Source organism: Somniosus microcephalus, chromosome 13 (assembly GCF_052327205.1).
Source record: "Somniosus microcephalus isolate GS21.2 chromosome 13, FLI_Smic_1.0, whole genome shotgun sequence".
Taxonomy (NCBI): domain Eukaryota; kingdom Metazoa; phylum Chordata; class Chondrichthyes; order Squaliformes; family Somniosidae; genus Somniosus; species Somniosus microcephalus.
Genome location: NC_140999.1, coordinates 182,322,986 through 182,390,630, shown reverse-complemented (window position 1 = coordinate 182,390,630; position 67,645 = coordinate 182,322,986). Strand labels below are relative to the sequence as shown.

The following is a 67,645-nucleotide window of genomic DNA, read 5'->3' as shown; positions in this document are numbered from 1 at the left end:
ATGGCTTGTCCAACCCAGTCTTGGATAAGCTGCAATTTCCTGCAGGCAAACATAAAGAGCGAAGCCGGTTTTCCGCCCCCTGCCACAAACTCCATGCCTTTCCCCTCCACTTCAGTGTCAAGACTGTTTAAATCCTCCTGCATCCTATTCGATCCTGAGCTTGGCTTCCCACCCTGTATCTTCATCACAAAGACTGCCGACTTGTGTCTCTTTCTCTCTCTCTCTCCCTTCCCCCCCCCCCCCTCCCCCCCACATACAAATCACACCACATCTGAGGCTGAAAACCTCATCCATACTTTATCACCTCCAGATTCAACTGTTCTAAAGCTCATCTGGCCAATCTCCCTTTCTCTACCCTTTGTTAACTTCAGCTCCTCTAGAGTTCTACTGCATGTATCTTCTCCTGCATCAAGTCCTGCTCATGTATGAGTGCTGACCTGCATTAGCTCCTGGTCCTTGCAACATCTCAAATTTAAAATTCTCATCCCTGTCTTAAATCTCTTCATGGCCTCACCTATCACCACCTCTGTAACCTCCTCGAGCCCAACAACCACCACTGAACTCTCCATGCCTCTGGCCTTTTGTATAGCCCTTGTTCAAAAAAATATATACTTTGGGGTAAAGTTGACTGATATGGAAGAGCAGAGGGATTTGGGAGTTGTAAGTTCACAGGACATAAAAAATCAGCACCTCAAGTGGATAAGGCCATTTTTTTTTTTAATTGACAATACTGGGTTTTATGGCAAGAGGTACAGAATATAAAAGTAGAGGTATAATGGTGAATCTGCATAAAACCTTAAGACCACAGTCAAAGTACTTTGCGTTCCACACTATAGAAAGGATGTTGAGCCAATAGAAAAGGGGTATAGTACAGATTCATAAATAGGTGCGATATAAATGCAAGTTCTTTCTTCCTTTATTCCTGTCTAGAACTGCTTTCAATAGTATGTCTGGAAACAAGGGTTTTAAATTTTAATTTGCTTGGGACAATACTGCAACCAAATGATGGCCATTCCCTTTCACAAATCCATTGCATTGCACCTCAAAGGAGGAAGAGTAACCATTAAGAACCCACACACTCCTTGTGTTGATTACAGTCTGGACTTGACATTACAGAAATTTATTTGCCACATTGTGCTGAAGGAGAAAATTAATTTGCAAGAATGAAATGAAAGATGACATACCATTTTCTAATCACATTTCCCCCTCCCCTACCCCCCCCCTTTCCGTTAATCCCCTCCCGCTTTAAACAGCAAGTTTCTAAAAATTAAAGTTAATTAAACGAACAGCAACCCAAGCCTCATCATGTTCAGTCACTACAAACAAGGCCAGGGGTGAGTTAAACCAGACGAACGGTGCAAGACAGACTCATTTTGCGAGCAGGACCTCGGGCACCTGCTGGCTGAGGGAGGAGCAGCATAAGTGAACGTAGGGGTAAAGCTGCATCGGAGAATCCTCAGCCTACATACCAGCTCTCCCGCCTGAAGGAGAATTCTACAGGTGTCATTGGATGAAGGATATAAATTCACCAGTTGGAAGATTACAAGTAAGAAATTGCATTCTAATGTGCTCAATATTCACGAGGTCAAATAGAAGCAGGTTGCCAAAAACTGTACAATAAACAGCTATCACCAGAGGTGTGAATTCTTTATCATTTGTATTTCTACATTGAATTTATTCTGATACACAAGTGGGTTAAACTGTACACAGCTGACAAAACCTTTATGTAGTGTGATTGGGTGGAAGTATTGTCCTATAGGTTGGGTTGAGGGCAGTCTGAATTATATTACTTGAATTAGCTAACAACCATTCGACAATCGCCATCTAAATTAATAGACGTGTCTATTTCCAACACCAAAGTTCTGATTGGTCCCTTTGGATGACAAGACCTGATTGCTGATTGGTCCTCTTGGCGGACAACACACCCGGCAGCTTCTCTGGAATGTGTAATTGGACCCTCCCAGCCTACGTAATCAATTACTTGGCAAAGTGTAATTCGAGCCATTCTGACTGCCTACTCCAGACAGAGCAGAGCTCACTTGGAACAGACAGGGCTCACCCTCACGGGTTAAGACCTTCTCCCACCCCCACCCCCCCCCCCCAACAAGTTCCTGACCTCCTCCCCCCGCCCCATTTCCTGACCTCCTCCCCCTGCAGCCCCCCCACCCCACCCAACTTCCTTACCTCCTCTTCCTTCCCCCCACCCCACCCATAGATCGGGCATTGTGTGTAGGTCACGGATTGTTTACAGGTTTATTGGGTATGAAGTGAATAGTGACAGTGTCATGACTTCCGGATTTTGTCCAGTCCAATGATATCACTTGCCATACACACTGAGCTTTCTGAGAAATCAACCAGGTCTAAGGGGGGGAGAGGGAGCCAGATAGAGGGAGAGATGCACAGGGCATACGCAATACCTCAGACAGAGACAATCCATTAAGAGACAATAAGTAGACGTGCAGCAGCATCTACTTCCGCCTTATGGATCAGAAAAGAAAAAAATCAAGGACTAATTAATAGAAAGAATTGTAACCAAGTAGTATTAGCATTTATAGACAACTGAGATGATCTTTTTTTCCCACATTTAGACACGACAAACACATATCATTCTTTAACATATCATAGTAAAAGATCAAACTTAACATGAAATCCTTATATATTTCGACCTGGAATATCCAAGGTCTACGCTCTTCGGTGCTCGACGTGAAGAGTAGGACCCCAGAGTTCATAGATGAAACTAAAGATCTAGATATTATCATTTTACAGGAAACTTGGTATAAAGGAAAAGGACACACTGGCCATCCCCAAGGGTACACAGAGCTGGTGGTCCCCTCCAATAAATTACCAGGAGTAACCCAAGGCAGAGACTCCGGAGGCATACTGATTTGGTTTAAAACAGAGCTTAAGAATTGCATCAAATTTATAAAAAAGGGCAAAAACCACACGTGGCTCAAAATTGAGAGGGGGATTATCTCTAACACCCAAGATGTTTTCATTTGCGCACTCTATATCCCCCCAATGGAATCCCCGTACTTTAAAGAGGACACCTTCTCCAACATTGAGGGGGAAATTACCCAATTCCAGGCCCAAGGGAACGTGTTGATCTGTGGTGACCTCAATTCAAGAACTGGCGAGGAACCAGACTTCACCAATAATCAGGGAAACAATTACATATTCGGGAATAACCACTTCGATATCCCTTCCCTCCCATACAGGCATAACTGCGACAAGCAGACAAATACCAACGGAAAACAGCTCCTGCAGCTCTGTCGAAGCATGGGTCTGTACATTGTCAATGGTAGGTTCATAGGAGGCCTCCTAGGAAGATCGACCTATTGCTCACCTCTTGGCTGCAGCACCGTAGACTATATGATTATGGATTTGGACCCATCCTCTTTCAGAGCATTCACAGTCAAACCACAAACAACACTGTCAGATCACAGTCAAATTACTATGTATCTTAAAAAGACAGAAACAAACAACACAGAAACACAACCTAGTAAACTGTACACCAAAAAATCGTACAGATGGGCCAAAAACGACACGGAAAAATACCAGAAAGCAATTAGCAATGAATCAACTCAAGCTCTCTTGGACACCTTTCTGGATAACATATACACTCACAATAAAGAAGGCGTAAACCGGGCAGTGAATAACCTAAACAATATTTTTGATAATTTGGCAACAAGGTCAAACTTGAAAGCTCGCAAGAACAAACCCAAAACAAAAAACTATGAAAAATGGTTTGACCCAGATTGCCATAACATGAGGAAAAAACTTAGAAAAATATCAAACCAAAAACACAGACATCCAGAAAACGAGGAATTACGCCTTACTTATTGTCAGACACTAACACAATATAGAAACACACTCAGAACCAAAAAAGAGCAATATATTAAGAATACACTCAGCTCCATTGAGGAATCCATTGATTCCAATTGTTTCTGGGACAACTGGAATACATTACACAAAAAACAACACGACGAATTGGCCATTCAAAATGGAGACACATGGGAAAACCACTTTGAAAAATTATACCAGAAAAACACACTAAGGCCAGAGCAACACCAAATATGTAAAAAACTGGAAAAGCTCGAAATGGCCATAAAAGATAACCAAAACCCGTTAGATTCCATAATAACAGAAAAATAACTTTTTGAAAAACTCAAGGACCTGCGACCAGGAAAAGCTTGCGGGGCAGACGGCATACTAAGTGAGATGATTAAACACACAGACGATAAAATGAAACTGGCTATCCTAAAACTCTTCAACTTGGTTCTGAGTGTCGGTTACTTCCCTGATATCTGGAACAAAGGACTCATAACGCCCATATACAAAAGTGGGGACAAAGTCGACCCAAATAACTATCGAGGCATCTGTGTAAACAGTAACCTGGGGAAGGTATTCTGTAGTATCATAAACAAAAGACTTATAAACTTCCTTGAGGAGCACAATGTCTTGAGTAAAAGCCAAATTGGATTCCTGCCAAACTATAGAACATCAGATCATATCTTCACCCTACAGACCCTAATTGACAAACACGTTCATCAAAACAAAAGCAAAATCTACGCATGCTTTATAGATTTCCAGAAGGCTTTCGATTCCATCTGGCACGACGGTTTATTCCTGAAACTTATCGAAAGCGGGGTAGGGGGAAAAACATATGATGTAATTAAATCAATGTATACAAACAACAAATGTACAGTTAAAATTGGAGACAAACAAACAAAATACTTCCCACAGGGGCGAGGGGTGACGCAGGGCTCGCCAATCTCACCGACACTCTTTAATATTTACATAAATGAATTGGCAAAACTACTTGAACAATCTACAGCACCCGGCCTCACCCTATATGAATCCAAGGTTAAATTCCTCCTCTATGCAGATGACCTGGTTCTGCTGTCACCAACTAAGGAGGGTCTACAGCAGAACCTGGATCTGCTGGAGTCGTACTGCCAGACTTGGGCCCTGACAATAAATCCCCAAAAAACCAAAGTCCTTGTGTTCCAGCAAAGATCCAGACATCAGGGACCCAAAATAAATTTCACACTAGGAACAACCAAAATTGAACAAACCACTAACTACACATACTTGGGCTTAAAAATCAGTTCTACGGGAAATTTCAAACTGGCTGTGAATGAACTGAAAGAGAAAGCAAGAAGGGCTTTCTATGCCATTAAAAAATCAATCCAAATAGAAATCCCAATTAGCATTTGGCTCAAAATTTTCAAATCAGTAATTGAACCAATTGCACTCTATGGCAGTGAGGTGTGGGGACCGCTAAAACAACAAGAATTTGCAAAATGGGACAAACACCCAATTGAGATCCTACATGCAGAATTCTGTAGAAGTATCCTCCGGACTCAAAGGAAAACCGTAAACAATGCATGCAGGGCAGAACTAGGCCAATATCCATTAATAATCACTATCCAAAAAAGAGCCACCAAATTTTGGAAACACCTAGAAATGAGCAACCCCCAATGCTATCATTACGAAGCCCTGAAATGCCAAGAGAGGACCATAAAGAAGAATACCCTCAGTCAACTAGTCCTGGGACTCAGTGAAGTAACTACTAACACTACTAACAATAACCAGCCCCAGGACAGTGACAGCGTAACACAAAGAATTCGACCCAACACAATCGTCGCTAAGCAAAAGGAAAAATATCTGTCATATTGGGCAGAAACAACAAAAACCCAAAGCAAACTCAATTGCTACTTGGCCCTAAACAGACAATACAACATGGCTGATTACCTGACCATGGTAAAGGATAGCAAACTGAGAAAAACCTTGACAATGTACAGACTTAGTGAACATAGCCTGGCGATCGAAAAAGGTAGACACGGGCAGACCCAGCTACCAAGAGAGGACAGGATATGCTCTCACTGCAGTCAGGGAGTGGTGGAGACAGAGATGCACTTCCTCACAGCTTGTAGAAAATATCAGGGCATAAGGGAGAATTTCTACCCAAAATTCACAAAAATATGCCCGGAATTCAGAAATTTGAATGACGACCAAAAACTCCCATACCTACTAGGGGAAGAGAGAAATTGTGTAACACTAGCGGCACACTATGTTACAGCTTGCCATAAACAGAGGGACAACCACTAAATATAAGAAAAGAGTATATATAAATTGTATGAAAGTATATTTATACACTCAGGGATATATCTGTTTATACACTGTATGGATAGATCTGTATTTTTGTGAACAAACATGAATGTTTTTCAATGCTTTGGCAACATAAGCTGTAACTTGTCATGCCAATAAAGCGATTTGAATTGAATTGAATTGAATTGAATAAAGGGGGTGGGGTTTGAAGAACATGATCCGTCTTACCATCTCGACCACGTTCTCGATCGCATCCCCCCCCCCCCGCCTTTAGGCCTGGATCACATTCTTCCCCCATCCCCACTGTGCTCTCCGTGCTCTTTACCCCCACCCCCTGAGTTTCTGACCTCCTCTCCCCTCCGATCCTCTCTCTGCCCTCCTTTCTCTCTCCCCCCTCCGGTTACCCTCTCTCGCCTCCCTCTCTCCCCTCCGATTCCCTCCCTCGAATTCCCTCTCTCCCCCTCAGATTCACTCTCTCTCCCCTCTCTCTCTCCCCTCCGATTCCCTCTCACTCTCCCCTGATTCCCTCTCCTCCTCCCATTCCCTCTCTCCCCCTCCCATTCTCTCTCTTCCCCCCTCCTATTCTCTCTCTTCCCCCCTCCCATTCCCTCTCCCCCTCCCATTCCCTCTCTTCCCCCCTCCCATTCCCTCTCTCTCCCCCTCCCATTCCCTCTCGCTCCCCCTCCCCTTCCCTCTCTCTCTCCCCTCTCCCCCTCCCATTCCCTCTCTCTCTCTCTCCCCCTCCCATTCCCTCGCCCCCTCGCCCCCTCCCCTTTTCCTCTCCCCCTCCCTCTCCCCTCTCCTATTCCCTCCCTCTCCCCCCCTTCCCTCTCTCTCCCCTCTCCCCTCCCATTCCCTCCCTATCCCCCTCCCATTCCCTCTCTCTTGACTCCCATTCCCTCCCTCTCCCCTCTCCTATTACCTCCCCTCCCCCCTTCCCTCTCCCCTTCCCTCTCCCCTTCCCTCTCTCCCATTCCCTCTCTCTCTCCCCCTCCCATTCCCTCTCATTCTCCCCCTCCCATTCCCTCTCTCCCCATCCCATTCCCTCTCTCCCCCTCCCATTCCCTCTCCCCCATTCCCTCTCTCTCTCCCCCTCCCCTTCCCTCTCTCTCCCCCCTCCCCTTCCCTCTCTCTCCCCCCTCCCCTTCCCTCTCTCTCCCCCTCCCATTCCCTCTCTCTCCCCCTCCCATTCCCTCTCTCTCCCCCTCCCATTCCCTCTCTCCCCCTCCCATTCCCTCTCTCTCCCCCTCCCCTTCCCTCTCTCTCCCCCTCCCCTTCCCTCTCTCTCTCCCCTCCCATTCCCTCTCTCTCTCTCTCCCCCTCCCATTCCCTCGCCCCCTCGCCCCCTCCCCTTTTCCTCTCCCCCTCCCTCTCCCCTCTCCTATTCCCTCCCTCTCCCCTCTCTCTCTCCCCCTCTTCCCTCTCTCTCCCCTCTCCCCTCCCTATCCCCCTCCCATTCCCTCTCTCTTGCCTCCCATTCCCTCCCTCCTCTCCTATTACCTCCCCTCCCCCTTCCCTCCCCCTTCCCTCTCCCCTTCCCTCGCTCTCCCCTCTCCCATTCCCTCTCTCTCTCCCCCTCCCATTCCCTCTCTTTCTCCCCCTCCCATTCCCTCTCTCCCCCTCCCATTCCCTCTCCCTCCATTCCCTCTCCCCATTCCCTCTCTCTCTCCCTCCCATTCCCTCTCTCTCTCCCCCTCCCATTCCCTCTCTCCCCCTCCCATTCCCTCTCCCCATTCCCTCTCTCTCTCCCCCCTCCCCTTCCCTCTCTCTCCCCCCTCCCCTTCCCTCTCTCTCCCCTCTCCCATTCCCTCTCTCTCCCCTTTCCCATTCCCTCTCTCTCCCCTCTCCCATTCCCTCTCTCTCCCCTCTCCTATTCCCTCCCTCCTATTACCTCCCTCTCTCCCCTTTTCCTCTCCCCTTTTCGTCTCCCCTTTTCCTCTCCCCTTTTCCTATTTCCTCTCCCATTCCCTCTCTCTCCCCTCTCCCATTCCCTCCCTCTTCCCCTCCCAGAGAGAGAGAGAGACCCTGGCGGAGGGAGAGAGCCCGTTGATGGCCAACAGTACCGTCAATGACAGCCTTTAATGCCACCGCCAACTTAGTGGCGACCCCCCGAAGGGACGGCCATGGCCTACGGGAGCCTGGTGCTGATGGCCCTGCTGCCCATCTTCTTCGGGGCCCTGCGCTCTGTCAACCGTGCCAAGTCTAAGGTAACTGGACCACCAGCAGCGGGCTAGATGGGTGAAGAAAGCAAAGACTCGCCTTTATACCCGCGCCTTTGTAGATTTCAAAAGAACCCTGTCAAAATGCTGAAAGCCTGTTTGGCCCAGTGGTAAGGGCATGAAATGGTTAAACTTTGAGGCACAGAAAAGGTGCCAGTCATCAAAGTCTGCAGTTCTTGGAGAACACATTGATACTGGACAATGAAAGCTTTGACTCATGATTAACTCTGAAAAGGACATTGATATTGAACTGTGAGGCCTTGAATCATGATTGGTTTCGATGGGAAAAATTAACATCTGGACAATGCTCTGAGTTTAACTGAAACAATGGGGGTCACGATCAAATTCCTGACATGAATGGAAGATACACAAGTCAATCAGCCAACCGCCCATCAACAGTAATAGAAATCACATTGAATATGCATTACAGAAAGCGGGAGAGGAGATAAGGAGTTATCTTTGATCTCACAACTCTTTACACCTCCAGTGATTGAATTACAGGTTGACGAGGTGTGAATGGCGGACAGTTCAGCAAATCGACAACCGAAACTGGTTGGGGGAGGCCCAGCATGGGGCCAGGTGACTAAAAGAACTATAAGAAGGAACCACACCCACAGCTCTCTCTCTCTCTCTCTCTCTTGCTCGGAAGCTCTCTCTGGGAAGCTCTCTCTCTCTCTCGGAAGCTAGCTCTGACTACAGCGACTGCCAGGTGTAAGAAGGAAGGGAAGACGGTCATCTCCAGCTCCCAGCCTGCAATCGACGTCGGCCATGACCAGCCGGACAGGTGATTGTAAGTATCAGTTGACTCTACAAGGGGTTTGTGCTGTGTAGGCAGCTGCAGTCAGATAAAGGAGGACGGGGACAGGTCATCTCTGATCCAGGCCTCCAATCCACAACGGTAACGACCGGCCGTTTGGGTGATTTTAAGTTTCAGCCAAATCTCAACAGGTTTTTGTCTGTGTTTTGTTGGTTTTAATAAACTAACAGTTTTGGGTTGAACCTAAACCTTTGTGTCATCTACCATTTTGTTCCTGTAAAACCCAGAGTCAAAGAATCCTTGTAAGGACGAGGAAACCAAACACCTTACACCTTTCACCACCTCAGGACGTCCCAAAGCGCTTTACAGCCAATGAGGTACTTTTTGAAGTGCAGTCAACGTAGGAAATGCGGCGGCCAGTTTGTGCACAGCAAGCTCCCATGATGTGATAATGACCAGATAATGTTTTTTTTTTGTGATCTTGATGGGGATAAACATTGGCCCAGGACACCGGGGATAACTCCCCTGTTCTTCTTCAAAATAGTGCCGTGGGCTCTTTTACGTCCACCTGAGGGAGCAGACGGGGCCGCGGTTTAACGTCTCATCTGAAAGACAGCACCTCCGACAGCGCAGCACTTCCCTCAGTACTGCACTGGGAGTGTCAGCCTAGATTTTTGTGATGGTGTGGAGATGCCGGTGTTGGACTGGGGTGGGCAAATGTAAGAAGTCACACAACACCAGGTTATAGTCCAACAGTTTTATTTGAAATCACAAGCTTTCGGAGCGCTGCTCCTTCGTCAGGTGAAGTGGAGAGATGCATAAAGACACAGCTTATATAGTCAGAAAATAATGCCAGATGATTACAGGTAATCTTTCTAACTGCCATTTATCACACCTCGGCAGAGAGATAATCGCAGCAATCAAAGGTGTGAATGGTGTCCTAACAGGTTAGTCAGGAAAACATTACATCAAAGAACAATGAGGTGGGGTCACAAGGGGTAAAATGTTGCAGATGCTGGGGTCTGTATGGAAAACAAAAAACAGACAAGAAAACATTTTTTTGCTGGAAATCACAGCAGGTCTCTGGAGTGGGACTTGAACACACAACCTAACCTGAACATCTATTATGTACTCAGGCTGACTGTAGAGCAGTGGTGCAATATACTTTGATTCTTAACTGCTTTTTGTTTAGCACTGCAGAATTCCTCCGATATGCCAGCAGAGCCTGATCTTGTCCTTGCCCGAGATCCATACACATGCACCTTCCAGCAGGAGGCACTGGATAGCGAGCAGAATGGCTGCCCTTTCTTTCCCAAAACCCAGACCGTTAAGCCAGTTGGCAGCGCCTGTACCACCGTGCCAGTCCCAATCGGCTAACTCCGCACAGACCAGAGAACCTGAAATATTCCTAGTATTTATGCTTCACTACCACATTAACCTACATATAATTAGAAATCTGGGAAATCTGACTGCATGTGATGTGTAACCTTAAAACAAAATCTTAAATTTGGGAGATATGTTTCATTGTTCATAGAGATTAAACTAGTGCTTGAATATATAAAATACATTTTTAGCGTTAGTATGCTATACCAGATATATAATTTCCTTGTAATCAAAGGCAGATTATTTCTAGATAAAGCTGCAATAGTGTTTGCACAAGTGAATTGATGAATGGAATGCCACCACTGATGGTGTGACGCACACTGCTGACTATAAATGGTAAAAGAATGGACGTCTTAAATAAAGTAATGGAGTGGTCTGTTTTTTCAGGTCCAAAAGACACTTGCATACTAATCGAGGTTTTTCTTGGCAGCATGGCAATCTCAATCCCTCAGTGGGTTACTGCCTGATTAAGCACTTCCAAGGACTCTACTATTCTGCAACAATATTTCATTATATTACATTTATACCTTTCCACCATCTACAAGGCACAAGTCAGGAGTGTGATGGAATACTCTCCACTTGCCTGGATGAGTGCAGCTCCAACAACATTCAAGAAGCTCGACACTATCCAGGACAAAGCAGCCCGCTTGATTGGCACCCCATCCACCACCTTAAACATTCACTCCCTCCACCACCGGCGTACCGTGGCTGCAGTGTGTACCATCTACAAGATGCACTGCAGCAACTTGCCTAGGCTTCTTCGGCAGCACCTCCCAAACCCGCGACCTCTTCCACCTAGAAGGACAAGGGCAGCAGACGCATGGGAACACCACCACCTCCAAGTTCCCCTCCAAGTCACACACCGTCCTGAATTAGAAGTATATCGCCGATCCTTCATCGTCGCTGGGTCAAAATCCTGGAACTTCCTACCTAACAGCACTGTGGGAGTACCTTCACCACACGGACAGCAGCGGTTCAAGAAGGCGGCTCACCACCACCTTCTCAAGGGCAACGAGGGATGGGCAATAAATGCTGGCCTTGCCAGCGACGCCCACATCCCATAAGTGAATTTTATTTAAAATTATATTTTCCATACTTTTATAGTCACACCAATTTATTTGCTAGCATTACTGCATGGAGGAAAATGTACCCCATTGCATATTTTTAAATGTAATTTATGGCCTCTTCCCTCTACTTGCACGATTAGTAAGGGAAGTGATTTGTTGTAGCAGGTAATTTGTCACTGTTCAGATCTGTTCAGAAACCAGCCCTTTTTATGAAAAATTGCCATATTGGGGCAGCAAATAGAACTACATGCAATAAGTACAGAATTTGCTGTGCAATATTGCACTGTGACAAATCACTTGCAATGTTCCCTCTAATTTTTTTTTCTGTGCGCGGTCCCTTTAGATTTGCTGCAAGGCCGCGCATGCACGGTATCTTCCCCCGGCAGCAGCTTGTGAGCGGCCTGCGCGGGACCTCCCGATACGGAGGAACATTTATCACTTGTCCTATTAGACAGCTGAATACGTTGCCACGGGCTTGACCTTTGGAACAGGCGGGTAGACAGAGTTCGGATGCGGATCAGCTACGATCTGACTGAATGGAGGAACAGGCTCGAGGGGCTGAATGGCCTTGCTCCTGTTCCTATGTTCTAACTCTCACTTAAACCACTTAGCCTTGCTGAATCTTTCTTTTCCTTCAACATCCTCTACCTGTATCAGGGGAAGGAAGACATGAGAGGCTTCCCACGGCATTGTGAATTAAAACCCCCTCATTTTTGGGTTCCCTGCATTTCTTGGCTGAGTGTGAGGAGGCTGCCTGCTCCTCGGCTTCAGCATTAGCCGCGTCCGAGTCCTTTTAGTACCTTTACTCGTACTTCAGTACTTTTAGGCGCACGAGAACAGCTGAGGTGATTTTCCTTTTAGAATTTTAAACAATTTGGCGGAGAGGGCGAAAATAAGAAATGCTTGATTACAGGAAAAACTAGTCTGGAAGAAAGTACTTAAAATGTTCAGCTCCCGACTGTTTTTGCATTAACAGTAGATTGCTACTAATGAGCTGCAATTTTCCTGACAACCACGCACTATTTGCAGAGCATAATTATTGCATCTCTAGGGAGGAAAGAAACAAAGCAGGAGAGATGTGAAAAATGGTCCGAGTTGATCCTGTGCGCTGCCCCTTCTAAAATGTCCTGTTTGGCTTTCTCTTGTACCTGCTGTCGGTCTGGCTTGGTTCATAGCATTTTTGCCTCAGGATCATAGTGATAGCAGAGTTTCTCCTGGAGCCGCTGTATTCCTTGTGATAATGGTACTTCCATAATGGTGCTAGGGAGGGGATTCCAGGTTATTGACTCAGTGACGATGAAGGAATATGTCCAAGTCAGGCTGGTGTGTGACTCGGAGGGGGTGGTGTTTCTACAACATTGCTACTCTTTGTCTTTCTCCGGTAGAGGCACTGCCAAAGTGAGTTGCTGCAGTACATCCTATAAATATTGTACATATTGCAGCAATAGTGTGGTGATGGTGGAGGGGGTGGCGATTGAATCAAGCTGCAGAAGCAGCTATCAAGTAAACTGCTCTGTTCTGGATGGTGAGGCTCTTGAATGCTGTAGCTGCACCCATTCAAACAAGTAGTGAGTATTCCATCACACTCCTGGCTTGTCTTGTAGATCTTGAGCCTTTGATGGGGTCAGGAGGTGAGCCACTTACCACAGAATATCCAGTCTCTGCACTGATCTTGTAGCCATGATGTGAAAAATGTTTTTTTTTTTTTAAATTGAATTCATTTTTATGGGACGTGGGCGTCGCTGGCAAGGCCAGCATTTATTGCCCATCCCTAGTTGCCCTCGAGAAGGTGGTGGTGAGCCACCTTCTTGAACCGCTGCAGTCCGTGTGGTGCAGGTACTCCCACAGTGCTGTTAGGGAGCGAGTTCCAGGATTTTGACCCAGCGACGATGACACATAGAAACATAGAAGATAGGAGCAGGAGTAGGCCATTCTTTCTTTGTTTTTAAAAAATAATAGTTTTGAAGGACAAGACATGAGTTGCACTTGAACAATTATTTGAAAGTTGTGGAGATTGAGTAAGTCAGAATAAGTCTTAAGAATTAAAGGACTGATATCCTTTGCTGAAGATGATGCATTGGACGTTAGAACTCTTGGACTGATGTACTAGTGGAATTGGCTGTTTAAAGGTGGCAAAAACCATTCAATAATTGGTTAGAGGATGGACTTAGAGGCTTTCTGACCTTTTGCTGCAATATTATATCTTTAGTGTGTTGTCTGTAGACTTGGACCTCTTCCTGAACAGCACTTCAAGAAAATGTGAATTTTTTTTCTTAAACCAGGATGTATTTTTTATTTTCCTAGAAATCGTCAATTATGAGTTTGACACAAAAGATCTTGTGTGCCTGGTTTTTAGCAGTGTGGTTGGAGTCTGGCATTTGCTGAAAAAGGTAAGAACAAGGTGGGTGCACATAACCAGGTGTTGTCTCATTGAATTTTCTAGTTGACCCTCATCCACGGCACTGTCCTGATGGTTCAGTGGGTGCATGCACTGTTTGTTTGGTGTGATACAGAGCAGGAGATTGCCAGATCAATCACTGTTCTGTGCTGATTATCCTGATCTCAATGAGGGTGGTGTTTGGGGCATAATTGGTCTCTGCATCCCTGGGTCAGGGGTGAGGGATAATATCAGTCAGGGTATGTGCTTATGTTTCTGATCGCTATCAGTCACTGAATAGCCCATCTTAGTTAATCTACCCAGAACGATCTTAAGAGTTTATCCTCTCCCCCCCCCCCCCCCCCCCCCACCTCAATTGCAGCATCCAATTGTTTCTTAAAATATTCCAGGCTTCCTAGAAGTCTCTTCCGTACATTTTGATCAACAGTGTGGAGGTGAAAACCATAGAATCTTGTAAGAAACAATGTGATGCATGCTGAAATGGGGTGGGAACTTGAGGATCTTTCTAAGTCTTTCTGAAAATTGGCTGAATGGCCTTAATCACCTATAACTATCATGATCACTATTCAGTGACCCCCTGGGCAGTGCATTTTCTCTTCCTCTTGTCTCCCCATCCCTCTCCCAGTCAAATAGACTGCAGACACTCAGGGCTGGATTTTACCCTGCAGGCTTGCCGGCCAATTAGGAGAAAGCCGGTGTCAGAAGACGTCAGTTGATGACGTGTCATCTGCCGGTTTTCTTAAAGGGGCCACGCTCAATTTTTTTTGACCGGTGATTTTTCAGTGTTTGACAGCATTGAAGTGCTGCAAACACTGACAATCACTGTAAAAGGTGAGCCCTTGCACCCAGGCTCTCCAGTGACTCCCTCCTTAGGCTAGAACAGATGGCAGCTGCAGGTGAGGTTACAGAAGCGATCTGTCGCTGGTGAGAGAGGTTCTCTCAATGAAGTGGGACTACACAAACACTTCAAAACTTGTTACCTACAGAAAAGTCTAAATACATTAAAAATGATTTTCCCAACATTTTCTTACCTCTGAAACTCACCAGTGTACCATTGGATCCTTCACACCACTTCTGCAGCTGTCATCAATGAAGAAACATTACAGTAGACCCACAGCACGCCACACTTACCCTGGCGTGGTGTCCGGACGTCGGGAAGCCCATAGTAGACCTGTCAAAATTGGAAAAAGCCTCTTAACTGCCTGTTAACTACCTGTTAACAAGTGCCTTTAATCCTCTTCCCGCCTTTACGTGTCGGGTCCATGCGCAAATCGGGGACCTGACACCCGGGAAGATTGTTTGGAGGCGGTTTGACAGCGGGTTCGGAACGCGCTGTCAATCTTTGCAATTTTAACGGATGTCCCGCCTCCAAACCCGCCCCCTGAGTGCCGGCAAAATTACCCCCTCAGTGTCAGGACTGCAGCTTGAAAAATTGGTTGCTTGGAACATAGGAACAGGAGGAGGCCATTTAGCCCCTTGAGTCTGTTCTGCCATTCAATGAAATCATGGCTGATCTGTGACCTAACTCCATATACCCGCCCTTGGCCCATATCCCTTAATACCATTGTAATACAAAAATCTATCAATCTCAGATTTAAAATTAACAATTGACATCTCATCAATTGCCGTTTGTGGAAGAGGGTTCCAAACTTCTACCACCCTTTGAGTGTAGAAGTGTTTCCTAATTTCACTCCTGAAAGGCCCGCCTCTAACTTTTCAGCTATGTCCCCTGGTCCTAGACTCCCCGACCAGCAGAAGTAGTTTCTCTCTCTCTACCCTATCTGTTCCTCTTAATATCTTGGAAACTTTGATCAGATCACCCCTTAACTACCAAAATTCCAGGGAATACAACCTTAATTTGTGTAATCTCTCCTCATAATTTAACCCTTGGAGTCCGGGTATCATTCTAGTAAACCTACGCTGCACTCCCTCCAAGACCAATATATCCTTCCTCGGCAAGGTATTAGAGGTCTGCCCGTGGAACTGTATCACTATACGAGTCTGCACCTTCTCGAAAGGAAGAGCGGCGATGGGAGAAGTTGATTCTATAGGCCCTATGTGGTGGGGGTGGGAGTGGAGTGCTGGCATGTTACCACTTTAAAAGTAGGCTGTTAACATGTGTCAATTTGAATTTTTGTGTCATTTGGCAATATCTAATGCCAGTCTCCAAGCCATTATTGCTAATTGCTGCTTTTATTACTGGAACTGCCTGTGGGAATAACATGTATGCAGAAAATTGGTATTGTGCCAAATCAGATAAAAGCATTGTAACCAGGATGTGAACATTTTAAAGGTGCATTATTGCTTAACTATAGGTCCTTAATTTTCCAGCCTTTACATGTATGTATTAGAAATTGGATTCTGTGTACTTTAAGGTTGTAATTGAACTTAAGCACGTAACAAAAAATCATTGGCAGACCTCCATAAATGAGCAGCCCGTTTTGAATTGCTCTGTAGTAGGTGATTACTTACAATGTGAATTTAATATTGGTTTTCAGTATTTTTGTTAAATTGAACTGATCAGAAAATACAACATTGAATACCCAACCACTGTTTGAATACAAGGTTTTAACTGACATCCACAGAAGGGGAAGTGAAGTTTCGCTGGTACGTTTTGGGATGTGGGGGAGGGAGATGGTAACTTCACGATTCATGCAAGAATGGACAGTTGGGTAACATGCCTGAAGGTAACAGCCCTGGAGTTAACACCTTTAGGAAAGAAGGGTGGGTTTAAAAAAAGTGCAAAAAAAAAAGTAATTAATTGCTAAATGAGAACTCCAGTTGTACAGTTGGTTTTGTGCTAAATTTGCTTGGCAGCATAATTTTGGCTTGAAAACGATAGTGTGGAGCTGAAGCTCATTCTGCTGTAGTTGCACAGCCTCCACTGATGGCGGTAATGTATTGGCTGCTGTCTAACATCTTGAGCCAAAACACTGCCCAGAACTCAGTGGACAAGACATCACAGCATAGTGATTGACTTGGAACTTGTACCTAATTTGTACTGGCCCCCTTAGGCTAGTAGATGTGCTGTTGGATAATGTCACGGCTAACTTGAACTTGCCAGAAGTACTGGGCTTTCCAGCTTCCTCCAAAACTGACATTTGATGTGTTCGGGCAAATGTACAGCGCATTTATGCCACAAGTTGCAGCAAATCTGCTGCTGTAATTGTTCAAGTTTCATCTGTAGTTGAGGCATCTGAATGTGCTCATCGAGTATAACCGGACTGGTTACTTAATTCTCCTGACTGGCAGTGTCCAGGTTAATACGATGGGGCGTTAATGGTGCATAACTCTTACCTCAATACTCCAGTTAGAGGAGGGTTTGAATAAATCGCAGTAATGGAGAAACCGATGATTAGTGCATGTTCTGGGCTGTGATGACTTGTCTTTTTTGTAATACTGCATTCCCGTTCTGTTGCAGCATTGGATTGCTAACAATCTGTTTGGATTAGCATTTGCTCTCAATGGTGTTGAGCTCCTGCACCTCAACAATGTCAGTACAGGCTGCATTCTCCTCAGTGGGCTTTTTGTCTACGATGTATTAGAGTCATAGAGTCATAGAGTAATACAGCACGGATAGAGGCCCTTCGGCCCATCGTGTCCGCGCCGGCCATCAAGCCCTGTCTAATCTAATCCCATATTCCAGCATTTGGCCCGTAGCCTTGTATGCTGTGGCATTTCAAGTGCACATCCAAATGCTTCTTAAATGTTGTGAGGGTTTCTGCCTCCACAACCCTTTCAGGCAGTGAGTTCCAGACTCCAACCACCCTCTGGGTGAAAAAGTTCTTTCTCAAATCCCCTCTAAACCTCCCGCCCTTTACCTTGAATCTATGCCCCCTAGTTATTGACCCCTCTACTAAGGGAAAAAACTCCTCAGCATCCATCCTATCTATGCCCCTCATAATTTTGTACACCTCAATCATGTCCCCCCTCAGCCTCCTCAGCTCCAAGGAAAACAAACCCAACCTGCCCAGTCTCTCTTCATAGCTGAAGCGCTCCAGCCCTGGTAACATCCTGGTGAACCTCCTCTGCACCCTCTCTAACGCGATCACATCCTTCCTGTAGTGTGGCGACCAGAACTGCACACAATATTCCAGCTGTGGCCTAACCAGTGTTTTATACAGCTCCATCATACCCTCCTTGCTCTTATATTCAATGCCTCGGCTAATGAAGGCAAGTATCCCATATGCCTTTTTTACCACCTTATCCACCTGTTCCGCCGCCTTCAGGGATCTGTGTACTTGCACACCCAGATCCCTCTGACCCTCCGTCTTGCCTAGGGTCTTTCCATTCATTGTGTATTCCTTTGCCTTGTTAGTCCCCCCAAAGTGCATCACCTCGCACTTTTCCGGGTTAAATTCCATTTGCCACTGTTCCGCCCATCTGACCAACCCATCTATATCGTCCTGCAGACTGAGGCTACCCTCCTCGCTATTTACCACCCTACCAATTTTTGTATCATCCGCGAACTTACTGATCATACCCTTTACATTCATATCCAAGTCATTAATGTATTCTGGGTAAGTGGGTTTCTCTTTCTTACCCAGTTAGGTTTTCCTGCATCTTCCTTGATCAAAAGAACAAGCGGCCTGTTTCCTGCCAGTTGGTGTGTGAGCGTGGCTTGCAGGGAGGAAGAGGCTCTTTGTGTTGGGAAACAACTAACTGCCACTTGGTTGCACGATGGGAAGTGAAAGGAAAGACCACTGAATCGAGCTAAGTTACACTTTGGTGGAACCTCACAACTGATGTTTAGGCTCGTGTGGAGCATAAATACTGGCACAGACCAGTTGGGCCAAATGGCCTGTTTCTGTGCTGTAAATTCTATATAACAACTTGCATTTAACTTGGGTGCTAATTGGCTTTAAAAATGTGTGTTTTACAACATGACACTTTAAAGTTGTGCTGCTGTTTTTATTTAAACCGCCAGTTACTTCAGCACAATTCTATGTAGAAATATGTGCAGTTTTTTGGAAGGAAAGATTTATCCATTCTGTCTTTGAAATGTAAAATACCAAACATCCTAGAGGCCTGTACTGAGACAATATTTAAATGATTTTACTATAAGTATCTTTTGGATAGATATTACTAGATGATAAAAGACCACGGTCCATCTAGTTTGCCGTCTACCATCCTGGTAGTCGCAGGGCACTACAATAATAGTTAGTGACTAATCATGCTAATGAATTGCTCTCAATTAGTCTACAACAGTAGTTTTCTAGTAAGGTGCATTTGTGTTAAGTTCCAAATATTCATTATTACTTTCAATAAAAGTGGAAACTGAATATTTCTAATCCACAATGTTCCCATATCTCCCTCTCCTTACGACGTGGGTTGGCTGTTGAGAGTTAACAGCAAGCTGCAATAACCTGATCCATGGGGTTCTCTTTGTTTAAATTCTGTTAAATTAGATGCCTATATTAATGCAGCATTTATTCTCTTCCCTTGAAGGTGTTTGGCACGAATGTCATGGCAACTGTTGCCAGGTAGTTTGAAGCACCAATTAAATGTAAGTACCTCTGGTAACGATCCTTAACCAGTGGTGGCTACAATAATGTACAAAATGGACAACTGCAGCAGCAGGCTTAGTTTTCTGGTTCCATTGTTTTTTTTAAGTCTGGTGTAAGGATTTGTTGAAATGTATGACAAACCAGTTTAAGCTCCTGTCTACTGGGTTTAACTGGTAATTGCATGTAGTTAGGAGAGCAGAGAGATAGATCTCTTAATTTTTATTCCTTCTCTACGTAATGATATCAGCAAATAGTGATGATATTTGTCTGTGTTTGATTACTTATGCCTTACAGCATATTTGTCTGTGTTTTTGATTGCCAGTGAAAGGAAAATGCATTGTCAAAGTAACACACAAGGACAGAGAGCACACGCTAGCATTAATCGTGGTGCCAAAGGATGTGCAAGCCATACTAGGTTTAAAAGCCTGTGAGAGACTGAACCTGGTAAAGAGAGTCCTCGTTGTGGAAAGTGAAAGAGAGACAGTCTATGATGAACTGAATGTTGCGTTCACACCGGGTAAGCTGATGTATACAGCAGCCACGTTGTCCAGAGCTGTTGACCCAAGTGAGCCCGCAAACACCACAATGGATGAAAAAGTGCACGCCTACGTGGACATGATCACAAGCGCACTGCCCATAGCAGATGCAAAAATGGAGCTCATAAAGACTGAGACAAACAAAGATGAAACAATGAGACGACTGAGAAAAAGCATCTTGGATGGATGGCCCAACATGAAGCAAGACTGCTCACCTGATATAGCAGAGTACTGGAACTGCAGGGCGGAACTATCAGTGGTCGAAGACATCATCTACAAAGGAAGTAAAATAGTTATCCCAAAGAGTCTGAGAAGAGAGATGCTAAAAAAGACCCATGGAGGACATCTGGGAATCAAAGTGTAAGAAAAGAGCACGAGAGGTGATGTACTGGCCACGAATCAACTAAGATGTGACAAATGAGGTGTCAAACTGCACAATATGCCTGAAATATCGAGCAAGCAATCCGGTAGAACCACTAAAGCCACACCCAGCACCAGACAGACCTTACCAGAAGGTAGGCGCTGACCTATTCGTATGTCAAGGGAAGGACTATCTTGTCACAGACTATTACTCCCTGTATCCAGAGGTTTGTAGACTGTACACCACCACTGCAGAAGCTGTGATAAGAAGTATGAAAGCCATATTCTCCAGACATGGTGTGGCAAGCGAGGTCTTCACAGACAACGGACCCCAGTTTAACAATGCAAATTTCCGACACTTTGCCAAAGAGTGGGACTTTGTCCACACAACATCAAGTCCTCACTATCCACAGTCCAATGGACTAGTGGAAAAATCGGTCCAGACAGTGAAAAGACTGATGTACAAGGCAAAAGACAGTGGAACTGACTTCTACCAAAGCATGCTTGTATACCGCACAACGCCGTTCGAGTGTGGTATGTCACCAGCCCAACTCCTGATGGGACGTCGGCTAAGGTCAAACCTACCCATCCCGGAGAACCTCCTGAAAACAAAAGAGGGGGAGAAAGTGAGGAAGTTCAAAGAGCAACAGAAAGAAAAGCAAAAGTACTACTATGACAGAGGAACACAAAACCTACCTGAACTCCACACTGGTGACCAAGTAAGGTTGAAAGACAAAACAAACACATGGACTCAGAAGGGAACTGTCCTGAGTGAAGTTCAACCAAGATCATACACCATTCAGACAGATGAGGGTGCTGTTCTGAGAAGAAATCGTCGAGATCTTCTCATGGGACCAGCCACAGCAGGTCAAGAGACTGATACTGGTGAACAACCTGATCACACAGCTGAGAACAAATCATCTGAGGCAACAACTCAGATTCAAGGACAATCAATCAGAAAATCCTCAAGACACGTGAAGCCTCCTGAGAGACTCATTGAGCAAATTTAAGGACTATTGTTAAAGAAGGAAGTAATGTTATCTTATTCTTTCTTCAAGTTCTAGTGTATTGACATATTTCATGTGAACACACAAAGCAAGGGTAAAAAAACCTTGATCATGATAATGATGATGTAAGTTCATTAAATGTTGTTAGTTAAAAGTAAAATACTTTTGTTTTAAGAAAGGGAGATGTAATGATATCAGCAAATAGTGATGATATTTGTCTGTGTTTGATTACTTATGCCTTACAGCATATTTGTCTGTGTTTTTGATTGCTTGTGCCTTAGCAGCAGAGGTCATGTGAGAGACAAGCAGTCCAGAGGAGTTTTACTTTCAGTTTCATTCTAGATGCATCACAGCATAGTGTGTTCTGTAAAAAGCTGTAGAAAGTCTTGAACAAGACTTTAGATTAAACAACATTCTCTTTCAGAAATGAGTCTTTATTGAACCCAAAATGAAATCAAAACACTCTATGTAGCAACAAGGGCAAAGCACAAATTGGGTATTTGGCACACACCCAATGAATAATCCTGCAGAATACAAATGCTCTTGTGCTCCGCAAAATGAGCCTGCTGGCTGGCTACTGTGGTGGTTTTCGAGTGCCGAGATAGTTCTGCATTGTCAACGAGATGTCTGATATCACAGTGCTAGATGAATCCTGTCCCCCATGCTCCAGAAAGAGGGAAACGAGGATTGAAAAGTGAGGCAGCATTATGTGCTCTGGTAGAGGCTTAAAGCCCAGCAAGGCCAGGTTCAATCTCCAGTCTGTGTTGAATTAGCTGTTCATGTTTATGGGCTCATTGTCCCCAGCGGGTGGGGGTTAGGGGGGCCAAGTCAGAAGGAACATCAGGCAGAGCCCCTCCCCCTGATCGCTAGCTAATAGCTCTGACTGGAAAATGCACGTGTGGTGCCTGGGGAGGACAAGATCCAGTTTGGCTGTGATGCTTCTGTAGTGCAACAGTCTGTTAGGACTCGCAGTCTATGCTGACACATGAAGAATGGCCCCTGGGCAATGTTCCTGCTAAGCTGCACGGCCGCGCAGTAATCTCAAAGGTTGCGCGCAGGCTGCTCACCAGCTTTTACTTTGTAAATACTGCGCATGCACAGAAATTTAAAGGGACCGCGCATTAAAAGAAACAGGCTGTGCAGAACAAAGCGCAGCTTACCGGGAACATTGCCCCTGGGTGATGTACTGAAGTGAGTCTCTGTAATCACATTTATAGTGAAATTGGTAGTTATGTTTAACTAGAACTATTTCAACTTTATACATAGAGGGGATTCCCAATCTTTAGTTGTTGGGGCAGAGTTTTAACTGTTGGTTCAACACTTCTTTTATTAGGAGGGCAATTTAGGCAGAGGTGGGGGTGGAGGGAGCGAGCCAGGTAGCTGTGCATATTCTAGCTGCATAAGCCTGGCAGCAAGAACTGCTCTGGGCAAGGGCGGGGGTGTGGTACAAATTGCTCTAGAGGGACGGTAGTTCTCCTGAGCACTCTGGAGCTTCTCCATTGGGTGACTGAGCCACACTGATTCCAGTTAATTGTAGCCAGGTGGCATTTGAAGTGCTAGAATTGTAATGAAAACTTTCAGAGGGGGAGAAGGAAGCGAAATATTTGAGGAAAAGAAAGTAGGAACAATGGGGCGTGGGGAGTAAAAAGTAATCAATTAAACTCCTTGATACAATTGTCTGTACAATCTAATTAAAAAGGATGGTGCCTGGCATCTAGAATGTTTCTTTCCTATGCTGGTGCAAAGGATGAAATCTCTGTTGTTCCCTCCACTTCTTTTACGTCCCGAACTCCACCTAAAAAGCACTTGCATTTTGTTCCATTAATGGAACAGGCAAGTGTGGACTTTCAAGAATATGCAGACTCTCGCAGAGTACAGCCATTCTGAGAGATGTGTACAGTGTATGTTAACTTGACCACTGCTTCTGAGTAAACATTCGTGCTGGGGTTGCCCAATGGTAAGGACATAATGAAATGGGTAATTGCTGTACAACAACCACTGGCAGGAAAGTGACCAATTATTTTTATACTAATCGAATTGCTGCATAACCTCTGGTCTGTTTCTTTTGCTCCTCATTCACCAAGTGGCAATGAATTCTAACACGCACGACTGTTGTAATTTACACTTCATTTTATTATGGTTTCACTGTGGCATTGGCTTAGATTTCCAGAGCCAAATTATTTAAGCTGTACAACGTGTGGCCCCGAGATGGAGCTGTGTCCTGAGCCATACTGGAATTTGGTTCAATTCCATACTTTCCAGATGCATCTCTTCCTAGATTTAAAACCTGCCTGTCCAGTCATGCTGTGTTTTTTTCTAAACTAATCGTATTTGCCCAAACCTGTTAGTGGAATTTTACTGGGACTAAAAGAAATGCAGCTATTGTGAGTAAATGGGAGAAATTGAGGTCACCTTGTTGTCATCCTGTGGAACGTTACAAATGAAGCTGCTGCTCCCTCTCTGATTGCTGTAGTTAATCAGCTGGTAAGAGCACCGCTTGTGGTACAGAAAGAATGCTCTTGCTATTGCAACTCAGATTGGGCAGTGAATCCTCTTTTTGCCTGTGGACTTGCTCCATGCCTCGCTTGTGAAAGTAGTAGTCATGTCAAGAGGTGAGCGATGGCTTGTGGCAGAAGAAGAATTAAAGCAGCTTCCATGCCTTTAACTCCAAAAGTGAAGAAAATTCCCAGTGTTTGTGATTGAATTGGGCTGCTGTTCCTTGATTGTACATAAACATTTCATTCCCCTATTTTGTGAATGTTTGAAGTGTGTAGTTTTTCAGTTTGTACCACAAATACAACGAGGTTAGCCATTATAAGTATTCATCTCTGGCAATTTAAGCTTGCTTTGAGAAGGCTGCACTGGCCTAATTGGTGCATTCTGCATTGTTTTGAAACTGAGGGCAGATTGTTACAGGACTGAGCACAGACATGATCATCTACCTGGAGAGTCCAACACTGAATGAAGAAAATCTTTTGTGAGGTGGGATAGCTTTGTATTTAATTAACAATCTTTCCGAGAGAGAGAATAAACAGAAGAGATAACTGAACGATTGACTATATAAAGTGAATTGGAATTGACAGGATGGGGGACTGGTTTCTGTATGTACTTTTATAATAAGCCCTTAAACACATGCAATTCATACCTGGGTCAGGAGGCAATTTTATTGCATTCTTAATCCCCCACTGTTGCTCAGTGGGGTTGTATGCAGGAATGTATAATGATTATAAAACCCTTTTATTTCAATTTAGTATTTTGCACTTGGGCATATTCCAAGTTTTTAAAATATCAGTTACATAATTGTGACAAACTGGATCCTCAGCTTTAGGGCTTTACAGTGCCTTTTACAAACCTCTGACTCCTGCTTCCTCCTAAAAGGAGACAAGAGTTTATAAACAGATTTTGTTTTGGATCAGTTTGGCTGAGCTGGTTGCCCGCTGCTCACCAATCCAGCTGCAGGAGAGCATCACTGTGCATAGCACGAACTGGAATGAGATGTACAAAAGCAAACATTCCTGTTGTAGGCTGCAGGACACCCCAGCTGCTCTGTGTTTATATAGGCTGGTGCTGGAATGTACAGAACATGTTGTGAAAGATTGTTCCTTTATAATTGAGTTTCTCTCCCTTCCCTGCCCGCCCCCGCCACCCTGCTGCCACCATATTTCTCACTGGCCCAACTAAAGACGCTGACTTGTGGTCTGGGTAGTATCCACAGGCGCCAGTAGCCCTCCGCTAACTCGCCTGAAGTGGCACCACTTCTTCATGGTTGAACCTCAGCGGTTGACAGGCTATTTGTTTGTAATGGGGAGGTGGGGCACAGGAGAGCATCATCTATACGCACAATCCTACATCCGCCTGACCTCCGCATGTACATTACTAGCAGGGTCACTCAATAGCCATTGGGAAAACGTGACTCTTTTCCCCAGCTTTCTATTTCTAGATGTTATGGCCAATTGTATCTCCCCAGCCCCCCACCACAACCACCATCTCTTTCCTGTTCTGCATGGTTGAACTAAAGGCTGGATGGGAATTTTGTTTTATTCTCTAATTTTATCTTCTTTTGTAGTGGTTTTCCCTCAAGATCTTCTCGAGAAAGGACTTGCAGCCAATAACTTTGCAATGCTCGGCCTGGGGGATATCGTCATTCCAGGTAATCGAATGAACTTTCAGTGAAGGAATCCACTGTCTTTAAAAGTTGATGCTCCTGACTGAACCCATTCGCTAGTCTTCCTGGCCAAATGGGTTGGCTTCCAGTGTCGTGCCTCCCTCTATTTTAATGCCTGAGCCTGAATGATCTTGTATTTCTGCAGTGGCGTCCATGTCTCGTATGATTTTCTGGGTACAGTTATACTGCCACTTTCATGTTGTTGCAAAGTGGCATTATAATTTGGGAGCCAATTGCCAATCTGACTTGAGAGAGTATTAATAATAATAATTCAACTTTATTGTCATTGTACAACGAAATGTGATCTTGCAAGCTCCCATGAGTCCAGTACAAATAACATTAAACGTAAATAGCACCGTCCTGGCAGAAGCAAAGCCGCTGCGTCTGTGCGCGCCGCCATTCCATTTCCACCATTCCTCCTGTCCGACAATCTTCAGCCCAACGCCCGGGCCTGCTCACCAGCCGCCCCTCCCGGGGCTCCTTCCGTGACCTTCTCACCAACCGCCCCTCCTCGGGGCTCCTTCCGTGACCTTCTGCACCTGGTCTTCCCTGATGGTCACCCCTCCAGGTACTAACCAGGCCTGGCTCTGCTTAGCTTCCAAGCCTTGCACAGTGACCCTGTCCCGTGTGAGACCACGTTCAGTCTTGCATTGCTTGATGTTGACGTTGGGTGTAATATAGCTCCACTCTGCTGCACAGCTATGTACAAGAAGTGTCCAGGTGGCCTTGGACCTTTTTATAAACTTGTAAAGTAGTTGCAGCCAATAACTTGATACCAGAACTGAGGTGTTAAACCATCATGAAAGATTGAACAGGCTGGGACCAACATTCCCTCTAAGATGCGCAGATGACAGTTCCACGCCGCTCAGGACCAGCTTTTTCAATGTTATTGCGGCATGTGTGAAACTGTGAATGAGCTGTCCAAAAAAAAAAAATTAGGGGCAACATTGGCTGAGACTTTTTTTTTTTCCCTCTCTAGAAAAGCGAAGGCTGATAGAGGTCTTTGATTATGATGGGGCTTGATAGGGTAGACGTAGAGAAGTTGTTCCCACTTGTGGGGGAGTCCAAAACTACAGGTTATAAATATAAGGTAGTCACTAATAAATCCAATAGGGAATTCAAGAGAAACCTCTTTACCCAGAGAGTAGTGGAACTCGCTACCACGAGGAGTAGTTGAGGCCAATATCATGGATGCATTTAAGGGGAAGCTGGATAAGTACATGAGGGAGAAAGGAATAGAAGGTTGTGCTGGCTGAGTTAGAGGAAGAGGGGTGGGAGGAGGTTTGTAAGGAGCATTGACCAGTCGAGCGGAATGGCCTGTGTGTGCTGTACATTCTCTAATTTTTCCAATCCCCCATCCTAAAGAACAGTCTGTGTGAAGGTTGGAGTGTGCTGCAGAGATAGAAGTTCTTAATGAGCTATTCAGATGGGAGGAAGTGGATTCTGCATTGCATAGCCTAGCTAGTGGTAGGGGAATGGGCATTCTGGACCAAATCCGATTGAATAGAATTCTGCTTGAGGCATGCTTACGCTCCGTATTCTAGGGTGCAGTTTCTTCCCATTGTGATTTCTTCCCACAAGAAGGGAGCATCCTGGTGAGCTTGAAAATGACCCAAGAATCTTACTGATATCGGTGACTCTTAAAGTGGTTCTCTGGGATGTTGTGGCACAGATATTGAGTGGTCCGGAGGCCTGCAGAGAAATGAGAACAAGTTAGAGTTTGCTCTTGTCAGATTGTGTTGGGCAAGCCCAGAGTTTAATAAAGTTTGTGGAAATCCACTTCCATTGCTTTAATCAGTTTCCCAAAGACACTTGACCTAGTGCCTTGTGTGTCCCTCAAAGCTAGAGAAAGTATATGATCAAGTCTTGGATTTCATCTGGAACGTGTACTCCAGCTTCAAAATCTGTGTAGAAGCAGATGAGAGGGTGTAAAGATTATTGGGAGAGAGTATGTTCCATATCGGGCAAACAAGCTACAGGTATGGATTTCTCCACAGTGTGACACTTATAGCGCAATGGATTTCCACATGTGTTTGACATCCTGCTGCCAAAAAAAAATCGCTTTGGCAGTGAATGAGCTGAAGGATTTGGATTGATTAAATCCAGTAATTGGCTGTCTGTATCTACAAAGAGTTTACTCTTGCTCTTCATTCATTCACTCATTGTCTTGATTGTATCTGGAGAGATGTTGCCTCTAATTATTCACTGACGATCTACAAATTTGTACAGATGCTAATGATTTAAAAACAAGCTGGTGTTTAAGAGATGCAGTTTCCAATCAGATGTAATTGTTGCACTAAAAACATTGTCAAGGAGTTGGAGGGTTATTTACAGACTGCTAACAGACTGAGTCATCGCGGCAGCAGGGAACGATAACTAATTGTTATTTAATGGCGTAAATTTTTATTCCAATCAAATTTTGCTTTGTGTAGAAGTGTTCTTTCCGCAAACTTTTTTTTGTCAAGCTCTGAAAAATGCTCACTGGGGATGTGAAGCGAGGTTCTGAAAGTCACCAGGTTAATTATTCTTAGTCTGTGCTGAATTGGTTGATCTCAGTTGCGATACCAGTAGATTGGATGCTGCCCATGTTCATAAAGGGTAACAAAAATAGGCACGGCAACTACAGACTCATTAGTCTTGCTTCCAGTCAATGGAAGCTATTATCAGTTGCAAACTTGAGGGTTATCTGAATAAACCCTAGTAAACAGCAGTCAACATGGATGCAGAAAGGAAAGATTCTACCTGACCAACCTCCAGCATTGTTGAGAAAGCGACATTCCAATGGACTGTGGAAAGCCCTACATGGTGTGCCTTGACTTCCAAAAAGGATTTTGACAAAGTTCCACATTAAAGGCTAGCTGTGGGGATTCAAGGTAAACCTTGGGGAAGGATAAACTGGCTGAAGGTTAAGAAATACTGAGAACTCATTAGAGTAGATATGTCAGTGGGGGTGAGGGGTGATGGGAAGTACTGAATGGGTGCCTCGGGGCCCAATGTTCAGATTGCTATTGTTTCTAATTTACATAAATGGACTGATTCAGAAGCTCAGTGCAAGGTGATCAGATTTGCAGGTCATACCAAACTGGAGGCGCAGTAGAAATGGAAGAGGCAGAATGATTTGAACCAAGTGTGTAAGTGGGAGAAACAATGGCAGGTGAAATTTCATGTAAACAAGTTTAAAGTGCAGCACATAGGAAGGAAAAATAGGTAACTCATGTATTCAATGAATGGTGGTGAAGTGGCTAAGGATGAAGCTGAAAGAGACTGGGGGCGGGGGCGGGGGCGGGGGCGGGGGGGGGGAGATACAATTGGCCATAACATCTAGAAATAGAAAGCCGGGGAAAAGAGCCACGTTTTCCCAATGGCTATTGAGTGACCCTGCTAGTAATGTACATGCCAACCAGTCCAATTTTTTTCTCGTCCCTTCCGGCCCAGTTTGAAGAAGAATAGCCGAACGTACTTCTACACCAGCTTCTTCGCTTACATCTTTGGTCTTGGACTTACCATTTATGTAATGCACACTTTCAAGCACGCTCAGGTGAGTTATGCTTTGTAGTCTTAAATCTCGATTGTACGTTGATCCTAGTTGCATAAACTGGGCTGCTTGTGGGTTTTCGCAACCAATCCTGGATTGATGCTGATTCATTAGATTTGCTTTGATTTTACTGTCCTCCCATATCCTATCTTGCAAACACAGCCCATCGCAACATGCTGCGACTGATTAATTTCCCCCCTCAAACCTGCTATACTGTCCCCAGTTGTCAATCTTCCTGGGCTAACCTTCTCAGATGTGGAGTGTAAAGATAGTGAGAAACTCCAATAACCTGAACTCCCCTATTGGATTCATGTTTTGCAATTCACTTTTTAAATATATATTTTTTCCAGTTGTGTGATTCTGGTTTTAGCATATGTGACTGAAAAAGGAATTTACATTTCCCATCTCTCTCTCTCTCTCTCTCTCTCTCTCTCTCGAGCTCTCAAATTCTAGTAGGGGGCGCTGTAGTCTTTGCTGGGAACCTTCTTTGTCCAAGCACGTGCTATTGTAAATTGCTGAAGTAGTTTATCTACCCTGTTAAACTTTACACCATAATAAAACATCCAACCTGCTTGTAGAGTAATGTGGCTAGTCACTCTGGCCTGATTTTTATAATTCCTTTCATATCCAATCTCATCTTTGAGCAACATTCCTTTTTAGGTGTTCACTCAATTGCCAATTTTGACAAAAGGCTAAACTTGATTCCAAGTTATTGTGGATTGACCATATGCTGCAGAATTGTGTATGCGACATGCTTTCAGTGTCAGCTGTGGCTCAGTGGGTCCCACTCTCGCTCTGTCAAATGGTTCTGGGTTCAAGTCCCACTCCAGAGACTTGAGCACACAAATCTAGGCTGACGCTCCAGTGCAGTGCTGAGGGAGTGCTGCACTGTTGGAGGCGCCGTCTTTCGGATGAGACGTTAAACCGAGGACCCGGTCTGCCCTCTCAGGTGGACGTAAAAGATCCCATGGCACGATTTTGAAGAAGAGCAGGGAAGTTATTCCTGGTGTCCTGGCCAATATTTATCCCTCAACCAACATCACTAAAACAGATTATCTGGTCATTATTACATTGCTGTTTGTGGGAGCTTGCTGTGTGCAAATTGGCTGCCGCTTTTCCTACATTCTGACAGTGACTAAACTTCAAAAGTATTTCATTGGCTGTAAAGCGCTTTGGGACGTCCTGAAGTCGTGAAAGGAGCTATATAAAGGCAAATCCTTCCTTTCTCTCTCTTTCTCCATCTTTTTCTCTCTGTTTCTCTCTACCTTTCTCTATCTCTTTTTCTCCCCCTTTCTCTTTATCTCTCCCTCTCTCTCTCTCTCTCTCTCTCTCTCTCTCTCCCTTTCTCTCTCTCTCTCTCCCTTTCTCTCTCTCTCTCTCCCTTTCTCTCTCTCCCTCTTTCTCTTTCTGTTTCTTTCTCCTTTCTCTCGCCTCTCTCCACTGTCTCTCTGTCTCTCTCTCTCTCTCCTTTCTCTCTCCACTCTGTCCTTTCTCTCCTTTCTCTCTCTCTCGCCTTTCTCTCGCTCCCTCGCCTTTCTCTCGCTCCCTCGCCTTTCTCTCGCTCCTCGCCTTTCTCTCGCTCCCTCGCCTTTCTCTCGCTCCCTCGCCCTTCTCTCGCTCCCTCGCCTTTCTCTCGCTCACGCCCTTCTCTCGCTCGCGCGCTCTCTCCCCTCGCTCGCGCGCTCTCTCCCCTCGCTCGCGCGCTCTCTCCCCTCGCTCGCGCGCTCTCTCCCCTCGCTCGCGCGCTCTCTCCCCTCGCACTCTCCCCTCGCACTCTCCCCTCGCACTCTCCCCTCGCCCCTCGCCCCTCGCTCTCGCCCCTCTCCCCTCGCTCTCGCGCGCGCGCCCTCCCCCCCTCGCGCGCGCGCCCTCCCCCATCGCGTGCGCACTCGCCCTCCCCCCCCCCTCGCGCGCGCACTCGCCCCCTCTTCTCGCTCGCTCGCTCTCTCTCGCCTTTCTCTCTGAATAATGGGTCTTGAACTGTACAGTGGGTTTTGTGGTATGAGACCCGACCAGCAGTCCTGATTATAATTTGACAGTAATTAGGAGTTTGGAAAAGTCTGTGTGAGCATAGCTGTTGACTTTGTGATTGTACTCTTTATGCTTTTATATATTTTTTCTATGATATTTGCTAATGGACCAATGTGTTCTTAGACTTTTAATTTGCCAAATCATTTTCTTATCACAACTTGCTCTCCAGTTTTGCATTTTTCCCATTGCCTTTGCTTCCTGTGGTTAACAGCTTCACCTCCTGACAACCTGTTAAATCCCTACATGGGTGGTTGGCAGGGATGGGAAACGTGAACAAACTCCCCATCATGCCAGTGCTGTGTATTTTAGATGTGGGTGGTATATTTTCTGGCCCATAAACTTGTTTGCCCCTGCTCATTCTTCCACGCTTCACTTCACGCACTCCAGAGACTTGACCACAGAAATCTAGGCTGACGCTCCAGTGCAGTACCGAGGGAGTGCTGCACTGTCGGAGGTGCCGTATTTTGGATGAGACGTTAAACCGAGGCCCCGTCTGCCCCCTCAGGTGGACGTAAAAGATCCCATGGCACTATTTCGAGGAAGAGCAGAGTCGTTCTCACCGGTGTCCTCGCCATTATTTATCCCTCAACCAACATCACTAAAACTGATTATCTGGTCATTATCACATTGCTGTTTATGGGAGCTTGCTGTGCGCAAATTGGCTGCTGCGTTTCCCACATTACAACAGTAACTACACTTTAAAGAGTACTTCATTGGCTGTAAAGCGCTTTGGGACGTCCTGAGGTCATGAAAGAAGCTATATAAATGGAAGTTCTTTTTTTCTTTCTGATCTAGGGATACAGTCCTAGTCTTGTCACTCTCTTTGGGAGATGTTCAAGCTATCCTGGACCATAAATTTTGACTTGCATTGCTATTCTTCCTCAAACTGCAAAGCCGCATTATCTAGCGGGCTACCAACAAAATTTGAAAGATATTTGTGCATTTTCACTGTGCTGTTTGTCCAATGAGCTGATTTTCTGCAAATATTGCTTCCCCTCCTCTCCTGACGGTGTTGGCTATTCTGGTTTACCTCTTCACCTTATATAATGTGGATAAATGTGAGGTTATCCACTTTGGTGTCAAAAACAGAAAGACAGACTATTATCTGAATGGCAATAGATTGGGAGAAGGGGAAGTGCAATGAGACCTGGGTGTCCTTTTGCACCAGTCGCTGAAGGTAAGCATGCAGGTGCAGCAAGCGGTGAAGAAGGCAAATGGTATGTTGGCCTTCATAACGAAAGGGTTTGAGTACAGGAGCAAGGATGTCCTGCTGCAGTTGTACAGGGCCTTGGTGAGACCACACCTTGAGTATTGTGTGCAGTTTTGGTCGCCTTATCTGAGGAAGGATGTTCTTGCCATGGAAGGAGTTCAGCGAAGATTCACCAGACTGATCCCTGGGATGGCAGGAATGACGTATGAGGAGAGATTGGGTCGATTGGGCTTATACTCGCTGGAGTTTAGAAGAATGAGAGGGGATCTCATCGAAACTTATAAAATTCTGACAGGTCTGGACAAACTCGATGCAGGTAGAATGTTCCCGATGGTCGGAGAGCCCAGAACCAGGGGTCATAGTCTAAGGATAAAGGGTAAGCCATTTAGGACAGAGAGGAGGAAGAATTTCTTCACCCAGAGAGTGGTGAACCTGTGGAATTCTCTACCACAGAAGGCGGTTGAGGCCAAGTCTTTAAATATATTCAAGAAGGAGTTAGATATATTTCTTAGAGCTAAAGGTATCAAAGGATATGGGGAGAAGGCAGGTACGGGGTACTGAGTTTGGATGATCAGCCATGATCTCATCGAATGGCGGAGCAGGCTCGAGGGGCCGAATGGCCTACTCCTGCTCCTATCTTCTATGTTTCTATGAACTCAAATGTGTTCATTTCCCATCTCTTGTGGATTATTATTCTGATTTTCTGCTATCATGCACCATCCTGTAGAAAGCATGCGCACCACCCGAGCAACCTCATGCATTAGTGCTGTTTCACTGGACATTCCTTCCTCCCCCTTCCCCCCCCCCCCCCCTAATTCTACGAGCCGATTCTGATCGAGGAAAAATTGATTTGTTTTCCCACATATCTCCATCGTTAATTTAGTCCCTTCAGTAACCTGTTCAGATTGTCGCTACAAATGTCGTGCTGAAACTCTGCTTCCTCTGCAAATCTTCCAAAAGGTCAATTATGAGGTCTGAATCCCATCATCCCCACGCCTGAAATGTCTTTGGTCTTTTCCCTTTACAGGTCCTGACTGACCTGCTGTGTACTTCCAGCGTTTTCTGTTTTATTTGTAATGTCACTATATCCGGTTTGAGAGGAGGCTGTAAATAACACTTAAAATGACTTCCTTGATACAGACCACTTAACTGCAACTCCCACTCTTCGCTGACGTTATGCCTTTTAAAGTCGGTTTTTATTGCCAATTTAAAAACCTGTGTTTTTTGGCTGTTTTTCAGTTATTATTTTTAGCTTAAGTCTGAGGGGGCAAAACTAACAACCCAATAAACAGGTTAAATTCAGAGGGAAGCAGTTTAATTTTGAACAGCGCTAATCATAGAATCATCAGAATTTATGGCACAGAAAGAGGCCATTGGGCCCATCGTGTCTGTGCCGGCCGTTATCCACCCTAATCCCACTTTCCAGCTCTTGGTCCGTAGCCCTGTAGGTTACAACACTTCAAGTGCATAGCCAAGTACTTTTTAAATGTGATGAGGGCTCCCACCTCTACCATCCTTTCAGGCAGTGAGTTCCAGACCCCCCACCACCCTCTGGGTGAGAAGTTTTTCTCAACTCCCCTCTAATCATTGTATCAATTACTTAAAATCTATGCCCCGCTAAGCCTCGTGAAAGCAAGCAAGAGACTAACGAGGTACAATCAAGCTAAATGACAACACACAATTATTTACACCGTTCACAGACACCACTTTTATTGGCCTCAATTGTAGTTCTAAAAGTTTTGTGTTTTCTTCTAACGTTTTTTTTTAATTGCCAGCCTGCTCTACTGTACCTGGTACCTGCCTGCATTGGGTTCCCAGTCATTGTTGCTGTGGCTAAGGGAGAACTTACTGAAATGTTCAGGTAAGAATTTGGATTGAACTGACCATCAGTAATGTGGCTTACACGGACTCTTATTGTCAGGTGTATGCTAAATGTCTACAATTGGTACAATTATGAATTACTCTTTTGCAAAACTACTTGGCAAATCCTGATTTCTGTCTGGCACAGCATCTTGGTGTTAATGGTATACATATAAGGCACAAATGTGTCCTGTATCAATGTAAAGCTCATTTCTATTCCCTTGAGCTCAGCCATACACTGGAGTGCGTTTCATTTGTGGTGGGCTATCTAGGAATTTTACCCTAGATATTTTAGGTTAAGATTAGTATGTGTGCGATTCAAAAACAATGCACCTGCGGAGTTTTGATGTATATTTGAGCTTCATGCTCCCTGCTTCGCTTCCTTTGAACACTTACTTGCTTCAGGCTGGCAAACAACTAGCGTTCATTATCGTGCATGTAAATACAGAGATTTACAATTCGACATGACGGAATTGTAATTAAACCACTTAATTTATGGAGCCTTTGCTACAGGGTTATCCTGTAATGAGTAACCCCCGAGACAACCCTGTATCATAAACCAAGCGCCGGTGCCATCAGTAGCACCAAAAACAAGATTGGCAGATGGTTTCCTTCAGCTGGGGAATCTGAAGCCAATTATATTATTCCTCTGCCACCCTGGTTGGTGGCTGTGGGGCATTCCTGGTTTGTATGCTTCAGTACTGCATTCGGGAGAATATATAATGGAGAATAAGGAAATGGCAGACCAATTAAACTCATACTTTGGCTCTGTATTCACAAAGGAGGACACAAATAACCTCCCAGGAATATCGGCAAACATAGGGACTAATGAGAGGGAGGAGCTGACAGAAATTAGTATCTCTAGGGATATGGTGTTGGGTAAGTTGAGGGGACTGAAGGCCGACAAATCCCCGGGGCCTGATAAACTACATCCTAGGGTACTTAAGGAGGTGGCCCTGGAGATAGCAGATGCTCTAAGGATCATCTTCCGGAACTCCATTGACTCGGGAACAGTACCCGTGGATTGGAGGGTAGCTAATGTTACCCCAATATTTAAAAAGGGGGGTAGAGAGAAAGCAGGGAATTATAGACCAGTAAGCCTTACATCGGTTGTGGGCAAAATGCTAGAGTCCATTATTAAGGATAAAATAGCGGAGCACTTGACAAATGGGGAAAGGATCGGACAGAGTCAACATGGATTTACAAAGGGTAAATCGTGTTTGACTAATCTGCTGGAATTTTTTGAGGAAGTAACTGGTAAAATAGATGGGGGAGAGCCAGTGGATGTGGTGTACCTTGACTTCCAGAAAGCCTTCGATAAGGTTCCACACAAAAGATTGTCATGCAAAATTAAGGCTCATGGGATTGGGGGCAAAGTATTAACGTGGATAGAGAACTGGCTGGCGGATAGAAAACAGAGAGTTGGAATAAACGGCTCATTTTCAGAGTGGCAGGCAGTGACCAGCGGGGTGCCGCAAGGATCTGTCCTGGGACCCCAGCTGTTCACAATATATATAAATGATCTGGATCAGGGAATTGGATGCAATATTTCCAAATTCGCTGACGACACTAAACTAGGAGGAGGGGTGGGCTCTGATGAGGATGTCAGGAGGCTACAGTGCGATTTGGACAGGTTGGGGGAATGGGCGGATACGTGGCAGATGCACTATAATGTGGATAAATGCGAGGTTATCCACTTTGGGGGTAAAAACAGGAGGGTAGATTATTATCTAAATGGCAATAGATTGGGAGATGGGGAAGTGCAGAGGGACCTGGGTGTTCTTGTGCACCAGTCACTGAAGGAGAGCATGCAGGTGCAACAGGCGATTAAGAAGGCAAATGGTATGTTGGCCTTCATATCAAGGGGGTTCGAGTATAGGAATAGGGATACCTTACTACAGCTGTACAAGGTGCTGGTGAGACCGCATCTGGAGTATTGTGTACAGTTTTGGTCGCCCCATCTGCGGAAGGATGTTCTTGCCATGGAAAGAGTGCAACGGCGATTCACCAGGCTGATACCTGGAATGGCGGGAATGACCTACGAAGCGAGATTAAATAGTTTGGGCTTGTACTCACTGGAGTTTAGAAGATTGAGAGGGGATCTCATCGAAACATATAAAATTATGGCAGGCCTGGACAGGCTGAATTCAGAGAGAATGTTTCCAATGGCCAGGGAGCACAGAACCAGGGGCCACAGTCTAAAAATAGCGGGCAAATCATTTAAAACAGAGATGAGGAAGAATTTCTTCACTCAAAGAGTGGTGAGCCTGTGGAATTCCCTGCCACAGAGGGCTGTGAAGGCTAATTCAATAAATATTTTCAAGAGAGAATTGGATATATTTCTGAAGGCTAAGGGGATTAAGGGTTACGGAGAAAAGGCGGGGACGGGGTACTGAACTGGTAAGATCAGCTATGATCTCAGACGAGGATCAGCCATGATCTCATTGAATGGCGGAGCAGGCTCGAAGGGCCGAATGGCCTACTCCTGTTCCTATCTCTATGTTACTATGTTATTCCGCAGTACACTAAGCCTTTGGAACAAAGTCCTGTGGTACGTTTAAAATGATTAACTTAAAAACAAGCGATGGTCCTCTGATAGTCCAGTGGCTAATATGCTGTCAGTGAGGTGTGGACCATACAAACCAGAAAGATCTCAGGTTCATATTCCAGTTTTAGTTGACCTTTGTCATGGTGGCAGGAATGGTTGTCCTCTGTCCCTCTGGGTTTTGGGGGTTGGGTGGAGACATCCAGGGATCCCAAATCTAGATCCTATTCAGTGATACCTTCTAGACTGTGCATATATGTGTATGTTGGATGAAGATAGAATGGCCCTGAATTTGCGGTCATGGGCTTCCCGCGGGGAAATGCCTCCGATTCGCAAATAAAATGCCCACATACCTGGGGCCTCGGGATCTACGGAGACTTGTGCTATAGTTTCACTCTTTGTCTTGCCTTTTGAGATGTAGGCTAAAGTCTGTTAACATTCCCCCTAATCTCTGGATCAAGAGCACCTAGCTAGAGATATTTAAATTGGGGGGGGGGGGGGGTGCGGGGGGTGGGGAATGGGGTGGTGGGTGGGGGAGGCAAAAGGAACTGAAAAGGTGCAACATTGATTAATGGATAGTACGCCACATATTCCTGTCTGGAGAACTTCAAATATTCATCCATTAAAGTGAGATTGTCCCACCATAGAGTATTGAGTTTACTTTCAGCTTTCCCAATAGCCTGTGGGATGAACAAGGTGTGTTAGTATGGGAAGTCACTGAGAAGATGTCGACTCTCTTTATTTGCCAGATTGACAAATCTATCGAACAGTTGACCATGGAGAGAGAGGACTTATGAATATGATATTTGGGCATTGAATTGGGGAGGAGAGAGAAATGCTGCTAAATATAGTGAAATATATTGATTTTTTTCCTGTTCTGATTAGAAATGCTGCTGTTTAATGGGTAAAAGTAAGCTGCGTTCCCCTGCTTTAGTGCATCAAGTACCACCCAGTTAGCTCTTGAATGATTTATTTCCAAGCTGAGAGTAAGACTGTTAAAAGAAACTAAATGGCAACAAGAGTGTGTGTAGTAAACATTCATCGATCGCCAGTGGGTTTTCTGAACACCTGGCACTTTAAACTTTGAGAACAAGTTATATTTGTAAAATGCTAGTTTCCCAAAATTAAAATGGCCAGACTTCAGCGAGCATTTTGAAGACCAGACAAACCAGAGCAGTACTTTCTACTCATTGCTTGCTGTATCTCTTTCTCAACCTATATAATGGTTCCAAAAATATAGGCTGCTTGTACTGAAATACCATCAAATTTGTTGCCTTGCCGAGCTCGCTACAGACTCTGTACAACAGTACCCAGCCGCTACTGTTTTTCTGCAGTAATGCTTTATCTGAGATTAGACTCCTCCTGAGTAGCTCTCGAGCCAGCATGAAGTTATAAGAAGCAGAATCAGTGGCCGGTCTCCACGCGGCAGCGAGTTTAATGTTTCAATCCAGTTACAATATTTTTGTGTGTTTTGCTTTCAGGTAGAGATAAGAATCCTTTCGACTAGAAAATATACTTCTCTTTCGCCTTTGCCATAGACTTTCCTTCCCCTTTAATGACACTAATGGTGTTCCTTTAATGACACTAATGGTGTTCCTTTAATGACACTAATGGTGTTCCTTTAATGACACTAATGATGTTGTGATGTGCTACTGAGTCTCTCATCCCAGTTTACTGTAACTGAGTCTGACAGTTTTTACTTGTTTCTCCCAACACCAAGTTCTGTCTCTTTGGCTTTCCCAACCGTTTGATCCATGGAGTTGTTTTTTTTCCCACAGCAAGTTACCCACTGCCCCGGGTCATTCACTGGGTGTCCTGGCAGCAGATCACATACCTGGTGTGGGAGGAAGGTGACGGAGATGTAAAATAACACATTACATGCATTATTGTGTGTGTATATTTTTGTAGTTACAAGTTATGCTTGTCAGTTGAGCATTAAAATCTGATGTCACTGGCTCAGAAGTAAAAGTCTCTATTCCTGAGCCTTACAAATCAGGAAAGTCCTGTGTTTGCTCCCTGATCTGTGCAGAATGAGCTGATCTTGGCTGCTGTAGTGGTAAGGATGATGGAAATGGCCTCGGAACCCTTAGCGTTGGAAGAGAAACATTTGCTGGGGTTCCTATTCCCAATTGCTGTACAGCAGTCCCTCTACTGGAGGTGTGACCATGCAGATGCCAAGTGAGGATATCATCAAGCTTAGCGCCAATGTTTTCCAGAGTCATCCTGTTGACACATACAGTCATGGCTTTTGTGTGAATAAAGACCACTTGTGTGAGGTACCGGAGCCTTTTGAAACCGTATCCCAGTGAGTCAGCACCACACAAAAAACAGTATAATGATTAAACGGCAGTTGTTACTTCTGGCAAAAGATCATTCTCTGGGCGAACTTTTAAGAGTTAATATCCTATACAGCTGGTCTGACTTCATATGAAAGGCCACTGCCCCAGAACAACGGCATGGCAACAAAAAACTTCCCCTGTGTTGACGATCATTAGTACTCAGTAGGCCAGCTGCAAGGAGAAATTTGTACTGTTGAGTGTTCCCAGGGATTCGAGCAGCAGCCATGCCAAATGAGCACCTGCTTTTAGCTTTGATGTTTAATTAATCCAGAGACGCAGCCACAGACTGATGGCGGCCTTATTCTAGTCCTATCGCAAGCACCTGAAATTCAAAATACAGCTGTTTGCAAAAGAAAAACATGAAGGCCTGTTCTTGTTTGGGTTCATCAAACCGCACTGTGGCAGCTGACCAAAGCTGCTTTTTTTTTTTGCTGTGTATATTTTTGCTTTGGAACAGAGTGACTGAAATCTCAGTAAAGGGTTTACAGGACAGCGGGAACCTGTGTAAAGGAGGCGGGCGGCTGTGTTAGTTGTGTTTAATAGTGGGTAGTTTGACTGCAAATGTGGGAACCTTCAGTTCCTTTAAAGAGGTGGTTAGTGCTTTTAGCTATCTTGAGAACTGATCTCGTCCATTGTATGCTTTGATTCATTTACAATTATCTCCGTACTGATTTTCCATCCTGGTTATTTTGAGAGATTTGGTGGCATTGCCCACATTTCAAATTCAGCTTGGCTGCCAACTTGGCTGGTCTATCGGAACAGGTGGCAGTAGACTTTGTAAGACTTTTGAATAACTTTAGTTTGCTTCAATTCCATGAGAACTGTTACTTGCTTCAAAAAATTTTTTTTTTTTTTTTAACTTAAAAACCAACTTAGGTTTTTTGTCTCGGCCCCCAATCACAGCCAGTTGACGTTGGATTTTTTCTTCCACTACCTTACATGGAAGTCCAGTCTAAGTGTTGGTCATTCTTTGTGAGAAAAAGAATGTTGAGATTTTCCTAGATTTGCCGTTCACCACCTTGAGCCTGTGCCCCCTTATCCTACTTTTATAGCATACCTTGACATTGCGACCAACTATACCTTTTCTGCACAGTTTAATAACTTATACGACTCTACAGTATTCTCTATCATCTCCTTTCAAGGTTCAATTGCAAGTCTGAGACCTTAAACCGAGACCCCGTCTTGCCAATCGGGTTTTTTTTTATTCGATGGGATCTGGGCGTCACTGGCAAGGCCAGCATTTATTGCCCATCCCTCATTGCCCTTGAGAAGGTGATGGTGAGCAGCCTTCTTGAACTGCTGCAGTCCGTGTGGTGAAGGTGCTCCCACAATGCTGTTAGGGAGGGAGTTCCAGGATTTTGACCCAGCGACGATGAAAGAATGGCCGATATACTTCCAAGTCAGAATGGTGTGTAACTTGGAGGGGAACTTGGAGGTGGTGGTGTTTCCATGCGTCTGCTGCCCTTGTCCTTCTAGGTGGTAGAGGTCGCGGGTTTGGGAAGTGCTGCCAAAGAAGCCTTGGCGAGTTGCTGCAGTGCATCTTGTAGATGGTACACACTGCAGCCACGGTACGCCGGTGGTGCAGGGAGTGAATGTTTAAGGTGGTGGATGGGGTGCCAATCAAGCAGGCTGCTTTGTCCTGGATGGTGTCGAGCTTCTTGAGTGTTGTTGGAGCTGCACTCATCCAGGCAAGTGGAGAGTATTCCATCACACTCCTTACTTGTGCCTTGTAGATGTTGGAAAGGCATTGGGGAGTCAGGAGGTGAGACACTCGCTGCAGAATACCTAGCCTTTGACCTGTTGTTGTTGCCACAGTATTTATGTGGCTATTCCAGTTAAGTTTCTGGTCAATGGTGACCCCCAGGATGTTGATGGTGGGGGATTCGGTGATGGTAATGCCGTTGAATTTCAAGGGGAGGTAATTAGACTCTCGCTTGTTGGAGATAGTCATTGCCTGGCACTTCTGTGGCGCGAATGTTATCAGCCCAAGCCTGAACGTTGTCCAGGTCTTGTTGCATGCGGGCATGGACTGCTTCATTATCTGAGGAGTTCTGAATGGCGCTGAACACTGTGCAGTCATCAGTGAACATCATAGAAACATAGAAGATAGGAGCAGGAGTAGGCCATTCGGCCCCTCGAGCCTGCTCCGCCATTCAATGAGATCATGGCTGATCATCCAAATTCAGTACCTGGTCCCTGCCTTCTCCCCATATCCCTTGATCCCTTTAGCCTTAAGAAATATATCCAACTCCTTCTTGAATACATTTAATGAACTGGCCTCTACTGCCTTCTTTGGTAGAGAATTCCACAGGTTCACCACTCTCTGGGTGAAGAAATTCCTCCTCATCTGTCCTAAATGGCTTACCCCTTATCCTTAGACTGTGACCCCTGGTTCTGGACTCCCCGACCATCGGGAACATCCTTCCAGCATCCAGTCTGTCTAGTCCTGTTAGAATTTTATAAGTTTCAATGAGATCCCCTCTCATTCTTCTAAACTCCAGCGAGTACAAGCCCAATCGACCCAATCTCTCCTCATACGTCATTCCTGCCATCCCAGGTATCAGCCTGGCGAATCTTCGCTGCACTCCTTCCATGGCAAGAACATCCTTCCTCAGATAAGGCGACCAAAACTGCACACAATACTCAAGATGTGGTCTCACCAAGGCCCTGTACAACTGCAGCAAGACATCCTTGTTCCTGTACTCTAACCCTCTCGCTACGAAGGCCAACATACCATTTGCCTTCTTAACCGCCTGCTGCACCTGCATGCTTACCTTCAGCGACTGGTGCATTAGGACGCCCAGGTCTCGTTGCACTTCCCCTTCTCCCAATCTATTGCCATTCAGATAATAATCTGCCTTCCTGTTTTTGACACCAAAGTGGATAACCTTGCATTTATCCACGTTATATTGCATCTGCCATGCTTCTGCCCAATCACCCAACCTGTCCAAATCATACTGGAGTTTCTCGGCATCCTCCTCACAGCACACGCCCACCCAGCTTTGTGTTGTCTGCAAACTTGAAGATATTACATCTAGTTCCCTCATCCAGATCATTAATATATATTGTGAATAGCTGGGGTCCAAGGACCGATCCCTGCGGTACCCCACTAGTCACTGCCTGCCACTCGGAAAAAGACCCGTTTATTCCAACTCTTTGCTTTCTGTCTGCCAACCAGTTCTCTATCCAAGTCAATACCTTGCCCCCAATCCCATGTGCCTTAACTTTACACGCTAATCTCTTATGCGGGACCTTATCGAAAGCCTTTTGAAAGTCCAAATACACCACATCCACTGGTTCTCCCTTATCTATTTTACCAGTTACATCCTCAAAAAATTCCAGTAGATTAGTCAAGCACGATTTACCTTTTGTAAATCCATGTTGACTTTGTCCGATCCTGTCACTGTTTTCCAAGTGCTCTGCTATTATTATCCTTTATAATGGACTCTAGCATTTTCCCCATTACCGATGTCAGGCTTACCGGTCTATAATTCCCCGTTTTCTCTCTACCACCTTTTTTGAACAGTGGGGTAACATTAGCTACCCGCCAATCCATGGGTACTGTTCCAGAGTCTATCGAATTTTGGAAGATGACCAGCAATGCATCTACTATTTCTAGGGCCACTTCCTTACACTAGGATGTAGATTATCAGGCCCTGGGGATTTATCGGCCTTTAATCCCATCAATTTCCCTAACACCATTTCCCTACAAATACTGATTTCTTTCAGTTCCTCCCTTTCATTAGACCCTGTGTTCCCCGACATCTTTGGGAGGTTATTTGTGTCCTCCTTTGTGAAGACAGAACCAAAGTATGTATTTAATTGGTCTGCCATTTCTTTGTTCCCCATTATAAATTCCCCTGATTCTGACTGCAAGGGACCTATGCTTGACTTCACCAATCTTTTTCTCTTCACATATCTATAAAAGCTTTTACAGTCAGTTTTTATGTTCCCTGCAAGCTTACTCTCATACTCTATTTTCCCCCTCTTAATTAATCCCTTTGTCCTCCTTTGTTGAATCCTAAACTGCTCCCAATCCTCAGGTTTACTACTTTTTCTGGCCAATTTATATGTCCTCTCCTTGGATCTTATGCTATCCCTAACATCCCCATTTCTGACCTTATTTTGGAGGGAAGGTCATTGATGAAGCAGCTGAAGATGGTTGGGCCTAGGACACAGCCCTGAGGAACTCCTGCAGTGATGTCCTGGGGCTGTGATGATTGACCGTCAATCACATCTTTCTTTGTGCTAGGTGTGACTCCAGCCAGTGGAGAGTTTTCCCCCTGATTCCCATTGACTTCAGTTTTACTAGGGCTCCTTGATGCCACACTCAGTCAAATGCTGCCTTGAAGTCAAGGGCAGTCACTTTCACCTCACCTCTGGCATTCAGCTCCTTTGTTCATGTTTGGACCAAGGCTGTAATGAGGTCGGGAGCCGAGTGGTCTTGGTGGAACCCAAACTGGGCATCAGTGGGCATCAGTTTGATGTACAAGGTCCCATGGAACTATCGAAGAAGAGCAGGAGATTTTCCCGGTGTCGTGGCCAGCATTTATGCCTCAACCAACCTCACTGAAAAAGTTTAATTGGTCATTTGTCTCACTGCTATTTGGGACCTTGCTGTGTGCAAATTTGCTCCTGCATTTCCCTACATTACAACAGTGACTGCTCTTCAAAAGTAATTAATGGACTGTGAAATGCTTTGGGAGGTCCCGAGATTGTGAAAGGCGCTATATAAATGCAAGTTTTTTTCCTCTTTTGTTCGATGGGAAAGTTTTAATAGTGCTTGAGTGTTTTTTTTTAAATTGGGGTAACTTTAATAAATTTATTTAATTGGATGCCTTTATGTGGCTATATTCCAAATGTCGGATCTAGTGAGAGAGTTTACTTGCTTCTTGCTGTTCAGAAATCGTAGGGATTTGTATAACTTTTGGATTCTTAATAAATTAAATACTATTTAGTTTTTAGTGTCTAAGCATTTGATGACTTGCCATTCAAGTGGTTATGCGCACCTTGTCTCTTCATGAGAAAACATTAAGCCACACATTCCAGAAGGTCCCAGGTCCGCTAAGTCGGCTGATCCCAGCCAAGACATCAACTGGGATGCTAAAGTTGGCTCAACATCTCTGGGGTAGGCAAGAGAAAAATCAGCCAAGGGTCCCGGTCCCAGTCGCTATCCAGTGGCTCATGTAACATTCAGAGGTGCACTTTTTGGCTGTAATGGCCTCCATGGTCGCTTGGTGTCTATGCTTAATGTGAAGAAAGACCTGTGAAATCATACTGTAGCAATAGTCGGCATCTTCAGGAAAAGGGGCAAGAAAATTGTCAAAGTTTGCTTCCACATTTAAACAGAATGCTACTTTTAACACTCGGCCGGTTAAGCAAAGTGTATGGGATAGCTGGCTTTGTAAATACGAACATTGAATACTAAAACAAGGAAGTCATGCTAAACAACACCAACAACTTGCATTTATATAGCGCCTTTAAAGTAGTAAAACGTCCCAAGGCGCTTCACAGGAGTGCTACCAAAAACAAAATTTGACACCGAGCCATATAAGGAGATGTTGGGACTGTGACCAAATACTTGTATACAGAGGTAGGTGACATGAATCTTGTCATTCATGTGGAAATGACTTATGAAGTAATACTGGGCGGCCTGCTGGTGGCGCTGTCCAGGGAGAGTATAAATACTCAGGCATGGGCCCAGCTTGCTCAGGACATTCTTTAACAGGAACTAGTGAAGGACACAACTAGATGTCCATGTTGAAAAACAGTTGATTAAAGCCTTGTTTAATACTCAGACCAAGTGCCTAGTAGTTTTCTTACGTCAGTAGGTTTTAAAGAGCGTCTTAAAGGAGGAAAGGGAAGTTGGGGGCGGGGGGAAGGGAGAGGTTTCGGGAGGGAATTCCACAGCTTAGGACCTTGGCAGCAGTCAGTGGTGGAGCGATTAAAATCGGGGATGTTCAAGAGGCCAGAATTGGTTGAGCGCAGGGATCTCTGGGGATTGTAGGGCTGGAGATTAGTGATGGGGAGGGGCGAGGCCATGAAGGGATTTTAAAACCAGGATGAGAATTTTACAACGGAGGCATTGCTTCACTGGGCGTCAATGTAGGTCAGCGAGCACAGGGGAGATGTGTGAGTGGGACTTGGTGCAAGTTTTTTTTTCTTTCAAAAATATATACTTTATTCATAAAAATCTTTGTTCATGTACATGACAATACAGTCCACATCTGGTACAATACAAATTAACTTCAGCACATGGCACTCAATTTACAAATTACATTACATTTATCATTACATATATCAAAGCTTGTTGCAATACATTACAATGCACTCCACAAAACATATTACAGATGAAAGCAGTACATGGCACTCTTTTTACACAAACAGGTACATTTTCATTACATATTTTATAAGTCATACAGCCCGAGGGGGGCCGAGCTACATTCCAACACTTGTCAAAATACATTACATTACAATCCACCAATTGTATTTATATATGGCATAATACACATGAATGCAGTACATGGTACTCTATTTACATCCACAGATTACAAGTGCTTTACAATTAACACACTGGTACGTCATACGGCCCGAGGGGGGGTTTTCTACTGGTTTCAGCCCCTCGGTGTACACTGGCGGGAGGGCCTTAAACTGTGGCCCTTCCCCATCGGGCCTTGGCGGCGGCAGCACCAACCTTTAGTGCCATGGGCAGCAGAGTAATCCTTTACAAATCACTGGTTAGGCCTCAGCTGGGGTATTGAGTACAGTTCTGTGCACCACACTTTAGGAAGGGTGTCCAGGCCTTGGAGAGGGTGCAGAGGAGTTTTACCAGGATGATACCAGGGATGAGGGAGTTAAGTTATATGGAGAGCTTGTAGATGCTTTAATTGTTCTCCTTTGAGTGGAGAAGGTTAAGTGGAGACCTAATAGCGGTATTCAAAATTTTGAGGGGTTTTGATAGAGCAAGCAGGGAGAAACTGGTTCTTCTGACAAGTTCCTTGGAATGTTTTTCTACTTTAAAGGTGCTGTATAAATGTAAGCTGCTTTACCAACACTGCATGCTCCAGATGTCCCGTATTCCTTCTCCGCACATGCTTAGTGTTATTTCCTTTGGCGATTTCATAGAAACTTGCAGCATAGAAGGAGGCCATTCGGCCCGTCGTGCCTGTGCCAGCTCTTTGAAAGATCAGTCTTGTTTAGTCTCACATGCCCGCTTTTTGTCCGTAACCCTGAGAGTTCCTCATCCTCTAGTACCCGTCCGACTCCCTTTTAAAATTATTTATGGAATTCGCATCCACCACCTTTTCAGGTAAAGTGTTCCAGATCCCGACAACTGCGAGTGGAAAAAAATTCTCCTCATCTCCCCTCTCGATCTTTTTCCAATGATTTTGAATCCATGACCTCTAGTTATTGACCCACTCGCCAGAGGGAATATTTTTTCCCTATTTATCTAGCTTGTGTCTCTCCATTGTTCTCAATGCCACCACTCTTCCCCATACATACATTTTGTGTGTCCTTACTCTTGTTTCTGTCATTGCACAGTAAATCAATGGATCACTGTTTCTGTAAACTTTCCGGTATTAAGTGCTACATTGGGGAGGCAGCGGACCTGAACTGGGAGCAAGAGCAAGATAAAGAGCGTGGCAGAGGAGGCCCGAGAGCAGAGGCAGCGGACCGGAGCTGGGAGCGAGAGCAAGATAAAGAGCGTGGCAGAGGAGGCCCGAGAGCAGAGGCAGCAGGCCTGAGTGGGACCGGAGCTGGGAGCGAGAGCAAGATAAAGAGCGTGGCAGAGGAGGCCCGAGAGCAGAGGCAGCGGGCCTGAGCGGGACTGGAGCTGGGAGCAACTCAACACAGGCAGAATTTGAAAGAGTGGCATCAGAGTAAAAAAAAACCTAAAGTGACACACATGGCACAAGGGAAGGAGTTGATTGGTGAGCAGCTGGTGAGTGTTTTTTTTAAAGTTCTAAGTTTATTTCTGCTAAGCTAGTTAATAGTCTGTTAAATACAGGCATGGCAGGGCATCTCAGTCCCGTGGAATGCACATCCTGTGCCATGTGGGAAATCCAGGATGCTTCCCGTATCCTGGACAACCACTTGTGCAGGAAGTGTCGTCAGCTGGAGGAGCTCGAGCTGGCGTCACTGCGGTGCATCCGTGAGGCTGAGAGCTATGTGGATAGCTCGTTTCAGGAGGTGGTCACTCCGCAGCTTAAGAGTGCAGGCAGAGAGGGAATGGGTGACCGCCAGAAAGAAAAAGAGAGCCAGCCAGGTGGTGCAGGAGTCCCCTGAGTGCATCTCACTCTTCAGCTGGTACTGATGAGGGCGATGGTTCCTCTGGGGAGTACAGCCAGAGCCAAGTTCACGGCACCATGGGTGGCTCAGTTGTACTGGGGGTGGGGGAGGAGGAAGCTCGGGGGGGTGGGGGGGTGCTGCAGAACACTCTGAACACTATTCGCTTATATTTTTTGCTTAACTCTTGAGGGCTGAAAATATATACAAGTCACTAATTTTATTCAAACCATAATACGAATGTGAGTGTCAGTGAGCTTTTCTTGTTCCGGACGTGCTGTCGGGACTCTTGGACCTGTGGTCTCCTTGAGTTGTTGGAGACCTTGTCTATGGTTGCTCAGCTGCAAGTGAAGGTAAAAATGGAAGGAAGAGCTGATCACTCCGGTCCAGCTCCCGACATCCAGTTAGAGTTTCCAATGGAAAACATTGACCGCATGTAAATACAGATGTACAATTAATACATTTTCCATGTTCATACAAGTGAAACTCCAACACGGTGAGATCTGTTTTTATGAAGCTGGGGAACTTTATCAACCCCTTCCTTCTGTTTCACATCTCCACCTCCCCAAAAAAGGACAGTGGGTATGGTATTAACCTGTATTGTTTTCACACACTGTGTCCGGATCAGAGTGGGCTTGACAAAAGCCTGGCTTGCCCTTGCCCAACTTCTCAATGGGGAGGAAAGATGCAAAGTGGCAACAGAAAAAACGACCCTTTGTCCGCCATTCCTGTCCTGAAGGTGTTCACTCTTGGTGGGGTACAGACACTGGATACCCTCCGATACCTCCTCCAAGCTGCTGCTGTTTGAGAGACTAGCCAACCACGGGATATCACAACCGAGCCTGATGCTGTCCACATAACTGTACTTCAGTAGAGTTGCTGAATAGTAACCTTGTACATGAGTCACTGAAAGTGAATGTGCAGGTGCAGCAAGCCATTAGGAAGGCAAATGGTATGCTGGCCTTCATTACAAGAGGAGTTGAGTACAGGAGTAAAGAAGTCTTACTCCAATAATATAGGGCCTTGGTGAGACCACACCTGGAGTACTGTGTACAATTTTGGTCTCCTTACCTAAGGAAGAATATACTTGCCATAGAGGGAGTGCAACGAAGGTTCACGAGATTGATTCCTGGGATAGCGGGACTGTCGTATGAGAAGAGATTGAGTAAACTAGGCCTGTATTCTCTTGAATTCAGAAGAATGAGAGGGAATCTCATTGAAGCATACAAAATTATTACAGGGCTTGATGGGGTGGATGCTGGGAGAATGTTTCCCTTGGCTGGGGAGTCTAGAACCAGGGACCACAGCCTCAGGATAAAGGGTAGGCCATTCAGGACTGAGATGAGAAGACATTTCTTCACACAGAGTGTTACGTCCGTGTATAATAAGACACAGACTGCGGAGAACGGTACAACAGGTGTTTACTCAACGTGGCTCAAGCTGCAACTGAACTGTATAGATTACTACTCAGTGTTATATACAGGTGTGGTCACTGCTGGTACTGCAGTATACATGAGCTGTAAAAAATAGTTCCCTCCTTAAAGGTGTATACATTACAATTCCTCCCCTTTTAGATTAACAGTACGATAACACTCATTTAACAATTAAATATCAAACTAATTACAATTAACACTTTTAACATGCAACATTAGCTGAAAATAGTCTATTTATATATTCAGTCTTTGGGGAGGCTTCCTGATCCTTTCTGGATAGCGCCTTTCCCGAGTGTCTTGCTCTTGGTGCGGAGGCGATTCTGGCCCCCTGTCGTCGGTTGGTTCATCAGTTTCCGATGCTACTGTTTCTGGGGTAGATGCGACCTGTACGTTGGGTTCATCACCAGGTATGTATGGGCGAGGCATGGGGTTGACTTGTTTCTGTGACTCTAGGATCTGGTCAGCATGGCGTCTCACGATGCTCTCCCCAACGTCCACTGTGTACATTAGTGGGCCCTGCCGTGTGCATATCGTTCCTGGCTGCCATTTTTCTGTTCGGTAGTCGCGGGCCAAGACTGGTTGCCCTACATTGAAGCTCCTTGTTGGCTTCTCATGGATGTGCTGGAATTACTTACACTCAACATCTCTTTGTACGTTTGGTCTGAGTAAATCCAGGCGAGATCTTAACCTTCGGTTAAAGAACATCATGGCTGGGGCCTGGTTGGTGACTGCATGTGTCGCATTCCGGTAGGCGAACAGGAAATTGCCCACCTTGTGCTGCAGCGGAATGTTGTCATTGTACATAGCCTTTATTGCCTTCTTAAAGGTTTGTTGCCTTCTTAAAAGTTTGTACGAACCTCTCAGCCAATCCATTTGTGGCTGGATGATACGGGGCGGATGTGTAATGCCTTGCCCCATTCTTTTTCAAGAACCTCCGGAACTCTTCGGACACAAACTGTGGTCCGTTGTCGGAGCAAATCTGTTCTGGCAAGCCATTCCTGGCAAAAATGGTCCGTAGGACTGCAATAGTTTTCTCCGTGGTGGTGGAGGACATTTTGATGACCTCAGGCCATTTCGAATGCACATCCACGGCTATTAAAAACATTGAGTCCATGAATGGACCAGCAAAATCAATATGCACCTGTTGCCATGGAGATGAGGGCCACTCCCATGGGTGCAGAGGGGCCTGTGGTGGTGCATTTTGGACTTTCTGGCATCCTGAGCAGCTCTTGGTCAGATGCTCGATTTGTTTATCGATTCCCGGCCACCACACAAGCCCTGGCTAGGCTTTTCATTTTTACCCCTCCCAGATGACCCTCATGAAGCTCATTGAGCACTCTATCACTTAACTTGGGTGGAATTACCACTCGGGATCCACACATCAAGGTCCCCCGGCACACTGACAGCTGTTCTCTCCTTGTCGAGAATGCTGGCAACAGTGAGTCGCCATGTGCTGGCTATCCCTTCACCGTCAAATCATATACCTGAGACAGTGTCGGGTCATTTCGGGTTTCCTTTTCGATACAAGCATTAGTTACCGGTAGGTATTCAACTATAGTCGAATGGAATATTTCGACAGGATCCACTGCTGGTGCTTCCTCCGCAGTAGGCAGTGGCAGGCGTGATAGCCCATCAGCATTTCCATGCTGTTTCGTGCCCTTATATTCAATCTCATAGTGGTGCGCCCCTAGAAAAAGTGACCATCTTTGTAGTCGTTGCGCAGTCATCACCGGAACGCCCTTCTTCGGATTAAAAATGGAGACAAGAGGCTGGTGATCAGTCAGCAAGGTGAATTTCTGCCCGTGCAGATAGTGATTGAACTTTTTCACTCCCCACACTAGGCTGAGGGCCTCTCTGTCAATCTGGGTGTAGTTACGCTCGGCTGAGGTTAGTGATCGTGACGCAAAGGCTATTGGCCTCTCTGAGCCGTCCGAGAATTTGTGCGACAGCACCGCTCCAATGCCGTAGGGTGACGCATCACATGCCAACCGAATTGGTAATGCCGGGGTGTAATGGGCCAAAACCTCTTTCGATGTGATTAGTGTTTTGCTCTTCTGGAAAGCTCGTCTACATTCGTCACTCCACTTCCATGGCACCCCAGTTTGCAGTCGGGTGTTCAGTGGGTGTAGTATTGTAGACAAATTTGGCAAGAACTTATGGTAGTAGTTTACCAGCCCGAGGAACGACCTCAGTTATGACACATTTTCCGGTGCTGGAGCCTTGACTACTGCCTCAATCTTCTCTGGGGACTTATGTAACCCCTCTTTATCGATAACGTGGCCACAATACGAGATCTGTTTTCTAAAAAACTCGCATTTGGGGCGGTTAGCTCGGAGCCCATATTCCTGCAATCTAGTGAGCACCTGCTCCAGGTTGGCAAGGTGATCACTGTCATTTTCGCCCGTGACCAGGATGTCGCCCAAATAACACTGGGTCCCTGGGATCCCTTGCAGGACTTGTTCCATTGCCCTCTGCCAAATAGCCGGAGCTGATGCTACCCCGAATACCAGCCGGTTGTATTGGTAGAGACCTTTATGGGTGTTGATTGTGAGGTATTTTTTTGATGCTTCTTCTACCTCCATTTGCAGATACGCCTGGGCCAGATCAATCTTAGTGAAGCGTTTCCCTCCAGATAGCGAGGCGAAAATATCTTCAATCCGCGGAAGTGGATATTGTACGGTGAAGGACCGGGTTCACTGTTACCTTAAAGTCCCCACGGATGCGAACCTTCCTTGGTTCCCCAGGCGTGCTGCGCAACGACTTTTTCATCACGGGGATGATGGGTGTAGCCCACTCGCTCCAGTCTACCTTGGACAGTACACCTGAACGTTCCAGACTCTCCAGCTCTGCTTCGACGGCTGGGCGGATCGCATAAGGTATCGGTCTGACCTTAAAAAATTTTGGGCTTGCGTTTTCTTCAATTTTAATCATCGCTGTCATGCCTTTTAGTGTTCCGAGTCCTTGCTGGAACACTTCTTTCGCATCAGTTAGGATCTTTGACAGTCGCCCAGGTGTGACGTCATCATCCTTTTTGTCAGCCACAGTCAGTGCCTGTATGGAATGCCAATCCAGTTGTATTTTCCGGATCCATTCACGTCCCAGTAATGGTGGTCCTCCATCTTGCAATACATACAGGTCTAGTTTTGGTGTTTCCTTACCGTTATATATAACGGTCACCCTTATTTTTCCTTTGGGGTAGACTTTTTGCCCCGTGTACGTCTTCAAAATAATTGTTGTGTCTCTCAAGGGTATGTGTGAGAATAGCCACTCGTAGTCCCGTCGGTTTATGACTGTTAGGGCTGATCCTGTGTCCAATTCCATCTTTACCTGGACTCCTGCTAACTTGAGAGTGACCCAAATGGTTCGGTGATCCTCCGTTGTGATCACATTATATAGTTTCAGACAACTCAGTTCCCTGCTTTCGGAGTCGTTATCACTCTTTTGTTCATCTGAACTATTCTCCGTCATCTTATGTACATTCTTGTACTTTCCTTTGGTAGGTTTCTTATTGCTGGTTTTCTTTCCCGACCTGCAGACTCGTGCTATGTGTCCTACTTTTCCACACTGTCTGCACACTTTGTCTTTGAACCAGCAATCATTCTGGTCGTGTGTTGTTCTGCCGCAGCGATAGCACTTCTCTGTTCCACATGACATTTTGTTTGTGCCATATTCTTGCGGTCTCTGTTGTATCTCTGCAGCGCCCCGTGCTGCTGCTTCATATGATACCGCAATGCTGAAAGCCTTTTCCAGCGTAAGGTACTTTTCAGATAAAAGCCGTTTCTGGGTTCCTTCACTTTGAAGCCCACACACAAACTTGTCCCTTAAGGTATCTGCCAGTCCCACTCCAAACTGGCAGTGTTTCGATAGTTTGCGCAGCTCTGTTAAATAATCAGCATTGCTTTCATCCTTATGCTGGTTCCGTTTGTGAAACTTGAATCTTTCTGCTATCAGCAGCAGTGTGGGGTTTAAATGTTCCTTTAGTATCGTTACTATGTCTTCAAAACTCTTTTCCATTGGCTTCGTTGGGGTTACTAGATTTCGTAATAAACCATACGTCTTTGCACCCATTAAATTTAACAATACCGATGCTTTCTTGTCATCTGACACCTCATTTGCCTTGCAGTACACCGCTATTCGTTCGACATATGTAGTCCAATCTTCGACTTCATTGTCAAATGCGGTGATACTGCCACTCTTCGGCATTTTGGGTGTGGCTTAAAATGGCATCTCCCGCGCTTTCCTTCCTCCCCCGCTGCTGCCGGTTCTCGTGGCAATGGCGGCGCCCTGTAGGTTTCGCGCCCTTCTCCTGCGCTGCTGCCAACGCCGCTCTCGGCGGTCCTTGTGGCAATGGCGGTGCCTCGTGGGTTTCTGCGCGTCTCTCTCTCCCTCTCTCCAACGCTGCTCGGCCCCTGAACACCGGCTGCGCCCTGTGCGCTCTGCCCTCTCTCTCCCCCGTCGACACTGCTCGGCCCTTTGCTGTGCCGCTCGGTCGGGCTCTAGCCCGCCGCTGTCCGGGAAGGGTCTGCGCACTACCTGTTGCCAGCCCGTTTCGCTGGACCACCTCGACTGGAAAGCCAAGCCTAGCTCTCGACAGCCTCCCCCACAATTCTCGAGTCTCTGCTGGATGACTGGGCGGTTGCCCGTGGTCGACGCCCGAGTGTCTGGCCTTGACCTCCAATCCACTGATCTTCAGGAACGAATCCCCAGGAGGTGATGCAGAGTTGCAGGTAGGTTCGAACCTGCCTCGTCGCCAATGTTACGTCCGTGTATAATAAGACACAGACTGCGGAGAACGGTACAACAGGTGTTTACTCAACGTGGCTCAAACTGCAACTGAACTGTACAGATTATTACTCAGTGTTATATACAGGTGTGGTCACTGCCGGTACTGCAGTATACATGAGCTGTAAAAAATAGTTCCCTCCTTAAAGGTATATACATTACACAGAGGGTGGTGAATCTTCCCATAAATGAATAAAAAAACGAATCTCTGATCAGGCAGATACGTAGCTCTGTGTTTGCTTAAGTCCTTTCAATAATATTCTTCAACCAGATCCAATCTGCAGGTTATGTGTAGAATATATGAAGGAGTAGAGTGAATTAATGATCCTTTATTTTCATCTTTCATAATGGAAATTGCAGTCACTGTGCTGGTCATGCCCCCAAGTTACTCGGGGACTAGAATTGTGGAGAGAGGTTAGGAGAAATTTCTTTTACACACGGGGTTGCTAGAGCATGAAATGCATTGCCACATGAAGTGACTGAGGAAGAGATCACTTCACATCTTCTCAGTGATAAATATTTGAAGCAGGAAGATGTAGGGTTATGGGGAGCGAGCAGGGCAGTGGGATTAGTTTTGGATTGCTCCAGCAAAAAGCTGACACGACGGACCGACTGGTTTTCTTCTGTTCTGTATTTAATAATTTTCTTTTTCTCTTTCCCTCCCTCTTTTCTCTTTCTCCTTCCCTTTCTTCTCTTTCTCCTTTCCTGTCTCTGTTTCTGCCTCTGCCTCTCTCTCTCGCACTCTCATATATCAATACTACAATGGTCAGTCCTGCTTTGAACCCTCAACTCCAACTAGATTCTCTCTCACACATTTCCATCTTCCTGCATCCTCACTGCACTGAAAATAAGACTTACTGCACAAAGTTTCCTACACTTAACTCATTCTTTCCCAGTACATCAAAAGTATAAAACACCCTTCCTCTATTAATTTCCAAATGTTAAAATATGACTTCAGGGTCACCTAATCGCTATTTCCCGTCTTACATCTATTTTTATTCTTTTACATCCGTACATAAGAAATAGGAGCAGGAGTCGGCCATTCGGCCCCTCAAGCCTGCTCCGCCATGCAATAAGATCATGGCTGACCTTCGACCTCAACTCCACTCTTCCGCCCAATCACCACATCCCTTGATTCCCCGAGAGTCTAAAAATCTATCGATCTCAGTCTTGAATATACTCAACGACTCAGCATCCACAGCCCTTTGGGGTGGAGAATTCCAAAGGATCCTTTTCGACCGTGATGGTGCCCTACATTAAGGGTCTCGGCCCGTCTAAGGGGGTCAAAAGCACACTGATCTTCCATACCACTAGATCATCTTCCGCTAAGATTGAACTGTTTTTTGTACAGATGAGGTAAAGTCTAGCTCCAAGTTGTTTAAGCATCAAGTGGTACCACAGTTACCACTGGGAAATGAACACACCCTTACACTTTGGACACTAAAAAAAAACATGTGTGCTCGACAACTGAAATAAAACTGGGAAAATCTGGGCATGCGCAGCAAGATTAGTTAGCAGTTAGAGTGGTTGAGAAAAGGTAGGTTAAAATGTCAGGTGGGAGGCTTCATCAGAAACTAAAACATGAATCTGCCTTTCCCTTTCAGATGCTGAATGACCTGTGTATTTCCAGCATTTTCTATTGTCTGTGTACTTGCATTTTAAAACTAACTTTAGTTACTCTTTATTTTTAAACTTAGCTGTATTTAACATCCAGTGGATCAAAATCTTATCATTTTTAATCATGGAATCATAGAATGGTTACAGCATGGAAGGAGGCCATTCGGCCTGTCGAGCCCATGCCGGCTCCCTGCAAGAGCACTTCAGCTAGACCCACTCCCCCGCCCTTTCCCCGTGACCCTGCAAATTTCTTTCCTTCAGGTACTTATCCAATTCCCTTTTGAAAGCCGTGATTGAATCTGCCTCCACCACCCTCTCAGGCAGCGCATTCCAGATCTTAACCACTCGCTGTGTAAAAAAGTTTTTTCTTACGTCACCTTTGGTTCTTCTGCCAATCACCTTAAATCTGTGTCCTCTGGTTCTCGACCCTTCTGCCAATGGGAACAGTTTCTCTCTATCTACTCTGTCCAGACCCCTCATGATTTTGAACACCTCTATCAACTCTCAATCTTCTCTGCTCTAAGGAGAACAACCCCAGCTTCTCCAGTCAATCCACGTAACTGAAGTCCCTCATTCTTGGAATCATTCTTGTAAATCTTTTCTGCACCCTCTCTAAGGCCTTCACATCCTTCCTAAAGTGCGGGGCCCAGAATCGGACACAGTACTCCAGCTGGGGCCGAACCAGTGTTTTATATAGGTTCACCATAATTTCCACACTTTTATACTCTATACATCTATTCATGAAGCCCAAGATCCCATTAGCCTTTTTAACTGCTTGCTCAACCTGCCCTGCCACCTTCAACGATTTGTGCACATATACCCTCAGGTCTCTCTGTTTCCAGGATTGTACCATTTAGTTTATATTGCCTCTCCTCATTCTTTCTACCAAAATGTATCACTTCACACTTTTCTGCATTAAATTTCATCTGCCACATGCCCGCCCACTTCACCAGACTGTCTATGGCTTCCTGAAGTCTATCACTCTCCTCCTCACTGTTCACTATACTTCCAAATTTTTGTGTCATCAGCAAATTTTGAAATTGTGCCCTGTACACCCACGTCCAAGTCATTAATATATATCAAGAAAAGCAGTGGTCCTAGAACCGACCCCTGGGGAACACCACTGTACACCTTCCTCCAGTCCGAAAAACAACCATTCATCACGACTCTCCGTTTCCTATCACTTAGCCAATTCCGTATCCATGCTGCCACTGTCCCTTTTATTCTATAGGCTTCAACATTGCTGGCGAGCCTATTATGTGGCACTTTGTCGAACGCCTTTTGGAAATCCATGTACACCACGTCAACTGCATTACCCTCATCAACCCTCTCTGTTACTTCATCAAAGAACTCAATCAATTTAGTTAAACACGTTTTGCCTTTAACAAATCCGTGCTGGCTTTCCTTAATTAATCCACATTTGTCCAAGTGACTGTTAATTTTGATTACTGTTTCTAAAATCTTCCCCACTACAGAGGTCAAACTGACTGGTCTGTAGTTACTGGGTTTATCTTTACACCCTTTTTTGAACAATGGTATAACATTTGCAATTCCCCCTTATCTAAGGAGGATTGGAAATTATGGCCAGTACCTCTGTGATTTCCTCCCTCAGTAGGCAGTGTCTTAGGCCCAACCATCTTCAGCTGCTTCATCAATGACCTTCCCTCCAACATAAGGTCAGAAATGGGGATGTTTGCTGATGACTGCACAGTGTTCAGCGCCATTCACAACAGATAATGAAGCAGTCCATGCCCGCATGCAACAAGACCTGGACGACGTTCAAGCTTGGGCTGATAAGTGGCAGGTAACATTCGCGCCACAGAAGTGCCAGGAAATGACCATCTCCAACAAGCAAGAGTCTAACCACCTCCCCTTGACATTCAATGGCATTGCCATCACCAAATCCCTCACTATCAACATCCTGGGGGTCACCATTAACCAGAAACTTAACTGGACCAGCCACATAAATACTGTGGCAACAAGAGCAGGTCAGAGGCTAGGTATTCTGCAGCAAGTGCCTCACCTCCTTTCCACCATCTACAAGGCATAAGTAAGGAGTGTGATTGAATACGCTCCACTTGCCTGGATGAGTGCAGCTCCAACAACACTCAAGAAGCTCGACACCATCCAGGACAAAGCAGCCCGCTTGATTGGCACCCCATCCACCACCTTAAACATTCACTCCCTCCACCACTGGTGTACCGTGGCTGCAGTGTGTATCATCTACAAGATGCACTGCAGCAACTCACCAAGGCTTCTTCGGCTGCACCTCCCAAACCCGCGACCTCTTCCACTTAAAAGGACAAGGGCAGCAGGTGCATGGGAACACCACCACCTCCAAGTTCCCCTCCAAGTCACACACTATCCTGACTTAGAAGTATATCGCCGATCCTTCATCGTCGCTGGGTCAAAATCCTCGAACTCCCTACCTAACAGCACTGTGGGAGTACCTTCACCACATAGACTGCAGCGGTTCAAGAAGGCGGCTCACCACAACCTTCTCAAGGGCAACTAGGGATGGGCAATAAATGCTGGCATTGCCAGTGACGCCCTGATCCCATAAACGAAAAAAAAAAAAAAAAAATTCTTTAGCATCCTAGGATGCATCCCAGCTGCTCCTGGTGACTTACCTACTTTAAGTACAGCCAACCTTTCTAATACCTCTTTATCAATTTTTATCCTATCAAGTATCTCCACTACCTCCTCCTTTACTATGTCTATGGCAGCATCCTCTTCCTTGGTGAAGACAGATGCAAAGTACTCGTGTAGCACCTCAGCCATACCCTCTGCCTCCATGCATAGGTCTCCTCTTAGTCCCTAATCGGCCCCACCCCTCCTCTTACTACCCTTTTACTATTTATATGCCTATAGAAGACTTTTGGATTACCTTTTATGTTGGCTGCCATTCCATTCTCATACCCTCTCTTTACCCCTCTTATTTTCTTTTTCACTTCTCCTCTGACCTTTCTATATTTAGCCTGATTCTCAGATATATTTGCAACCTGACATCTGTCATACTCGCTCTTTTTCTGCTTCATCATATACGAACATATTCTCCATCTTTTTCATCATCCAGGGAGCCCTGACTTTAGTTGCCCTGCCTTTCCCCCTAGTGGGAATGTACCTGAACTATTTCCTCTTTAAGGGCTGCCCATTGTTCCATTACAGTTTTGCCTGCCAATCTTTGATTCCAGTTTACCCGGGCCAGATCTGTTTTCATCACACTGAAATTGGCCTTCCCCCAGTTAAACATTTTTACTCTAGATTACTCCCTGTCCTTTTCCATATCTAATCTAAACCTTATGATACTATGATCACTGTTCCCTAAATGTTCACCTACCGACACTTGCTCCACTTGACCTACCTCATTCCCCGGAACCAGATCCAGCAATGCCTCCTCCCTCGTCGGGCCGGAAACATACTGATCAAGAAAGTTCTCCTGAACACACTTCAGAAATTCTTCCCCCTCTCTGCCCTAACACTATTACGATCCCTGTCTATATTAGGATAGTTGAAGCCCCCCATTATTACTACACTATAGTTCTTGCACCTCTCTGTAATTTCTCTGCACATTTGCTCCTCCATATCTTTCCCACTATTTGGTGGTCTAGAGAATACACCTAGTAGTGTAATGGCACCTCTATTATTTTTTTAACTCTAGCCATATAGCTTCTGTCCTTGATCCCTGCAGGACATCCTCTCTCTCCAGCACTGTAACATTCTCCTTGACCAATACTGCCACACCACCTCCTACCCTCCCTTCCCTATCTTTCCTGAACACTTTATAACCAGGAATATTTAATACCCAAGCCTGGCCCTTTTTTGAGCCAGGTCTTAGTTATTGCCACAAAATCATATTCCCATATGACCTACCTAATTATTGTTTGAACACACAGTCTTGGGGGTGGAATCAGCTGCAGCATCAATAATGTTTGTGTGACTGCTGGCTGATAGCGACTTCTCGTTTGTCGGTTTGTAACCTGCACTACAGCCTCACTGAGCTGGGATTGTAGTGAAGCAAATAGCCCTTGTATTGCTGGTTCACTATGGGCAGTCAGCAAGCCACTAACTGAGGCCATCATTGAGTATCAGCAGAATCCTGTCTCACACAATTCTTTTGTTTTGTTTATACTTCCCACTATTGACTTGTTGCACTTGTAGCCAGTCTGCTCAGTAAATCGCTTGCTGTTGTGAGAGGGGAAGGGGAAGTGGAAAGTCACTCGATCATTGTGCCACACTCTATGTGCACGCAGGCCCCTTGCCCAATGATGCGGAAGCAGAATCGACAGAAGAAGTGACGGAAGAGTCTGCAGCTGAGTCGGGCTGGAGGAGGGCGCCAAGATACGCAACAGAGAAATAAATATAATGGAGCAAAAGATCCAGAGGGGCGATGAGAATGTTTTTTCGCAGCGAGTTATGATGATCTGGAATGCGCTGCCTGAAAGGGCGGTGGAAGCAGATTCAGTAGTAACTTTCAAAAGGGAATTGGAGAAATATTTGAAGGGGAAATTTTGCATGGCAATGGGGAAAGGGCAGGGGAGTGGGACTAATTGGATCGCTCTTTCCAGGAGCTGCCACATGCACAATGGGCCGAATATCCTCCTTCCGTGCTGTATCATTCTATGAATCTATGAAAGGTGAGAGAGAAAAGCTGTTGAGAGAGGGGTGAGGAACAGTGAACTGCCGAGCTCCACTGGTGTAGGCCAAAGAGCTGCCATCTGTTGTGGCTATCTGTCCTTTCACTACTGTTACTATCGTACAGACTCGGTCACCACCTGGTTATACTTCTTCATCACCTCCAAAAAAAAATCATTCAACTTTCCTCAGCAGTAATCTTTTTTTTCTCTTCCAAAAGTGTGTCTATCTCATTGCTGGGTTAAAAGTGTGAAGTTAGCTTTTACATGTCACACTCTCTGTCTATTATTCCCCCCAACCCAAACAAGCTGAACTTCCACTTTAAATGCACACACAGCACCTGATTGACGCCTTGCCATGTCAACGGAAAAAGAAAGGAAGGCAAACATAAGAGTGTCCCAGGAACAGCAGGCACCATATCTGCATCATCTCCGTACCATCACAGGAGGGCCAGGTATGGTCTGTGGACTGTAGTTTGAGCACCTCCGATTCACATGGGAAAATGGGGCTTTTTCTTTTACCATGATGTCATAGAGTCATAACGGCACAGAAGGAGGCCATTCGGCCCATCGAGTCCGCGCCGGCTCTCTGTAGAGCAATCCAGTCAGTCCCACTCCCCCGCTCTATTCCCGTAGCCCTGCAAGTTTATTTCCCTCAAGTGCCTATCCAGTCTCCCCTTGAAAACATTGAGTGTCTCCGCTTCCACCACTTCCGTCGGCAGCGAGTTCCAGGTCATCACCACTCGCTGCGTAAAAAAGTTTTTCCTCACAGTCCCCCTGTATCTCTTGCCCAAAACCTTAAATCTGTGTCCCCTAGTCCTTGTACCATCAACTAGTGGGAATAGCCTTTCCCCGTCTAGCCTGTCCAAACCCGTCATAATCTTGTACACCTCTATCAAATCACCCCTCAACCTCCTTTGCTCTAATGAAAACAAATCCAGCTTCTCCAACCTGTCCTTGGAGCTAAGATCCCCCATCCCCAGAACCGTTCTGGTAAATCTCCTCTGCACCCTCTCAAGGGCCTTCACATCCTTCCTAAAGTGTGGTGACCAGAACTGGACACAATACTCCAGTTGTGGCCTAACCAGCGATTTATAAAGGTCTATTCGGAAGTCACATAAGTACATCTTAGGTCACATGTGCATCATGTAACCTCACTGGTACATTTGGCCAATAGTGAGATGGTAGCAATATAATGTCCATAGGCTCTGCTTTAAATTGAATCCTTGGACAGCTGACATTTGAAGAAAGACAAAGTTTTGAACACCTGATGGGCAAACTGCAGGAAGGTCTGAGGTTCGGTACCTGGTCAGTGCAGCATTAAGCAGGGCATCCCACGCCCTACAGCTGTGCCCTGGGCTGTGCGAAGGGAGGGGATCTGGCCATAGTTCCCATTTCTGATAACTATCCAGTAACCTTTGCTGGAAAATGCATCTGTGGACATTGAATGAGAAGTGGATCACCCTCAACTGCGATGACCTTCCCCCCACCCCTGCCCAAAGGTCATTTAGCTTAATATTTTGATATTTAGCTCCTTTTAATTCTGTAACACTGGTTGAATAAATGAGCCTAGATTATACTTTTTGAAGGTTTAGGAACCAAATAGATCAAATAGAATCATTCTGATGCTGCCCCCAGTGTTCCCGTGTAGCTGTCTCTTGCAGTGGTCCTATTGTTGAAGGAGCTTTAGCTCTTTCACAGTAAAGTGATGCTACAGACGGTGTATTGCACGAATTCTGCATCAGTCCGGCTATTCCCACAGGCAGTTCCGCACAAGTGTTCAGAGTAATTCCGCTCCGGATCCGGCCCATCTTCAGGGAAAACTGAACTTCAAATAAGTCACCGGATGTGTTGAATTGCATAAAGTGCCATATATTGAAAGAAAGACATTCATTTATATAGCGCCTTTCACAACCGTGGGACGTCCCAAAGCACTTTACACTTCAAAAGTATTTCATTGGCTGTAGTCACTGTTGTGATTGTATGAAACGCGGCAGCCAATTTTGCACACAGCGTTGAGATAGAAACATAGAAGATAGGAGCAGGAGTAGGCCATTCAGCCCCTTGAGCTGGTTCTGGATTCCCCCGTCATTGGGAACATCCTTCCTGCATCTAGTCTGTCTAGTCCTGTTAGAATTTTATAAGTTTCAATGAGATCCCCTCTCATTCTTCTAAACTCCAGCGAATATAAGCCCAATCAACCCAATCTCTCCACATACGTCATTCCTGCCATCCCAGGTATCAGTCTGGAGAATCTTCGCTGCACTCCCTCCATGGCAAGAACATCCTTCCTCAGATAAGGCGACCAAAACTGCACACAATACTCAAGGTGTGGTCTCACCAAGGCCCTGTATAACTGCAGCAAGACATCCTTGCTCCTGTACTCAAACCCTCTCGCTACGAAGGCCAACATACCATTTGCCTTCTTAACCGCCTGCTGCAGCTGTATGCTTACCTTCAGCGACTGGTGCACAAGGACACCCAGGTCTCGTTGCACTTCCCCTTCTCCCAATCTATTGCCGTTCAGATAATAATCTGCCTTCCTGTTTTTGCCACCAAAGTGGATAACCTCGCATTTATCTACATTATACTGCATCTGCCATGCATCTGCCCAATCACCCAACCTGTCCAAATCATACTGGAGTTTCTCGGCATCCTCCTCACAGCACACACGCCCACCCAGCTTTGTGTCGTCTGCAAACTTGATAATGGCCAGATAATCTTATTAGTGATGTTGGTTGAGGGATAAATATTGGCCAGGACGCTGAGGAGAATTCCCCTGCTCTTTGAATAGCACCATGAAATCTTTTACATCCACCTGAGAGGGCAGACGACCTCTGTGGCGCACTGCGGTTTAAGATCTATTGGAATTTTTTGAGGGAGTAACTGGTAGAATAGATGGGGGAATTTTTTGAGGGAGTAACTGGTAGAATAGATGGGGGAGAGCCAGTAGATGTGGTGTACCTGGACTTCCAAAAGGCCTTCGATAAGGTCCCACATAAAAGATTAGCATGGAAAATTGAGGCTCATGGGATAAAGGGGAAAGTTTTGGCGTGGATAGGGAACTGGCTGTCAGATAGAAAACAGAGAGTTGGAATAAACGGCTCATTTTCTGAATGGCAGGCAGTAACAAGTGGGGTACCACAGGGATCTGTCCTGGGCCCCCAGCTGTTCACAATTTACATTAATGACCTGGATCAGGGAGTCGGATGCAGCATTTCCAAATTTGCAGACGACACTAAACTAGGAGGGGGGGTGGGCTCAGAGGAAGAGACCAGGAAGCTCCAGAGCGATTTGGACAGACTGGGCGATTGGGCGGATAAATGGCAGATGCACTATAATGTGGACAAGTGCGAAGTTATCCACCTTGGGTGCAGGAACGGGAGGGCAAATTATTATTTAAATGGCAATAGATTGGGAGAGGGGGAAGTACAGAGAGACCTGGGTGTTCTTGTACACCAGTCACTGAAGGCGAGCATGCAGGTGCAACAGGCGGTCAAGAAGGCAAACGGTATGCTGGCCTTCATAGCAAAAGGGTTAGAATACAGGAACAGGGATACCTTGCTGCAGCTGTACAGGGCACTGGTGAGACCACACCTCGAGTACTGTGTACAGTTTTGGTCGCCTCATCTGAGGAAGGATGTTCTTGCCATGGAGGGGGTGCAGCGGCGATTCACCAGGCTGATACCAGGAATGGCGGGAATGACCTATGAGGAGAGACTATGTAGTTTAGGGATGTACACACTGGAGTTTAGAAGATTGAGAGGGGACCTCATAGAAGTGTATAAAATTCTGACAGGTCTAGACAGACTGGATGCAGAAGGAATGTTTCCCTTGGCGGGTGAGAACAGAACTAGAGGACATAATTTAAGGATAAGGGCTAAACCATTTAGGACAGAGATGAGGGGGAATTTCTTCACTCAGAGAGTGGTGAACCTGTGGAACTCATTGCCACAGAGGGCAGTGTACGCCAGCTCATTAAATATATTTAAGAGGGAATTAGATATATTTCTACGGGCAAAAGAGGTTAAGGGTTACGGAGAGAAGGCGGGGACGGGATACTGAATTAAAGGATCAGCCATGATCTCATCGAATGGCGGAGCAGGCACGAAGGGCCGAATGGCCTACTCCTGCTCCTATCTTCTATGTATCTATGTATCTATGTAAGATACTGGGGGTAAAAATTGCAGTTGCACCTCGACTTCCCCACACAAGTTGCCAACCTGGTCCCTGCAGAAAAGAAAATTGAGGGCTACACTTATACACTACTTGTGCAATTGGATGTCGGGTGCCCACTTGTAGGGAGTCAAAAACTAGGGGCAATAAATACAAGATAGTCACTAATAAATCCAATAAAGAATTTAGTAGAAATGTCTTTACCCAGAGAGTGGTTGGAATGTGGAACTTGCTACCACAGGGAGTAGTCGAGGCGAATAGCACAGATGCCTTTTAAGCTAAATAAGTACATGAGGGAGGAAAGAATAGAAGGATATACAGGTAGGGTGAGAGGGAGCTCGTGTGGAGCCTAAACAGCAGCACAGACCAGTTGGGCCGAATGGCCAGTTTCAGTGATGTAAATCCTATGTAGAATAGGTTTGACCGAGTCCTTGGAAGCAGATTAACCGTCTGCTTTAACTGTCTGCTTTTTGGGTTTGGGAACCGTTTGTGGGATCGGGAGGCAAAAAGAGAAATTGCTTCGTACTGACGCTGCTGTGCAGTCACCGTTCCAGATGTTTCCAGAGAGTCTTGGGTGCATCGTGCTATCCTCCTGTGTTGATCTCCATGTTAGCTGCACTCTGATCATATGACGTGTTCAACAGTAGCAGCAGGCCTAATCTCAGCAGTGCCTACCAGTCGGCAATTTCTAAATCTTAGTAATTAACTTCAGCCTGTTGGTGAGCGGCTGCAGAAATGGGGTTTCATTGCACCGAGAAAACTGAAGCCAAATGCCTGTACACAGCACGGCACCTGTCAACAACAACTTTCATTTACATAGCGCCTTTAACGTAGTAAAACGTCCTAAGGCACTTCACAGGAGCATTATCAGACATAATTTGACACCGAGCCACGTAGATATTAGGACAGGTGACCAAAATCTTGGTCAGGGTTAGATCCTAAGGAGTGTCTTAAAGGAGGGGAGAGAGGTGGAGAGGTTTAGGGAGGGAATTCCAAGAGCCAAGGGCCTAGACAGCTGAAAGCACAGGCCCCAATGATGGAGCGATGAAAATCGGGGATGCGCAAGAAGCCAGAATTGGAGCAATGCAGAGAGCTCGGAGGGTTGGAGGAAGTTACAGAGATAGGGAGGGGCGAGGCCATGGAGGGTTTTGAAAACAGGGATGATAATTTTTAAACTGAGGCATTGCCAGACCAGGAGCAGGATGCATACCAATGGATCCAGATACTGTGGTAGTTGCATTGTGACCTTTTCCATTTATTCTGAGTTTCTGGCTGTTTGAATTTTTTGCAATTAATCTGAACAGGTGTCCCGTTTTTGAACAACTTTATTTTGGGGAAAGGTTACATAGAAACATAGAAGAGAGGAACAGGAGTAGGCCATTCGGCCCCTCGAGCCTGCTCCACCATTTAATGAGATCATGGCTGATCATCCAAATTCAGTACCCTGTCCCTGCTTTCTCCCCATATCCCTTGATCCCTTTAGCTTTATGAAATATATCCAACTCTTTCTTGAATATATTTAATGAATTGGCCTCCACTGCCTTCTGTGGTAGAGAATTCCACAGGCTCACCACTCTCTGGGTGAAGAAATTCCTCCTCATTTCAGTCCTAAATGGCTTACCCCTTATCCTTAGACTGTGACCCCTGGTTCTGGACTCCCCGGCCATCAGGAACATCCTTCCTGCATCTAGTCTGTCTAGTCCTGTTAGAATTTTATAAGTTTCAATGAGATCCCCTCTCATTCTTCTGAACTCCAGCGAGTATAAGCCTAATCGACCCAATCTCTTCTCATACGTCATTCCTGCCATCCCGGGACCCAGGTTGGGGTCAGTTTGCTGCACTGCGAGTCATTCTTTTGTTTTATTCAACTTCCCCAAAAAAACAGACTATCTTCTGGCTTTTCTCTTTCTCTTTTTCTCCTCCCATCCTTGTGATATTTCCCACCCCCCCTAACAATTCGTACTGCAACATAGTCCCACAAGTGCCAGCAGCCTTCCAGTAACTCACCCAAGTGGCCATTCTGCATGTGTGAATGTTGGCAGGCTGTTGGACCCGGGAGCTTCTCGAAGCCAAGCTTGTCCTCGGCCTATATCCACGCACGTGCACTTTCGCAGCAGGGGTCACTGGATCAATATTGGGAATGGGAACCTTGGTTCCCCTTCCTCTCGCTAGCCCAGGGCTGCTGAGGCCAATCGTAGCATCTCGGTTGCTGCTCCTGAAGAGATTGGGTAACTTGGGATACTGACCAGGAATCAAAGCCAAAACCTTCTGGTCTTCAAGCTCTGGGTGGTGCCTTTACCCGTTGAGGTTTTTGGAGGAGCCCTTCTCTTAGTTTTGAATTAACTTCCTTCACTTGAAGAGGAGTAGGCAATGGGTATCCATGCTCTCCTGCTGCAGTTTCAATACTTGACTTGCTGGTGATCCCAGCTGGTTGTCGAGCAGAGGTGAAGTGCTTCATCAGAGGAGACAGGAACTTAAGAGGGCCAGGGATCATACTGCATCACTCTTTCAAACTCCTGGAAGCCAAGGCTTTGGAGGATAATGGAGGAAAAAGAAGGCAGTTCACTTTCTAAGTATCAGCATTGATTTGATAACTTTCCAGTTGCCTTTAACTTCCCTCTCATTTTAAATGCAGGTACGAGGAAAAGCCAAGCCTTTCCGACAAAGAGGCTTTGGACGAAGCCACGGACGATTTGAAGGAAAGCAAGAAGGAACAGTAACAGGAGACACCGTGGAGCAATCCATTTCTAAAAAAATCCTCACTCCTAACTGCCTGTTTTTGTGTTCATTTCGTGCAGATACCTAATTGTACTGACATGGTCGTGTGTGTCTTGCATCCCTGGCAATTTATGGGGAAACAAAAAAAAGTATTTCATTACATCATGCTACGATGCTAGTTATTCAGTTCTGCTTGGGTGTTTTCGATGAATGTGCCAATTGATTGTTTTAAAAGGGAAAAAAAACTTGAGGGATTGTACCAGTGCCTATCTAAGTTTTTAATTTATTTTGACTGGATTAAAGTGATCGTGACGCTTTTTAAATTCAAAGGCGCCAGTATTTTTGTTTTGTTTCACAAACAAATGCAGAATTTTTAGAACAGCTGTACACCTGGTTCATGTTATAAAAAATTTGTATTTAAAAAAAAAACAAGGAATAAATACCTCAGCTGTTTTTAAAAGGGAATTTAGGGTTTAAGTGGGCAGGCTTTTTTTAAACACTGTCTGATGTCAACGATACAGCGGCAACCTCGCACGTGTGCAGCACCTAAAGAAAGACTTGCATTTATATAGCGCCTGACGTAAGAAAACTACTAGGCACTTGGTCTAAGCGGTAAACAAAGCTTTAATCAACTGTTTTACAACATGGAGGTCTAGTTGTGTCCTTCACTAGTTCCTGTTAAGAATGTCCTGTGCAAGCTGGGCCCGTGCCCGAGTATTTATACTATAAGAACATAAGAAGCAGGAGTAGGCCATACGGCCCCTCAGGCCTGCTCCGCCATTCAATAGGATCATGGCTGATCCGAATCTAGACTCACGTCCACTTCCCTGCCCTCTCCCCGTAACCCCTAATTCCCTTATCTGCTAGGAAACTGTCTATCCCTGGACAGCGCCACCCGCAGGCCGCTCAGTATTATTTCATAAGTCTTTCTTTCATGAATGACTGATTCATGTCAGCGTCTTTCATAGA

At 45.5% G+C, this 67,645-nt stretch overlaps 1 pseudogene across 1 annotated transcript; it reads left to right on the top strand.

The window, feature by feature from the left end:
- Positions 1-8,234: 8,234 nt before the first annotated feature.
- LOC147108845 (signal peptide peptidase-like) lies at positions 8,235-67,063 on the top strand (annotated as a pseudogene). The gene is made up of 10 exons (XR_015080499.1): positions 8,235-8,318; positions 12,923-12,935; positions 13,842-13,927; positions 17,357-17,475; positions 17,703-17,709; positions 19,384-19,441; positions 25,412-25,539; positions 28,953-29,048; positions 34,062-34,147; positions 66,594-67,063. The product of XR_015080499.1 is annotated as a signal peptide peptidase-like (transcript).
- The last annotated feature ends 582 nt before the right edge of the window (positions 67,064-67,645 follow it).